General features: G+C 53.0%; 6 protein-coding genes, 1 long non-coding RNA gene and 1 pseudogene across 7 annotated transcripts; 4 read left to right on the top strand and 4 right to left on the bottom strand.

Annotated features, from left to right (window-relative positions):
* Positions 1 to 11,083: 11,083 nt before the first annotated feature.
* On the bottom strand, positions 11,084 to 12,482 carry LOC149996635 (beta-defensin 103A-like). The gene is made up of 2 exons (XM_090258646.1): positions 12,226 to 12,482; positions 11,084 to 11,327 (listed from the first exon to the last, which is right to left on the bottom strand). The coding sequence occupies exons 1-2, from the start codon at positions 12,281 to 12,283 to the stop codon at positions 11,182 to 11,184; spliced, it is 204 nt and encodes a 67-aa protein (XP_090114772.1). The 5' UTR covers positions 12,284 to 12,482; the 3' UTR covers positions 11,084 to 11,181.
* Positions 12,483 to 13,326: 844 nt separating this feature from the next.
* Positions 13,327 to 14,794, top strand: LOC149996634 (uncharacterized). The gene is made up of 2 exons (XR_016507486.1): positions 13,327 to 13,595; positions 14,046 to 14,794. It is a non-coding gene; the product is annotated as an uncharacterized LOC149996634 (long non-coding RNA).
* Positions 14,795 to 23,684: 8,890 nt separating this feature from the next.
* On the bottom strand, positions 23,685 to 25,651 carry LOC149996633 (sperm-associated antigen 11A-like). Its single transcript, XM_090258244.1, has 3 exons — positions 25,631 to 25,651; positions 25,219 to 25,291; positions 23,685 to 23,845 (listed from the first exon to the last, which is right to left on the bottom strand). The coding sequence occupies exons 1-3, from the start codon at positions 25,649 to 25,651 to the stop codon at positions 23,685 to 23,687; spliced, it is 255 nt and encodes an 84-aa protein (XP_090114370.1).
* Positions 25,652 to 33,018: 7,367 nt separating this feature from the next.
* LOC149996632 (large ribosomal subunit protein uL15 pseudogene) lies at positions 33,019 to 33,560 on the top strand (annotated as a pseudogene).
* A 4,220-nt stretch (positions 33,561 to 37,780) lies between these two features.
* LOC149996631 (sperm-associated antigen 11B-like) lies at positions 37,781 to 40,700 on the bottom strand. Its single transcript, XM_090258243.1, has 3 exons — positions 40,649 to 40,700; positions 39,538 to 39,687; positions 37,781 to 37,914 (listed from the first exon to the last, which is right to left on the bottom strand). The coding sequence occupies exons 1-3, from the start codon at positions 40,698 to 40,700 to the stop codon at positions 37,781 to 37,783; spliced, it is 336 nt and encodes a 111-aa protein (XP_090114369.1).
* A 4,232-nt stretch (positions 40,701 to 44,932) lies between these two features.
* Positions 44,933 to 48,877, bottom strand: LOC149996630 (beta-defensin 106A-like). The gene is made up of 3 exons (XM_090258242.1): positions 48,829 to 48,877; positions 46,480 to 46,608; positions 44,933 to 45,051 (listed from the first exon to the last, which is right to left on the bottom strand). Exons 1-3 carry the CDS (start codon positions 48,875 to 48,877, stop codon positions 44,933 to 44,935), a joined length of 297 nt encoding a protein of 98 aa, XP_090114368.1.
* Positions 48,878 to 51,192: 2,315 nt separating this feature from the next.
* LOC149996629 (beta-defensin 105-like) lies at positions 51,193 to 54,489 on the top strand. The gene is made up of 3 exons (XM_090258241.1): positions 51,193 to 51,262; positions 51,599 to 51,640; positions 54,362 to 54,489. The coding sequence occupies exons 1-3, from the start codon at positions 51,193 to 51,195 to the stop codon at positions 54,487 to 54,489; spliced, it is 240 nt and encodes a 79-aa protein (XP_090114367.1).
* Positions 54,490 to 56,353: 1,864 nt separating this feature from the next.
* On the top strand, positions 56,354 to 58,583 carry LOC149996628 (beta-defensin 107A-like). The gene is made up of 2 exons (XM_090258030.1): positions 56,354 to 56,417; positions 58,441 to 58,583. Exons 1-2 carry the CDS (start codon positions 56,360 to 56,362, stop codon positions 58,581 to 58,583), a joined length of 201 nt encoding a protein of 66 aa, XP_090114156.1. The 5' UTR covers positions 56,354 to 56,359.
* The last annotated feature ends 1,843 nt before the right edge of the window (positions 58,584 to 60,426 follow it).

Below are 60,426 nucleotides of genomic sequence, written 5' to 3'. Positions count from 1 at the left end.
GAATTCATCTGAGCCATGAAGTAAGCAGAGACCTTTGGGGGAATAAAAACAAAAGATATTTCACTTAATAGTTGAAGGGCTTTGGGGTCGGATAGACTTTGGTTCAAAGTCCTTGATCTGCCACTTAATAGCTGAGTGACCTTGAAATAACCTTTCAAAGCTTCAGTTCTACCTGGACCTTTGATGATGGATCAAGCCCCGTGTCTCTGGGTCCTGTCTCAGGAAGAGGGGCAGCAGAGGTGGGAGTGGCTGGCTCACAGCTCTCTATGCTGAGTCGTGTTGTGGCTCACGTCCCTGCTAGGGGGTCAGCCCAGTGTAAGAAGGGCTTCCTAGGCAACTTCTGTGTTTCAGAAGTCACACAGGCCCTTAGTGTCTCCCATCAAGGGCTGGAATGTCTCAGGAAAAACACTGGGATTTAAAACTGGAATTGGACCAAATTGTGTTTTTTTGGTCTTTTTTTTTTTTTTTTTTTTGAGCCCGTGACATTAGAAGTTGGTAGTGAAACTTTGGTCATTTCCAGGACGGAAGAAAGACAATTTTAAAAAGAACCTAGAATGGTAGGTAAGTGCACACAAATTCCCCACTGAATCTCATTTATTAATGACAGATTAATAAGTTTATATAATTTGTTCCTTTCTTTCTTACTAGAGCAGAGGAGGGTTTTGAATCTCTCCATCAGCATTTGAATGTTTCACTAAATAGAGACCTATTTCAGTTTTGTGATATTCACTTAAAAATAGAATAAGTGTAGTCATCTGTTTAAATAAGTCACACTTAATTCTACATAGTAGCTCTGAGGGTTCTACTTCCTTGACTCAGGGCAGAGTCGTCGTCGGCAGCCGTCCGTCTCGAGAGACGATGGTGTAGCTTCTTAAGAGTCTGCACCGCCGAGAATGGCTGTGCAGTCCGACTCGGGAGTGACACGGTATCTGTCTCCTCCCGTGTTGAATCGACATCTTGCGATGACGCTGGAGTGTCCTCTCCAGTGAAGCTGAAGCTACAGAGCCTGGGCAGGGTGATATGGAGGGTCTGCTGTTGCCCATGCAGCAGACCCCCCCTCTCTTCGCAGCTGAAGGGTCCAAGGGAAAGACGGAGTCAATACAGCTTGGCCTCAGGTGCGCCGCAGGAGTTGCCGGTGTTGACTACAACGTCAAACCGCCTTAGGGACTCCGGCTCCGGATTTTCTGTCGGGGTTTACTCCCTTAGCCTTTCCCCTGAAGAGGTATGCCGCAAGGCAGCGGAGGTTTTTTGGAGTCAGAGTTTTCCTTCTCTGTCAGGGCAGAGTATACTAATACTAATACTAATACTAATATTAATACTAATAATAGAAAGGAAGTATAGACGGAAAGCTTTGTCCACATTCCTATCTCCAATGCTTACATACCGAAAGCAACCATTTTATTGGCTCCCTAAATATTATGAGTTATTCCCATTTCTTCCTCTACCACCCATGGCTCTCTCCTGAAAACCCACCTTTCAGCTGGTTCCTTCACCCTCCACAGGCTCTCGGCTGCTGTCCTTTCAGGCAGGGACACCCCAGAGCAGCTGCCCATTGCCACACAATTAGGGGTCGGGTCAGGTCAACAGCGGGCGGGTGGAGGGGGCGTGAGGTCAGCATGCATTATGACCCTCCATGGACAAGAGTCACCATGGTGGGGAGGCGGGGCCGAGTCAGACTTGAGTGGTGTCAGCCCCCCGAGAGAAGGGTGAGACGTGGGGGCTGCGCAGACGCCCTGTAAAGGGTTTTGCCAAAACAACTCAGCGAAGACAAGAAGCAGGCAAGACGAGCATCTCCCGTCTCCCCCCGCCGTCTGTGTGTTGTCTTTCTCTGGTGTTCGGTCCCCTCTTCTGAGCTCCTTACTTGGACCTTCAAGAGGACGGCTTTTCTCCACCTCTGACCTGACTCCCGTTGTGTCCCTGGAGAGATGCCCTGTGTCCAACTCAGCTTTGCCCTGAACAGACCACCATTCATGCCGCCATGTTTCCCCCAAAGACCAAGTCCACTCCCACAGAGGCTCTACAGCCGAAGGAGAACTGGAAGTTGGCCCACATGAACCAAAAGGAAGTGAGGACTCGGGCAGAGTAGAGGAGGGAGGGGTCTCTCCCTGTGGGGGGCAGGGTTGGGGTCCCCGAGGAGCAGAGGCTCTGTGGGGACTGGGTGAACGCAGCACCTGTTAGCGGGGCGATGTGGGGCAGGGAAGGGCGCGCAGGTCTGGAGGGAGCGAGAGCCAAGGCCGCATGCGAGGGAAGCGCAAGGCACCATCGGGGAGCTCAGGTGACCTGAAGCAGAGGAAGGCCCCACCGTGGTGGCCCTGAAGGTGAGTAGGGGAGTTTCACGGGGTCCCCATGGGGTTTGGCAGTGGGCCTGTGTGATCGGTCTCTGCACAATAAGCACTATGACCAAAGGGTGAGATTCTCGGCCTTAGAGCCAAGCGATTTAGTTTGATTTACATTTGCTGTCTTAGTGAAGGGCACATCTCTGACTCCTCATCTACGACGACAGTTTCTTCACTTCCAAGTGACTGTTATTTGCAGCACTTCATTGCCAGCACGCCACAGATGCCTATCGGTCTTCTCCCTCCAGTGCAAACAAACGGCATGCATCTGCCTTTATTCTTCGCACAGGAAGGGAGAAATCCAGGCAAAGCAAAACCTAGAAGGGGAAAAAATGACAAAAGATGGTCAGGAATCAAAGTACGATTTCCGAAAGCAGTCTGTGTCTGGGTGGCCTTGAGTGAGCGCCAAAGGCCGCAGTCACTCCCTGGTGGTGATAAAGGCTGAGTCTGTAGTGTTAGGATCCAGGTTCCAGACAGAGACTTGAACCGCTGTGTTTGAGAGGATCCTCCCGTTTCTAGAACCAGCGTGTCCACCGCTCTGAGCCGTGGCTGAGGGTCTAGACCGAGCCTGAGCCGTTTCAGGTCCTTCCACAGAGAGGAAGTCTCCGGAAGGCCTTGCGAGGTCAGGCTCACACACACGCCGCCGTTTCAGGATCAGCAATGGGCAGGAGGTGTCTACTTTTATCTCTGCTTTTCAGGTCATTTCCTTAGTAAGTATTAGAGCTGAGAGGCAGCTTAAAAAGAAGTAGCAATCGTTGAAGGAGAGCCTCATACCTAAGTAACTGATGGTTGAAAATAAGGATGGTTTCTAAGACCCCTTTGGAGGCAGCGTCGTAACCCCTGAGAAGCGCCTCGGGCCGCACACCTCCGTGACCCTCCCTTCCTGGCTCCTCCGGTCTCCCCGCCTTGCCCCTCACCTCCCTGCACCTCCTCCCCGACACTGCCCTGGGTTGGAATCCCGCCATGAACAAACTGGTCAAAGGACAGCTTTCCAGCACAGTTCCTGACACCCAATCGGCGACCTCCCGGCTCAGCCGCACACTTCCCTCTGCCTCCTCCGTCCTCCTCCTTCCTCCTCCTAGTCAATTTCCGGAACACGGAGAGGAAAGGCAGCCTCGGCATCCCGCCTTCTGACCCGCTGTGGCCGGGCTGCTCCCGGCCCTGAACCAAGAGCAGCCCTGCTAGGGGTGTGTCCCCGGGGGCCCTCAAGCGGGGAAGACCAAGGTATGAAGCTGTCCCCACACAGAGGCTGCCCAGGTCCAGGAAGGGCCTCGTTATTCCCTGTGATTCTCTGGGTGACGAGGAACTCCACCCTTTAGTATAAGACTTATAAAGTGAGATTCCGAGCGTCTGTCCTTGGACGAAATCAAATCTCTTGCTTTTAGGAAACAAGAAGTGTGACCCGGCAGAGGCTTCCTCTGTTAGCAGCCTCTGCTGGCAGCGAGCCGCGAGCAGGTGACGCCTACGAGCCAGCGGGCACTTCCCGGAGGCTCAGAAAAGGCTGTGACGTGCACTCTTCCGCGGGGGCGATGGGCAGGGTGCTTGGATCTCGAGCAGTTCAGACACTCTGTTTGGTCTAAAAGTGTGTGTAGAAGAGAGAAGACAGAGAAGGGAGGGAGAGGGGACAGACAACGAGAAGATGAGAGAGAGCGGGGGCTGGGGGAGAGGGAGGGAGGGGGAGAGGGAGAGGGAGGTCCTGTCCTTCCTCCCTGCCCAACCCCCTCTCACCCGGCAGCACCGGCAGGACCACAAAGAAGAACGCGAGCAGAAGATGCTGGAACCTCATGCTGGCGGCGGGGGAGCTGAGCAGCGGACTGGGAGGAAGCCGAGCTTGCCCCTTATATGAGGTCCCAGGTTCCGGCGGAATTCAGCACGGGCTGCGACTTCGGTGGCTTTAGAGCAATTAAGTTGTTCATTTCACCTGTGTGTCATGCGAAAGGCCCTCAGCGCACAGAGCAGGCCGAGTGCTCTTCATGCAAATTGGACGGGGAACCACGAGAGAGCCCGTCCTGCCTTCGGGACCACATGTGTTTTCCTGTCCTGCTCAGTTCAGGTGGGGCACGGACCGGACCGGGGCGGGGCTGTCTCCGTGTGGGGACAGGCTTCCTGGAGCTCAGTTAAAGTGTGGCAAGGACCGGACCGGGGCAGGGCTGTCTCCATGTGGGGACAGACTTCCTGTCCTGCTCAGTTCAGGTGGGGCACGGACCGGGCCGGGGCGGGGCTGTCTCCGTGTGGGGACAGGCTTCCTGGAGCTCACCTGCTTGCCCCGCGGAATGTTGAGTCTGCCACTACTGCTTTTCTGTACAGTCTCAGGTCACACTAGGAACCAGGTCTTTCATGGTAGTTGTCAGGGCAGGAGACAGGTGGGCCTGAGCCTCTGCAGGTCACCATGGGTGGTGATATTCCTGTAGAGACCTGAAATTCCCCACCATCCCATGTGGCAGGTGATGAGACAGATACGTATTCTGTTTCTCTTCTTCAGAGAAAAACAAGAGGAGGAAATGGTGACTCAGCCTGTCCCCTCGGAGTCTCCGTACGGCAAAGCAAGGGAGCCCCCGAAGCCCAGGGTCACTCAGACGCTCAGGTGATACCCAGCTGTGCCTGACATCAGTGCTCGAGAGCCGGTGACTTGGCCTCTCCTCGGGCATGTCAGAGCTGGGCTCTCCTTGTCATTTGGATCTGGTGGGGACTCCCCGAGGGGACGGCAGGTGCTCCACACCCTCCCTGTCATCAGGGGGACCCTGTTCTGAAGGCGCCCATGATCTCAGGCTCTGCAAGGTGTCCCGCTGTCACCGAGGACCTCCCTATTGCTCTGAGACCCAGCCGCGCGAACAGTGGCCCCAGGTCTGGACCGCCCAGGGGGTGGCTTTTCCAGAGACCAAGGAAGGCACATCAATCGCAACTCCTTCCCCTTTAATCCAATGACATTTGAGAGAGATAAACATTTATTTATACATATGCTGATCTTCTATAGAGAGCATATTTATGCATTTATGTTAGATTGAGATGTAGAGTTTGGTCATGGTCCACTCATTAAAATGCCATGTTTTAAAGACCCAAGGTGACCTCTGGGCAGAGATGCCCTTACAAGGAAGCTGTGGGTGCCAGGAGGGTCCCGATGGTGGCAGTGGCCTTCGTGGGGGAGTTTCTGATGGGCTGCGGTGAGGGGCGCAGCTGGGCCCTGAAGGACGTCTGGAAGGAGTCCCTGTCATCGGTGCGGTGCGCCATGTCTTTGCGGCCACTTTGCTTCCCCGTGTGGTGAGCAGGTTAGCACGGGGGCCCCTTCCTGCCGTCCGGACCCTAGCACTGTCCCTTCCAGGCCCAGGTAGCCACCGATGTGAAAGGGAGCCTCCCTGTGCGCTGCCTGATTAGTTACATTTCAAAACTATTTCTCTGGTCTCGTGAAAGGCTGATGCCAACATGACGCACTGCACCCCATGGCCCACGTGCGTCTCCGAAGAGTGAGGACAGTCCCCGCGTAAGTCACAGCACCAGTTACGCACATCAGACAACAGTCACTTTTGAAAAGTGAGAGTGAACATCATCTAGGACCTACAGAATATTCCCGTTTCCCCCAGGGGGCCCAGGAATCGGCTTTATCGCTGGGGATCCCATTCCGAGTGCATTTTCGACCTGGACCCCCATTGAACGCGGTTGTGTGGCGTCTCCACTGTTTTGAGGAAGCTTCCCTCAGGAGACAGCACATGCCCCTCGGGCCTTAGGGAAGTTGAAGGGAGTCAGAGGTTTTCGTGCTTTTCCCGTGTTTGGCATCCATTCTGACTCCGACTGCTGACAGTTCCTATTATCAAAGGAATCCTCACAAATTGCTCCTTAGAAGTCCACCGTGGAAGAAGGGAAAGTTCTCCCACAACCACTTTCTAAGGCCAGAGAGCTAGAAACAGCATTTCAAATGATTTTTTATGGAGGCATCACTGACATAGCACATGGCCTTAGTTTTTGGTAAGATGACTTTCACAGAAAGTCTCACTGACATCCCTTCCCGCACGCAGGTAAAACTTCCTTCCCTGTGACAAGGACTTGTGAGGTCTGCTCTCTCAGCGTGTTTCAGACACACACACAGGTGGTCAGCCGCGGTCACCAGGCTGCACCTCTGGCCCTGTCACTCTCACAACTGGAAGTGTGTGCCCCCCCGGCCCCCCCACCGCCCCCTCTGCCCACCACCAACCTGTCCTCTGCGTCTGAGTCCGTTTCTTCAGGTGCCACACGCGAGTGAGATTATCGTATTTGTCTTTCTCTGCCCGACTTGTTTCCCTTAGAGCAGCGCTGCCGAGGTTCCTTCATGCTGTCGCAGGGGGGGCCAGTTTCCTTCCTTCTTCACGGCTGAGTCGTATTCCACCGCGTGTCTGCACCATGGCTCTTTACCCTTTCACCCGTCCAGGGAGGAAGACCTCGGCCGTTCCCACGTCTTGGCTGATGCAAAGAATGCTGCGAGGGACACAGGACGCAGGTGCTTTTCTGGTCAGCGTTCTCAGTTCCTTCAGAGAAGAGCACTTTCGTGTACTTTTTGCCCCACTTAGATACCCCCCCTCCCCGCATACACGTCACGTGATCTTCATTCATTTCTCTGTCAGTGGACACGTGCATTGGTTTTATATCTCAGCTACTGCGAACAATACTTTAGGGAAGAGGGGAGTACAGACATGTTTTTGAGACCCTGATTTCATTGCCTGTAGGTGCACAGTCAGAAGTGGGGTTGCCGGGTCAGGCGGTAGCTGTATTTGTAGGTGTTCGAGGACCCGCCGTGCCAGGGCTCGCTTTATTCCTGGCCTGTGCCCAGTCTCCCTTTGCCCAGAGACCGTACCGCGCCACGTCACCTTCCCGCCAAAGGTGCAAAAGCGCTCCCTTTCCCCGCACACTTGCCGTCATCCTTTCTAGCTTCTATTTTTCTTGGTAGCTAACCTCACAGGTACGAGGTGCGACTGTGGTTTTATTTGCGTGGCCTTGGTGATTCGTATGTTGCCCCCTTAGCATGTCCCTGTCGGCCATGCACAGCAACGGAACCTTTCAACAACACGGAAAGGCCGTTGATGGAATGGGAGAGACATTTGCAAACCGCATGTCTGACGAGGGGTTCATATCCGAAATGCAGGAGGAACTCATAGAACTCAAGAGCAGAAAATAAACACAACCTGATGGCCTTGCAGAGGACCTGGAGACACCTTTTGCCAAAGAAGACGTGCAAATGGCCACTGGAATTGTGGCAGGGGTTGCACTGAATTTGTCGTTGCTTCTGGTAGTACCCCTCACTTTTTTTAAGAAAGCAGGAGCATGGCCCGCCCTTGCAAGAGGTCGGGAATGAGGGTGCAGCTTACTGCCACCTGGTGGCAAGTCTTTGCCGTGTCCCCTAAGACGCAGCGCGGAATCATTTCCTGCTTCTCTGAGCTCCCGCTAAACCCGGGCTTCTGTCATTTCTTCTTTTCTCCGTCATGACCCAGGGAGAGCTCTTCCAATGCTATCGGTCCGCGCAAAGCATCGGCGTTTGCTTCTGATTCTGTCCTGTGCGTACATTTTCTTTCCCCCATTGCCATGGCGGGTTTATCTCCTTTAGTTCTAGCTGGTGATGGGAGACGCGCCGCCGGCTGATTTGGGAGCTTTCCCCATTTCTGCCATAAACGCATTTATTAGGCACGTCCTGAATTAGTATTAACTTGTATTCCTGGTCAACTAACCACTTTATCATCAGGAAAAATACCCCTGTTTCTTTCTGGTAATACTCTTTGTACTAAAATGGACTTGATTCACAGTCAGTGAGCCACTGTAATCTATTTTCTTTCTTTAGAGTAATATTTCCAAAGCCTATCTGTTTCTACACTTTCATTTTTATTTATTTTTTATGTTTGATATCTTAAGTGGTTTTTGAAAAAATAAATAATGTGCACCTGAGTCTCATCTTTTTACTGAATTTCACTTCAGCCGGTGGGGCCACATTCCCATCTGGCTTCACTTCTGCTGAAGGGAATTTTTCTTCTTCCTCTTCCTCCTCCTCCTCCTCCTCCTCCCCCTCCTCTTTTTCTTCTTCTCCTTTTTTTTTTTTTTTAAATAGTGCCAGCTTTTGCTGATGAGGAATTTTCTTAGAGTTCTTTTTGTTGTTTAAAACGTTTTTTCTTCTTTAAAGAATATACTTGATTTTTTTAGAGCAGTTTTAGGTTCACAACAGAATTGAGGGGAAGGGTCAGGGATTCCTCACTTACCTTCGGCCCCCACATTCACAGCCCCTCGCCCACAATCAGCAACCCCCGCAGCTGGTACGCGTGTTAAAACCGATGACCTACACTGGCATAGCGTCGTCACTCAGAGTCCATTTTACTGTTATTTTTGAAACATATTTTCCTGGGATGGAATTCTGGGTTGACGTTTGTTTTCTCTTCATCCTGTCACTACTGCCCCATTCCGTTCCGGCTCTCATAGATTCCGGTGAAACGTCGCTGTGGTTTCTCTCTCTGTCCCTCTGAATGTCATGTGTCTTTCTCCCAGGCTGCTTTTTAAGGCGTTCTCCGGATCTGCTGGTTCATTTGCTTGTGATGTGCTTTGTGTGGGTTTCTTCATGTTTATTCTGCTTGATTTCTGTGAGCACGAAACTCTTTGGTTTACAGCCCCCTCAGGTTTGGAAAATGACAGGCCGTTCTTCCCTCAACGGTGTCTCCCCTCACGCATCCTCTTTCCGACTCCAAACGCAGGCATCACCGGCGGCCGGCTCCTCCCGCAGGCCACTGTGGCCGTGGTTTTGGCCTCTCCTCTCTTTGCTTCCCTCCTTCATCTGTTTTGCTAATACAGGCCCAGGCTCACTTAGCTTTTCTTCTGTGACGCCGTGTGCCGTTAATCCAATTCAGGACATTCTTTACTCAGATATTATTTTTCGTCAGTGGAAGGTTCCATTTGGTTCTGCATGGCTTTCACGCGTCCCCTCATCCTTGGAGGCATCTATCAGATTTGTAACAGTTCTTGTGAGACCCTTGTTGCTACTTCTGTCATCTTTGTTGCTGGAGGGTCTGTCAGTCCGTTTGTACTAATGGGGCTTTTCTCTTGATCACAGAGCGTGTTCTCCGGCTTCCTTGCATTCCTTGGTTGGCACTCAGCATATTATAAAGCTTCTATGCTTGAGTGATGGGCTTCGTTGTTCCTTTAAAGAATGTTAGGTTTATTCTGGTTCATGTTTGAGTTGTTTGCAGATCTCTCAGGAATGGTTTTTAAAAATATTTGTCAGCATCGTTTCTGAACAGTTTAATCTAGAGGTCAGCGGCCCTATGACTGACGCAATCCCTTTCTGAGGACGTCCCTGTGGTCTCTCCACTCTGCTGGTGAACAAGCATCTTTGCCAGCCTGGCGTGGGCTCCTGGAATTAATTGTTCACCTGACCCCTGGTGGGTGTCTCCTTCTGGCTTGTGAACTTTTACCCTAAGATGCTCAGATCAGTGCCCAGGCCAGGATTCACGGGGCCCTCTCTATGCCCTCAGGGGCTCCCCCACCCCCTCAGATCGCGTCTGGTTTTCTGCCCTGGAAATTGGGTTGTCTCTTGCTGTCAGAGACCTCAGCTGCTTCAACTCAGAGGATTGCTGGGCTGGTTCTGTTCACCCGGAACCTCACAGGCTGGAGACATGCTGGGTCTCTCCTCAGTCGCGGGCCTGCTCTGCTGGTCACGCCTCTGTCTGGTTCTCTGGCTGCGTTCTGTGGTGGGGCAGTTCCCATAGCAGTTCCTCCTTTTTTAAGGTGTTATTTTTTATACATATTTAAGAGAGAGGGGAACAGAGGGAGAAAGAGAGGGAGAGAAACATCCCTGTGTGGTTGCCTCTAGCAGGCCCCCAACTGGGGACCTGGCTTGCAACCCGGGCGTGTGTCCTGACCAAGAATCGAACTGGTGATTTGTGTCTTGTGGGATGATGCCCAACCCACTGCGCCACACTGATCAGGGCTTTTATTTAAACATATATTTTGTGTATGTATGTATGTATGTATGTATGTATTTCTTGAGAGAGGGGAAGGGAGGGACAGAGAGGAGGGGAAGTTCATCCTTTTTGACGCCAGGCGCTTGACTAGACAGGCAGAAATGATTAAGACGCGGCCCTTGCCCCTCGCAGTGTGTCAGCTGTTCCGAGTGGGAAGAGGCAACGGTATCCGCTGCAGAGCCCAAGCAGGACTGCCGGACGGAGCGCTCAGGTCAGGACCCTCTGCCGCGTCTGAGCAGAGACCGTATTTGCGGGGCAAACGAGCCGTGCTCTCAAGGAGGCGGCAGAACTTGAGATGGCTCCCGAGGGAGGGGTTCGCGTTTAGAGGACAAGCTGGGAGAGGGGTTGCACATCAGGTGTGAGGTCACCCAGGGCAGAGGCGCGGGTACGAGGGGGACAGGAGGATCGTTTGCAGAAGAGGAGGTGCCCCCGTTTCTCTGGGGTGTATAGTGTGGCGAAGGCCTCGGGACGGCCCCTGAGGGATGCACTGAAGTCTTAGAGATAGAGCTGGGCGGGGGGGCTGCTGTGTGGGACAGAGGGACGGGGCAGGGCAAAGACGCGGGTGACGCAAAGCAAAGGGAGCGCTTCAGGACAAACGAGGGGCCTGACTTCCCTGGGGCACAAAACCGGCAAAGAGGAGAAACCCTCGGAACCTCGGTTCAGGCCCCCTGTGGTTGCCCTGGCGATCACCCTTTACCTGTACGGCAGGTGAGCCAGGAACACTTTCTAGGTAGCCGATTTGGCGCAACTACCAAAACCGGGATTTTAAAAACAGTCCAACTTGTGGGGTTTTTTTGAAAAAATATTTAATCGAACTTGGCTTTGATAAACCCCAAGCAGGCATGTTTGCCCTTGGCTGTCTCCTCAGGTCCCGGGACCTTTCATTTCTTCCTGCGGCAGCATTTCCGGCCGCGGATAGAGCAGGTGCCAATCTGCTCCTCCTTCGGGAGGCAGCTGAGCGCGGCGCAGCGGCCCTTCCTCACTGCGCAGAAGTACTTCTGCACCCGGCTGATGAGTCCTGCGTCGCCTGCAGAGAGAAAGTACGTGGGAAGGCTCTAGGAGGGCTTTGGGTACAAACGCAAGCCTTCCGGAATTCCTCAAGCAGCCGATTGGTTGTCTTTCTTTCACTATGTATTTTATTTCATTTTTCCTTGTTCTTTGAAATCAGAAGTAAAGTAGAAGGTAGCGCCAGACACCCAATCAACAAAGTATCTGAGGGCTACAGCTCAGCTGGGAGCCCCCGGGGCGCTGGCAAGTGGGAGCGGGGGGTGCCCGCAGGAAGGGACTCGTGGGAGGGCTGGGCCGGCAGCGGTCCTCGGGGTGTCTCCAGTGGCCCACAGGGGTGGCCTCCAGCCACTAAGCTAGTGAAATGGAAGTCTGTGCTTCAGATGAAGTCACCCTGTTCTGTCGGTATTAACATTTCGGTATCACGTCCTTCATGCCTCATTACCAGGTACGTGTTTTCACAAAAAGGTGTCTTTTGTGAGCTGCCGAATCTGTTCAGAGGGGAGGGAGGTGGCAGGGCGGGGACGGAGGTAAGGGATTAGGGATCACAAGGCGGAGTTATGGAACAGTCTCGGGGACGCACGGAAAGCCCAGGGAATAAGGCCAGGGTGGTAACTGTGGATGGTGCCCGCTGGGTTCTGGAAACACCGAGGGCATCCCTTTGTAAAGTATGTCATTGTCTTGTACACCGAAAACCGAAACAAAATAAAGTGCAAGAAAAAGAGAACAGAGTGAAAAGGTGGATCAAAACAGGTTGGGAAACCTGCTTCCAGGGTCTTGGTCCTTGTCAGAAAGAAAATGGGTGTCTCTTTCCTATACAACAGAACTCCTCGTCTTCGGCTTCCTGAGGCACGGGGAGGGGCTGGCTTGCGTGACCTGCTCTCCTTTCTCCCGCCCCCTCCCTTCCCGGCCGGCCTTACCTGGGACAGGCATCAGGCACAAGAGCAGCAATGCAAAGACCAGGCAATAGATCCTCATGGCGGACGGCTTCCCAGCGCACGCAGACTGGCCGGGCAGGTGAGCCTGTGGACTTTATAAAGGTTCCCGGGCCGCAGCCATGGGCAGAGTGAGCCAGGGCTGCAATTCCTGTAATATCACAGCGATGACGACGTGATGTAGTTCCTGCTGCTTCATGCCAATGTCACACCACACAGGCCACGCCCCCTGCAAACCTACAGGGCGAAGCGGAAGCAGCTATGAGCACACGGCTGTCCCGGTGCGCTCCGGGTTGCCGGACTGGTCCAGGTTTGACTCTGATCTGGCTGTAGGCGTAAATGGGAAGGACCCGCCTCCTCTGGAGAGCAGTCCTGGCGCATGTCTCTGGGTGCTGATGGATCCCCACCACGGTACTTCCATGCCGTCTACCTTCTTCCCAAAGTCCCGGGAGTGTCTGCGGCCACCTGGGAACCTCATCAGCCCAACCCCAGACAGACTCAGACGCAGGTGTAAACTCAGGCTGGGTCACACCCCGAGGCTGCACAGTCCACCTGCAGTGGAAGTAAAACAGGACCGACTTTAGTGATGAAGAAAGGGAGGAGTGACGGGCTGCATTCCTGAGTCCCTGAGCCGATGCCCCTCGGCCGTCACGGGGTGCTGCACCTGGGGTGAAACCCCACGGACACGGCACCATTGTCTGAAAACCGCCAAACTCACGAGTCAGGAAGGTGTCTCATCTTCCTTCCCCAGAGAGCGAGGATGCTGGGATGAAGTATCTGAGGGCCCGACATCTCCCTGCGCAGATGGGGGGCTTAAGGAGACGCACATAAGCCCTCTGGTTACTTGTGGCTCGGGACCATTCAGGGAGGTCCGGGAAGCAGGTGCTGTCCTCTGGATCCAGAGTCCATGTTTAGTGGGTCAGCTGCTTTTTTTATTTCATTAACTATTAGAACTACACGTAAGGAATCCGATCAATGGGTTATTGGGTCGGTAGACTCACTGGGAGCTGACGGTGCCCTGGCACTGCCTTGTGTGAACGGAACTACAGGGAGTTGACCACGCCCCAGGGAGCATCGGTCCCAGGAGCGCGTGCTCAGGGTCCCGGTGCACCTTTCGGATTCTGTAAGCAACCTCTGAATGCCTGCTAGAGACAGAGACAAGCACCCTGTGTTTGGGTAGGCGGGGGGACCGAAGGGGCAAGATACAGAGAGGGCCCAGGTCTGGTTCTTCCTCTCAAGGAGCTCCCGCGGAGGGAAAGGCGATGGGCCTGCAGCCACGTCGACCGCGCAGGGAGAGCTTGGGTGCACACCACACCGAGGGCCCCAGCACAGGGCTGTGGAAACGTGGAGGGAAGGTAATTCACGCTGAAGGGTGAGTTCAGGCTGCAGACTTAAGAATTCGGAACTGTAGACACTTTCCTCCAAGTCCAGGAAGGAAGTGAGTGCAGGGTGGGCTGAGCACTGGTTGGGGGCGAGTCTCCCTCTGCCTTCCACACAGGACGGAAGTGGGGGTGCTGCGGACCTTAGAACCAGCCGCCAGCCCAGGACGCGGGGCTGCAGGCAGCAGGGCCTCGGGCCGCTGCTGAGGACTCACTCTTCCACGGGGAACAGCCCTCCTCGCTCTCACCTGCTCCTTCCAAGGCTGGGAGGCATTTCTAAGGCAGCGCCCCTATTTCACAAGCGGGTCTTTGGGAATCAAAGTCCCTTTTCCCCGTCAGCTGTCTTGGTGCTGGGGTGGAAGAGCTCACCGTGGTACTGCCCCTGGGGCATGTCTGCATTTTAAAAATATGATACACGTTCTGCAGGTTTGTGGGAGAACTTCAAACAGCAGAAGAATGAGGAGCATTCCTCGCTTGGCCTCTCCCCGGGGAACTGCACTTTGCCTTCGTTTCGTCTACGGTATTTTTTTTTTTTTCTTAATGTCAAAAATACTTCGGGCCTCTCAAGCAAGAGCAGTTTCATGTTGCTGACTGAGCGAATTGTGTCAGGAGAGTCTGGTGACACCAGGGAGAGCGGGTCCCACCCCGAGGCCCCTGCGAGTCACGGGGCGTTGCCAGCGCGGGGCCGGCAAACTCCTGGGACGGACGGGGCCCCGGTGGGTGTTCTCCCAGCTCTGAGTCAGCATTTTTTCTACGTTGATTATGTGGAGAGGAGAGACTTAACCTTTTTGTTTGTGTCTGACTTTCCTCTCGTTTTTTTTGAAGGCTGTGGTTACAACATGGAGCAGAGGTTTGGCTGGTCCCAGTTCTTGGTCCAGGGTTAGCATTACGTAGGCGCAGAACCCTCCCTCGGGTTGCGAGAGACGCTCCCTGCTCCCCGCCGCGGGTCTCTGGGTCTCCTGGAATAGATCACCGAAGGCTTCGAGCATCGGGTCCTCAGCGGCAGAGCTCAGGAAGTACCGTACGCCTCACTCAGCCCACAGGGAGCGCGTGTGGTTAACGGTGTGAGGCTGACCTGTGACCCGCCCCCCATTTATCTATGTCGTGTGCGCTTGTATTCTCTCTCCTGCGAGTGCTGGCACCTCCATATTTAAAGGACCGCGACTTAACATCTATTTTGTGCCTTGTTCTGAGCGTTTCACAAGATGCCCGGCTTAGGCGACACCTGCCAGGACCGTGGCCCGGAGTGAGCGCCCAGGTTATCCGCACGTGCTGAGCTCCCAACACCTTCCGGCTGCACCTGCGCGCCCGCCTCCGAGCTTGTCTCCCTGACAACGGCCTGTGAAAACCGGGGAGGGGTCCCGAAACATCTAGATGTTTTCAAACACAGCACCTGTGTCAGAAGGTAACGGACAATACCTGGATTTCACTCTCCTGGAGGTTATACGGGGCCGCCTGCTCGTGTGCGTACTGTCGGGAGCGTCCCGGCTCACTGAACAAGAGGCCCTGCGTGGTTAGCACGGGGGGTGCTGCTTTCCGAAGGGGGCAGGCTCGCCTCTGTCCGGGGGGTCCCCGTGGCCTCTTTGGAACTGGGGTTCTTCAACATGATGGCCTTCCCTCCCGTCACAGGCTGCCTTGCTCAGCTCCCCGAAGTCCCTGTGCGAAGTCCCACGTCACTGACTCCTGGTATTCACCTCTTTCCCGGGGCGTCACGGTGGCTGCAGAGGCCGCCTGCCGACCCCACTGCAGCCCCGCAGCCGTCTCTGTGACAACGGACAGCCGCCCAGGCATGTGCGCAGGCGGTTTGTCTTAGCTTCAGTCTGTCTTGAGTTGTCTGTCTTTCCCGTCACCGTCCTCCAGCATCTTCCTCTTTTCCCGATCGTTCCCATCCCGATGGCTTGAGTGCAGTCCTTCTGTCTGTCCTGCTCGGCTTATGTCCGCCTCTGGGTTTCATGCCTGTCCTTATCCGTCTCTTACCGTGTTCCGTTTATACCGCTGTGCGTGCGCGCTGGCACACTGCCTGGAGGCCTCTCTCCCCGAGTTCTTGAGGAGGATGCAGTGGTCTTGGGGCCTCTCCTGCCAGAAACCCCGTCCCCTCGGGCTGGCTGTGGTGTTTCCAGGTCAGTACCTCCCTCTGCAGCCAGGGGGGCTTCCTGGAGGGAACGGCCCCCTCCTGGCCACACAGGTGCCTCCGGGTCATTGTGGGAGAGCTTGAGCGGAACTAACAGGCCTACTCGCCAGAAAGCTCTACAGTGACGCATCCTTTGGAGGTTCATGGGGAGTCAGGTAAGAGAGACGCGAGGCAACCCTCAGTTCCCCAGAGAGAAGAGTGCACGGAGGGGCCCACCCCTTGTCTAGGAGGAACTGTGCTCCCATCCCGGCCAGGCAGACGTGGGTGGCTGTGTGAGTCCCCTTTCTCCGTGAAGAAATACGACCACACGCTGACATGGTCAAAGCCATGCTTCACACTTCTGAATGGCCATTTCCAGCTCTGCTGGGCAAAGCAACAGAGTCTTGGGATGTAAAGGGACCCTCAGGGTCACGTGCTACAGGGCCTCGTGCGAGGGTCAAATCCTGCCTCTCCTTCAACACGCCTGGTCTTGGGGAACCCGCTGCTGCCGAAGGGACCCCGTTCCATGTCGGCTGCAGCGATTACTAGCTTGCTCTTCTCCACATCGTCCCCAAACCTGCTTCCCTGAAGCTCGTCTCATTGTTGCCCCTCTTGGTCCCTGGTTCTCAAAACCCTTCCCCTCTCCCCCCTTCTCTCCCTCTTTCTTCTTTCCTGTTAATTGACTGTGTCCTCTTTATGTTTTGACTGAACTCTTTGCAGCTTGACCGAGGTGTAAGCTACTAAAACTGTGTGTCATGGCGACGTCATGCCAGCACGAGGTGACGCACATCCCTCCCACCTCAGGGACACACTCATCGCCTCTCATCTTTTCCTTCCTTTCCGTTTTCTGACTTTGAACACACGTCTCAGACTTGTCTCAAGTGGCTCAGCCTTGCAGAGGTGGCCTTACAGACACGGCCTGGGACCCCTGCAGAGCAGCCCGGCGGCCCCCTGCGGGGGGAGCCGTGGCCGTCACCGGTGGTTCTGAGAGCCACTGGCCTAGAGGAAGCCGGTTCCCTAGCGGTGGTGACAGTCACCGGGCTGGGAGACACAGACCTCGCCTGGTGGCTGCTTCCCGGCTGTGCTCCTCGGGGTCCCTCCCTGCAGCAATGCAGTGATGGCAATGAAGCGAAATGGGCCGCTTGTCTGGCTCCTTCGCCACGCTCTCCCATGACAGGGACCACGCCCAGTGCCAGGCACCACGCCTGAACATTCAGTTCCGTGACTCACCGTGACTCCTGGCTGTCAGCTGCTGGGGCGGATGGGTGCCAGGGAGCCCGGGCGGGCCAGGTGGGCCCCTCCCAGGGACAGCCCCCCCACCCGCTCACCTGCTCTGTCTCACCGTGGGAATGGCCTCCCTGGAGCCTCGCTGCCCACCCCCCTACCCCCACCCCCAGCCAGTTCTCCCAGGGACTCTGGCTTCTGTCCTGTCTTGTTCACGTGGAGGGAAGAGACGTGAGTTTTGTGAAAGGAACGGGACAGCAGCTCCTCATTAAAGGCAGAAGGATGCCGAAGCGCTGTGATGGCAGAACACTTCCTTCCGGGATGCCGTCAGCTCTACGGGTCCTGCCTCCGGGGGCCGGCACACACCCAGGACCCGAGGGGGACCTCGCTGCAAGCCAGTCCTCCCCGCCCTGCCCTGCCCCCAGTCCTGAGCCCTCCCCACACCCTGCGAGGCCTGGTCTAAGTCATCCTTCCCGACAGCACCCACCCCCCGGGCTTGCCCGTAACTTCCTTCCTTCATTCCTTCATCCCTCCCTCCTTTCCTTCCACAGACCTGCGGGACACATGGCGCTAAACATTCAAGAGCAAGTGATGCCCATGACACAGGCTCTGGGCCGCGAAGGAGGCAGGGGACAGACGAGGGGACAGCAAGCGCAGGGCAGGTGCCAGACACGAGGCGCAGCCACACAGGCGGCCGGTGAGGGGGCACAGGAGAGGTGCTGAGGGCACACGGGGCCTCCGGCCTCCTGGGACGGGACAGCTGAGGCCTGAGGGCTGAGCCGAGTGACAGGCTCTGTGGTGTCCTGGGCCCGGGAAGCAGCACCGTGAGCAGAGGCACCGAAGCCGGCTGCTCGGTGCCGAGGACCAGACGGTTGCCGCCGGGGCTTCCCCAGGAGCGTGGTGGGAGGGGCCTCGGAGACCACGTCCCATGTCAGGGAGGCAGGGCGCACCGTGGGACAAGGGGCAGCCTCTGTGAGTTTGGGGCGGCGGGTGCTGGTCGGTGGCCTTCAGAACGTCTGGTGTGACCGCAGGCAGCGAGGCTGGGTTGCCACTGTCCCGGGCCAGCCGGCCTCGGCCCCGGCCTCTCTGTTCTGCCCTCGGATCCCAGCCTGGTGAGGCTGCCAGCTCGCTCTCAGCAGACCCCGCACCCCCCACGCCCCCCCTGGTTCTCACTCATACGGCCCACCTGCTCCGGGCACCAGCTACCCACTCGCTGTGCGAAGCGCCATCTGCGGGGACATAGGACCGTCCCCCGCTGCATCAGGCCTCTCATTTGCTGCCACCTCCTGTGCCCTGCAGACCTGACTCAGGCCAGGCCCGCGGACGCCCTGCCCACGGCCTTCCGGGAGGTCTGGTTCCCGGGCCTGACCCTCCCCTTCTGCTGCCCTGCGCACCTGCCACGGCCCAGGACCCGAGAAGGCCGCGGTCACGGTCTCTGTGGCTGGCGTGAGCCAGGGCTTCTGTGTCTCCAGTCCCTGTCAGGGCTTCAAAGCCCTCCCTGATGTCCTCGCAGGAGGGCTGCCGCCTGCTCAGGCTGACAGGGGACAGGGACGCAGGTGTAGATGGGAATCCCGACCGGCAGGTGCTCCCACACCTGAGGCGCGGGCAGAGGTGGGGGCCCACATCCTCAGGCACCCGTCCGAGCCTGCCTGCCTCCCGCCCCTGCTGGGGACACTGGTCCTCCATCTCCGAGGGCCACTCCGCCTTAGGCCGAGACAGCAGCATGGAGCTGCCCTCCTGGAGCTGAGCGGTCTGGGCAGACTTCCTGCCGTCTCTAGAGCCCAGATGCTGGAACACTCCCCGCTACTGACCAGGCGCGTCACGGGAAAAGCACCCTGTGGTCCGTGACTTCCCCTGGCACGGTCACTCATGAAGTGCAGGGAGCCACTGGGACATTGTGCAAATACTGCTTCCTCGTTATTCTGGGGGGGTGGGGGTGCGGGCTGCTCTGGGGCCCGCCCTGGACTCGCTACGTGACGGCAGGTGAGCCTCTGAAATTAAAATCGGCGTGCTGAAAGCCTCCTGGGGGTCTGAGCAGAGCCCCCCCCCCCCCCCAGCTGGGCAGCTCTGGGTCCCGTGTGCCTTAGGCGTCCCGTGCGTGATGCGGGCACCCGTGCCTGCGCCGTAGATGCGCCGAGGCGGACGCTGGGGTGGAGGAAGGCTCCGTGACACCAGGGGGAGGGGCGGTCCTGCGGGCGAACCTTGAGAATGTCCCTGGTCCCTTGGGGTTGAGCACCAGGATTCCTGCCGAGCCGGATGCCCTGGGGGGCCAGCAAGCCCTCACTGGCCCGCATGCGGGGCAGCTACGCCCTCCGTGAATTCTTGGACTGGACTGAGCCAGGCCGGGCAGGCTCCCTGCAGGGGAGACACGTGACCGGTGGGAGAACCTGCAGGCAAGGCGCCACACACTTGGTGCTGGCGTCCCCGGGGGAGGAGACCGGGCACCCAGCCCTGCTGAGGATGGTGGGGACGGCGGACACACCGCCCTGGGTCCCGAGTCCGGAGTCCGGCGGGTGCCCCCAGGGCCAGGGGTTCTCTGGCCTTGCAGGGGCGGCGCTTTCCTCAGCTGCTGCACGCAGCATGGCCGTGAGGGGACGTGTTTCTGGGGAGGTGGCCTCTTGTGTTCCGTGGAGGCTTCTGAAGACCAACGGAGGAAGTTTCTGGGTTGAGCTATGGCAACGTGCCCACGACCTCCCAGAAAAACGATTTTAAGGATTTTCTTGTTTGCTTTGTTGAAAACCCATCCCAGACTTTTATCTTTTTTAATTTTATTTTTAAATTTAAGTGGAGTGGGTACACACTCTTATATTGTTATATTGTTTTCAGGTGCACGGCATGGTGATTTGATTTTTTATACCTTACAGAGTGATCGCCTACAAATTCTAGGAACCCTCTGTCATGGTGCAAACCTATGACATTGTTATTGACTCTCCTGCACCCCCCCCCCCCGCCCCTTTCCTCCTGGCAGTGACTCCTCTGGTCCCTGTGGGTATTTATCCAGAGAAGACAGGAACACTAACTGAAAAAGACACGTGCGCCCCTCTGTGCGCTGCAGTTAGAGCAGCCAGGCCTGGAAGCAGCTTCAGGGCCCCTGCACAGAGGGGTGGATAAGGGGTTTATTTATAAAAAGTTCTGTATTGGTTCCTACGCGTTTAAACTTCAGTCACCTTCAAAGTCCTCTCCACCTGACGCCCTGCGCCCATCGAGATGGCTTTTCCACGGCTCACGACAGCTCTTGAACACGTGGATTTCGGTGCCTGTTAGTGCTTCTGCCCCTTCTTGTTTCGCGTCTTCCACATCAGCAACACGTTTCCTCGTGAGGACTTTTTTTCACCCAAGGAAACAAACAAACAAACGAAATAAACCACTTGGGCTGAGATCAGGTGACTAGGGAGGGGAGGGTCCGGGCGCCGGGACAGTTTTGGTCACTCAGCGCGGTGTGGGCAGGGGCGCCCGTAAATCACCCGCCCTGAAAAGGGCGAACGTGTTGAAAGAATCTTAGAAAACCCCCAAAACCCACAGAAGCTGAGCGCAGCCTCTGGCAAGTCCACCAGCTGGTGCACGGATACCATCGGTTCCTAGTGCACCCGCCTAGCGGGTAATCCCACTTTTGGGGTCCCCCTCGTATGTACAATAGGGCGTCTTCGGCCTGACACCGCCCCCCCGCCCCCCGCAGGTGAGGGCGCCGGCGCTGGGCCCCGGGGTGTCCATAGCGCAGAGGTCAGCAGGGGAGGGCGCAGGCAGGCTCGGCCTCCAGCATGCGCAGCTCCGTGGCTGGCCTGGCCGGTCTCCGCCGTAGGAAGAGACGCGCAGGGACGCTTTGGTCCATAGCCTGTCCCCGCGGCCGGCGGTGGCTTCAGTTCTCTCCGCGCGCCTGGAGCGGGCCTCCGGCCGGCAGGGGGGCGGGGCGCGGTGAGTGGGGCCCTGCGCCCCCTTCCGTCGCAGCCCGACTCGCGCTCCCCGCGGCTGCTTCCCTTGTCCTTTATTTCTAAGTCGCCCGTGACCTGCAGTATTGGAGGGGCCCCGGGCGCACAGCCAGTGATCACGCCTCCGCATCCTCTGCAGGGAGGCTCCTCCGATTTTCCCCGCGGCCACCTGCCACCCTGCGGAGGTGGTACGCGACTGCCGGCTCCGTCCCCTGTGCTGTACCGCGCAGCCCCCTGACTGTCCTGTGACCCCCAGCCCGTGCTTCCCCATGCCCCGCCCCGCCCCCCTTTTCTCTCCTTCGCCCCTGGACCCGCTTCCTGAGTCCCAGCCGAGCCGCGGCGGCATCGGCGGCGGCGCGCGCCCTCTGCTGGTCACCGCGGGCACCGGGGCCGCCTGCGGCCAAGGTCGTTCCCAGGCGTTTGGAGGCGCAGAAGAGCGGTTCTCAACCTGGGGGTCGGGACCCCTTTGGGGGTCGAAGGACCCTTTCTCAGGGGTCGCCTAAGACCACCGGAAAACACATATATAATGACATATTGTTTTGGTGATTAATCACTATGCTTTAATTATGTTCAATTTGTAACAATGAAAATACATCCTGCCTATCAGATATTTACATTACGAGTCATAACAGTAGCACAATTACAGTTAGGAAGTAGCAACGAAAATAACTTTATGGCTGGGGGTCCCCACCACATGAGGAACTGTATTGAAGGGTCGCGGCACTAGGAAGGTTGAGAACCGCTGTCTTAGAACATTCCAGGGCTCCCGGGGGACCTGCCCAATGCGACGCCTTTAAAAGTGGGGAAACGGAGGCTGGGCGATGAGTGGCGTGTTCCCCATCGCAGAGCGGCGGCGCGAATCCCTGCGTCCAGGCCTCGGGGGCGCCTTTCCGCGGGGTGGACTGGAGGCTCAGATCCACCGGAACGCGCAGCTGAGGACATCTGGACACCCCCCCACCCCTCCGCCATTCCCATCCCCCAACCCCCCGCCCCCGCCCGGCCTCAGCCAGCGTCCTGGTGCCCGAGGGCACTGGGGGGGCTCATCCCACCGCGTCTGCCTGGTGGTAGAAACATCACCGTGAGGCCAGACCAGGCCCAGTGGCGCTGGAAAGCGTTTGCGTTGGGAAAAGGTTACCAGTGCCGTTTGGATTCGTGTGCAAACCCCTGCCGCGGGCCCGGGGCTCTGCCCCCTGGGGTCCCCCAGGCTGTCACCTGACGTCGCCTGGAGGAGCCCCCACCGAGGGTCACTGGATGAAGTCCTGAGCCTGCGCCCGCTGCCTGGCGAGCTGTGAGGGGGTCTCACTCATCTGCATCAGCCCCTCATTTCGGTTTGGAGGGAAAGGAGGCCGAGGGAAGGGCCTGGCTGGCCGCCGGCGGGTGCGCCCCGGGACACGTGGCGGGAGCAGTTTCCCAGCGTCGTGGCGCTGCCACCCCCACCCCCACCCTCGCGCCCGCCCCAGGTTTTGTTTTTCACCCCGTGGCGGACAGGTGTGGCGGACGTGGAGTGACGGTACCCGTGGCCGAGTCTGTGTCTGCCTGTCCTGACAGGGTGTGCGTTTCACTGGGGGGCAGAAGCTCCCACTGGGTCACGGCAGCAGGTCTGCAGCGGGTCCTCTGCCCTCCGAGAGGGTGGCCCCAGCTAGGGGAGGCTCCGCTCCGCGAAAACTAACGGGCTCGTCTGGTGCCTTCAGACGATCAAAACCAGAGCGAGGTCAGAGGAGCCCGGGGAGAGGCCCCGGACGTTACTCCCACCGCGCGCGGAAGCTGAGCTGGGCATCAGCCCGCAGGCCAGGACACGTGTGCCCGGGACTCTGGACGTCAGCTCAGCTTCTTCACGAGCCCCGGGTTCCGGCATCGCACTGAAGTACGAAGCAAGGTGTCTTCTCAAGCTGTTAGGGTAGGAAAAGCGGGGCACATGGCCTTGTACAGCAGCACACTTGCTCTATTACCTTTTTACTTTTCTTACCTGAAATCAATGTTCAGTACTCTTGGGGTGACCGGCTCAAAGGGTGGTATTAAGAATGTGTTTGAGCGGGATCCAGAGGAAAGCAAAGTTGGGGGGGGGGGTTGGAAAGCTCAAGACGTCTCATGGACGGGGGCTCTGCCTCGCTTTAATTGTTCAGAGGTGTGCTCCTTAGAGGTAGCGCGGAACAACGAGCACCTGACCCGGGAGGTTTGCCAAGGGTCCCATGTAGGAATTGCTAACCCGGGCAGTGTGCTTAACCTTCCTACTTCCATTTTCCTTCCATCCCTGCCATGGACCGTTGTCTCAATCAAGTGGAATTACTAAAAGTAAATGTTTGAAAACAATCAAATCCTATGAACATGTGACCTACTGGGGTCATTACCGGAGGAGGAGGCCGGGGAGGGAGGCAGAGCTCCCTGGGGTCTGGGAACGGGGAAAATGAGGCTGCTGTTGGGCTGGATGAGGTGTCACTCAGTGGACAAGGTGCAAGGAGGTTGGCTGTAGTTCTGTCCCTCTGAAGGTGACATAGGTTAGCCTTGGTTTCAAGTTCACACTCATCTGTGGGTAGGTAAGAGACACTCTCTGGACCACGGAAAGGAAGTAGAATATTACAAAATTCTGAGACTTTTCAAAAAAACAAAAACAAACAAACAAACAAAAAAAACCCGAAAACTGAAAAAGCAAAGTAAGCAAGCTTTTAGGAAAATTCTTTCATTAGGCCTTCACTCTTGGTACTGGATTCAATCAACAAAGGTTTACTGAGCACCTACTACAAGCTACACATTCTTCTAAGCCCTTGGGGTACTTGAAGAGTCTGGCTGCTTCCGGAAGCCTTCGTTTCAGGCCTCAGCTCCGTCTTCCAACACTGCTGATATGCAGCACCTGTTCCAAGGATCGGAGCAGATGTCAGCTTTTTTCTCACCAGAATGGCAGGCAAAAAGCCTGCAGGTCCCATGCTGCAAAAGGCAGATAGTATTTCGGATTCCAGGTGGCACATCCCTGTTGGTACAAGAGAACAGAGTTGGCGTTTCCTTTGTACAGGGAATCAGGTGGAGCCCAGCCCGCAGCCCAACTCCAGGGGCTGACTGGTTCTTACAACGTTAACTTTCTCTGGACAAGTGCCAGGGTAGCTGGGCTTTGGTCCCCCAGCTCTGGAATGGGAGCAGTGACCTACGTTATTACAGGCTCGCCAGCTTCATGGGGCCAGACATGAGTGAACGCATTGGGGAAGGCAGGGAGAGTTTGGGGGAACAGTGGAATAATGGAAGGGTGGGTCTCGGTCCCCAGGAAAACTGGAAATAGTTCTGATCCTCAGCTTGCGGCTCAATTTTTAGTTTTATGTCCTCCAGTGAAAAGCCTCAGATAAAACCTCTCTCCTCATCATAACTTGAGGACATGTAGGTCAGACACAGGCACCTTATGTTCCCACTAGGAAAACATTTTATATTTGTCACAAGAAAAAACTTACAGCTATGTGAAGTGATGGATGTTAACTAGACTTATGTGACAAATATTTTGTAATACACACAGATGTCAAATCATTACGGTGCACACCTGAAACTAATATAATGTTATATGTCAATTATACATGAATTAAAAATAAATTTGCCATTTGGGAATGAGAATTGGAAGCAAGTTCTTATGTCAGGTCTGCAAATGCCAACTGTGGTGACTACAAAGAGCAAAACAGAAGAGCCACCAAACACCCACAGTGCTGGTCTTGCGTGATTTTAACAACCTTGCACAATATCTCAGCAACAGATGAGGCCCACGTCTGGTCCTGCATCTTTGCCGCTCTGCCGAGGCTTGGCGGGGACAGGGAGGTGAAGGGACAGCCCACCTCTAATGCAGGGACAGGGCAGCCAGCCTAGTGGTCTGGACACGTGGAGTCCGGGCTTCCTTGTCCCGGTAACGAGTGATTTCCCCTGGGACAATGCATTGCACTGGCCACGCCCCCGTTTCCTCGTCTGTCAGATGGGCTCCATGTGACTAACTACCGGGACTGTCATTGCCAATGGCCCAGCAAAGCGCTTCCCGGGGGGCAGGCTCCTTCCCTCCAGAGTGTGGAGCTGCCACAGAAGGTCCCAGTCCCTTTCAGCTCTGACATCCCAGGGACTGACATCGCCTTTTAAAGACGTCTCACGCTGCATGATGCTTTGTATTTGTACTAGAGTACAGTCGCCTCTTCGTGTTTGCTATGACCCCGATAATTCGTGGGGGACTTGAAAACGCCCACGGCTGAGCCCCAGCGGGTCCAGCTGCAGCCCGGCAACACCCAGACACCCCGCAGCCCCGCACGGACACACGTGCGTGAATTCCTGCACCACCTCCCTCGGCTGGTGGCGGCTTCCACACTGGCCGGGACGTGGTTACCTGAGTTCATTGGGACCAAACAGTGGAGAACAGCGAGAAGGAAGAGGACCCTCGTTGTCCAGAGTCCCTCGTCCTGGGCAGGAGAGCAGGTCTGATGACCGGTGCAACGGAGCGGAGAGCAGGCAGCACAAAAAGGGGACATTTATGCCGTTTGGGGGACACTAATCAGGAGTGAGCACGCTTGTCTGGCCTACTGAGTAAGGCCGTGGGCAGAAGCTTCTGCGGACTCTTCTGCCTAAAAATAGGCAGCGTCTCTGTGCCGGGGAGCAGGGCCTGCCCCGTAACCCGGTGAACGGAGGCTGAGGCGGAAGAGGAGCCAGCAGCCGTGAGCAATGGCTGAGCCCCAGGTTCTGCGCCAGGTGACAGACACACAGATGTGCAGAGACGTCCTCTCTGCCTTCAAGGAGCTAACCACACGGATGCACTCTCCCATGCCCCCCCAGCAGACAGAGGCCCACGTGCACCGAGAGGCAGGATCAAGACCATCTATCGGGGCATCTGCCTCACAGCCGGCAATAGAATAGGCGTGTGTCCCAGCCGGGAGAGCGGTGGGACAATAACGTCCCCACACAGCAACGGCTACAGAACTCCACCTTGGACGTGCCTCACAGACATCCTCCATTTTAAAGAAAAGGGAAAAAGCTAGATGAGATGTACAATACTATTTTTAGACTTTGGCCAATCGAATCTATGTAGTAAAAGTCAGAAAGTTGTCTGTTCAGTGGGAGAGGGTAGACTCTTCTCTCATTCGACCAAGTTTCCTGGGGGTGACCCCTGGGGGTGGCAACGCAGTGGGAGACGAGAGGGTTGTGTGGGCCTGCACTGGGGAGAACTCCACAGGGCCGTGGGGGGCAGGATGGGGTCCCCCTAAGAAGGGAATGCAAGGCAGGTCTTCACAAGGGTCTGGCATCAGAACAGGGTTTGGGAGGACAGCCTTATGTAGGTCTCTTCATGGCTGATGCTCAGGTGCCCAGCTGATGTAGCTACTTATTTTCCCAACTTGACCTGAGACCCGGCACCCTTCGGTTCACTTCCCCTGTCGTCCCCATCTCAGAAGGGAAAGCCAGCTCTCCTTCCTGCCCTGTCCCCAGGCCTTCCCGGTGGCTGTCACCAGTTTCTTCCCAGGCCTTCCGGAGGCTGTCTCTCGATCCATAAGCATAGAGGATTCGGTACCCCCGTTTTTATAAACGGTAACAGACTGTATCTATTATTCTGGACTTGTCCTGGTTTAGTTGAAATGTCTGGAGACTTTTTGAAGTAGGTGCGCGGAGCACTTCCTCATTCTTCACTGCGGCTGCAGGCGGTCCCCACCTTGTCTGGCCAGTCCATGACACTCACCTAGACTTTGGATGATGACAAAGAGAGGCCAGGTGCGGCCCAGGCTTCTGCAGGGGAGAAGGGCGCAGGGCAGCCGGGCCTGCCAGAAGAGGTGAGGGCCAGGCCTTTGTTTTTTAAATTACAGATTAAGATTAGGAAAGGCTAAGCAAGGATGGTAGGTCCTAAGAAAGAATACCCGGATTCACTGGCCTTTCTCTACCTTGTTAAAAAAAAAAAAAAAATGGAGATAGGACTTGTGAGGAAGTGATTTGGGACCTAAAAGTCACTTTTCTGTCTTGGGCAATTGGAAGGTCACCCTATAGGTAACTGTGGGTTAAGTAATTCTAAAATAGATATCAAGATGCGTGTGCATGTATGAGAGTCAAACAGTAACTGATAAATCTGTTAGAATCTAGAATTCTTTTCCTAGGGAGGGTTTGTTCTCAATACATCTCTGAAACCTCCCAATGTGAAAAGGGCACAAGATTCAGCCCTTGAAAAACTGGCTTCCACACCAAGATCACATCCTAAGTTCAAGTGTTCCAATGAATAATTATAATTATAATTCTGCATGTTCCTCTCTGGATGGAGAAGGCATAGCTATAAGAAACAAGACTTATTGCTTGATAAAAATACTACAATGTATATATCCACACGTAGGAGCCATTTGAAAAAAAGTCACTTTGGTGGGAGACCATAAAAACGGGGGTTTTATATTTTGTATTCATTCTCGCTATTTATATTGATTTAGAAAAGAGCTAAGGTATTTTTTTTTTCTAGCAGTTAAAGCCCCTGCTCAAATGTTGTGAAACAATAGTTTATAAATTGGTTTCTGGAGTTTGGAAATGTTTTAAGCTATGTTGGAAAATCAGCTCATTTGGGGGGAAAATAAGCTAATACTATCAGGATTTATCACCCACAAATTTCATACATGAATGTATTTCCAAGTCACAGACTTGAAAGACAGCTGCTAAGGAGGTCTGGCACCAGCAGCTCTGGAGACTCAGGCATGCCATTGCGAAGGAAGACAAACTAGAAAATCAAGCCCATTGGGCAATCTCATTAACCTGGCCATAGGTTCATAAGTTCCTATAATTACAGGGTTGAAAGAGCTAAAGCTCAATTTGTTCCAATACAGAAGGTAATTATTCTGATGTGCATTGTCTTCATTATAAAAGAAGACAAAATAAGGAGAGATAAAAGATACACCTGGGCTTGCAAACATTTGACAGTAGCAAAACATCTATGTTGAGTAACAGAAAATCTTGATGCAATTCCGCGATTATTAGACAAGCAACCAATTAAAAAATAAAAGGAGCAAAGGACTTGAATAGACATTTCTTCAGAGAAGAAATGCAGATGGCCAGCAAACACGTAAAACAAATGCTCAACATCAATAGTTCTTAGGGACATGCAACGAAATCCGCGGAGATGCCAGCTCGTGGGCACTAGGACGGCCATAAACAGCAGCGACAGCAGCAGAATGGAGAACAGCAGGTGTGTGGGGATGTGCAGAAACGGGACCCTCCTCCATCGCCGGCGGGAACGGCAAACGGTGCAGCCACTACAGAAGAGTTGGCTGCTTCCTTAGTAAGTTAAACATAGAGTTAGTGTGTGAGCTAGCGAATATCTATAAATATATGTAGATATCCATCTATGATGAAAACAGTACTCAAATAAAAACCGGCACACGAACGTTCACAGCACCGTTCACAACGGCCAAACCGCGGGACTAACCCACGGGCCCAGGAGCTGGCGAGTGAATGAACGACTGTGGTCCGGGCACACGAGGGAGCATTACTCAGTAATAATAAGGAACGAAGTGCTGATACACGCTCTCAGATGAACGGACCTCGAAAACATTCTGTGAAGCGAAATGGGCAGAATGGCAACTCTATAAGGACAGAGAATGGATTCATGGTCGCCAACGGCTGGGGAGAGGGTGGACAGGGCATGTCTGATGACTGGGTGTTTCCTTTCGGGGTGATAAAATGTTCCGGAACGAGGTAATGGTGGGGGTTGCCCAACACTGTGAAGGTATGCAATGCCGCTGACTTGTACACTCTTAAATGGCTGGGATGGTAGATTTTGTATCATGTGCGCGTATATTTAACTACAACTAGAAAAATAAACCCTTGCGGACTGTTGATAGCATATACTATCAGAACAGAGAGGAGTTGTTAATGATTGTGCTGTTACAATTTCCTTCATTTTAAGAAACTGACTTGCAGAAAACACAGGACCCAGACCTTTGAACACCTGCCAGGTGTTTCTAAGGTAATGAGTTGTAATGCTGTGTAGACACACACATGCGTGTACAAACTACCCACCGCCATAGAAAATACAATACCCTCTGCTGTTATTTCTGAAATCCAAGATAAAACGTTTTCCCCTTTTTGTCTATAGGTGGCAGTCAAAGCATGATCCTTACTGAACTTGGGGCAAAGGCCTCCCTGAGGCAATTATTTAAAAATCCATGAAGAGAAAAGGACTGGGTGTGAGCCACATTTCTGAACAAAATAAAAACTATTTCACTAATCTTATAAAATATCAAAACCAATGCAACAGTTTCTAAAATCTTAATACATTCGGTAGACTTCCTGGCCAGATTCTTCATCTCTCTTAGGGTTGAACTCTCCCACTGCAGAATAAAGGATGGTGATTTTAGGCCCCATAGAGTCCAAACGTTATGGGGTTCTTTGATTCCATCTATAGAATATATTAATAGTAATAAATAATAATGAAATTGACATATAATGGAGCTTCCAGAGATACTTCTCTTGGAAAAAGACCATTGTGATTAACTGGTACTGTGGGTTCAAGAATGGTGTGGATTTCCGTGATATTTCTGAATTTTTCATTTGGCCTCTGGGGACCACGAGGCAATGACTTAGAGGTCAGATGATCAGGATCAAATAGGAAAATCTTTATTTGCTTTTTATAGAATCCATTAATCATAATGTCTTGCTTTTGTGCCTTTTTTATAGTTGAAAATTAACATTTGCAAGTTTTGTCTCTTCTTCAGCAACTCCAAAGTCTAAGCAGGTCAGTTATCATTCCAGTTTTAACAGTTAAGAGACAGAGCACAGGGAGGTAGCTTCCAGGCATCCTATGGCCTCGCTTGCAGCAGGGGGCTTTTGCCTCCGTGTAGTTGGTCATAATTTCAAATCTACCTTCTTTTCTATGTACGAATCATCCATGGCCATGACTTTGTCACTTAGGCCATTGCTGAGCTCAGAGATGTTTAATACTAATAGCAGAACACCTGGAAACTCCTTGGCAAGAGAAACTCTACCAAGTGGGTTGACATCAACATTCTACATGTCATTAAGGTCATGATACACCATCACTATAAAAGGCTACATGGAAGGACAGCCCTCCTCACCACCCCACTCTTAACAAGCTCAGTCCAGTCCTGTTTCTATTGCTTTGGGGCCTAAGAAAAGAATTCTCATTTGTTAAAAACACCAGACATTTCACTGGCCATTGATGTTCCCCTGGGTTTCCTTACCTGCGTAAGAGAAACAATAAGAGTTGCCTGGGGAAATTGGGGGGTGGGCCATGAATTTGGTAAGTGGCATCCTGAGCACCACGCTTGCAATAAGGTGTATTTGGTAGATGGTAGTCAGCTGTTGGAGACAGCGTGGTGAACCGGAGCCTCACTCCAGTCTCCTGAAAGATGATGGCTTTCTTCTGACATCCCAGACACAAAGCACTGGGGCATCCATGCTCCAAACCCCTGGGGCGTTCTGCGGCCCAGGGGGGAGGGGGTCTTGCCTGCTTTCTGTTAGGGTCTGTTGGGAGGCCTCCAGCCTGTGCTGTTGCTGTGCAGGGCTTGCTTTCTTTCTTTTTAAAAGTATATTTTATTGATGATGCTGTTACAATTGTCACAATTTCTTTCCCCTTTGCTCCCCTCTGCCCAGTACCCGCCTTCCCTCCAGCAATCCCACCCCCCTTAGCTCATGCCCATGGGACATGCATGTAAGCTCTTTGGCTTCACCTTTTCCTATTACCCTGTCTATTCTGTACCTACCAATTATGCTTCTTAGTCCCTGCGCCATTTCCCCATTTCTCCCCCTCCCCTTCCCAGCTGATAACCCTCCAAATGATCCCCATACCTATGATTCTGTTCCTGTTCTGGTTTGCTTAGTTGGATTTTGTTTTTATTTTTTAGATTCAGTTGTTGATAGTTGTGAGTTTGTTGTCATTTTAATGTTCATAGTGTTGATCTTCTTTTTTTTAAATAGGTCCCTTTAACATTTCATATTATAAGGGCATGGTGATGATGAACTCTTTTAGCTTTACCTTGTCTGGGAAGCACTTTATCTGCCTTTCCATTCTAAATGATAGCTTTGCTGCATAGAGTAATCTTGGTTGCGAGTCCCTGCTTTTCATCACATTGAATACTTCTTTCCAGCCCCTTCTTGCCTGCAAAGTTTCTTTTGACAAATCAGCTGATAAGTCTTATAGGCACCCCTTTGTAGGTAACTCTGTTTTTCTCTTGCTGCTTTTAAGATTCTCTCTTTGTCTTGAAACTTTGGCATTTTAATGATGATGTGTCTTGGTGTGGTCCTCCTGGGTCTAGCTTGTTTGGGGCTCTCTGTGCTTCCTGGACTTGTATGTCTATTTCCTTTGCCAAATTTGGGAAATTTTCCTTTATTATTTTTTCACATAAGTATTATGTGAAATTACTAAGCCTCTCCTCATTTTTTTCAATTCTTGTTTTCTCATTCTGTACTGGTTGACTGTTTTCTCCTTCCTTATGCTCCAAATCATTGGTTTGAACCCTGGTTTTCTTCCCCTCACCATTCGTTTTGTGTGGATTTTCCTTCGTTTCATTTAGCATAGCCTTCACTTCTTCTCTTATGTGTTTGCCATACATAAGCATATCTGTCAAGCCTGTAAGCATCTTTATCACCAATGTTTTGAACTCTGCATCTGTTAGGTTGTCTATCTCCTCGTCTGTTAGGTTGGCTATCTCCTCGTCACTTAGTTCTCCCACTGGAACCTTGATCCGTTCCCCCTTTTCGGCCATACTTCTCTGTCTCCTCACCTGACAGGCTTCTGTGTGTGTTTCCCTCTGTGTCTTAAGTAGAGCTGTCACACCTGTTACATTGTAAGGGGCGAAGCCTTAGGTATTTGTCAGTACAGAGTGACCTGTTTCACCATGTTGTTGTACTGTGTGTTTGGGAGGGGTCTGAGAGGGCACAGTGTCCCTTGCTCAGCACTCGCCCCTTTTCCAGGCACTTCTCCCACTTTCATACGAGACTGGCACCTCTCTAGTTGTTGCCCTGACCGTCGTTCACAGAGTGGGTGGGTTTGCAAATGTTCTAGGACTGTGGGGGCCCTTTAAACAAACCAACTCCGCTGAGAGACCGGCAGTTTCTGCCTCCGCCCCAACCCCCACTGGTCTGCACAGTCAGAAGCAATGAGGCTTTACTATCCCCAGCGCTGGAATTGTGAGCTGCGCGGTCTAGCCTGGTACTGGGAGTGCTCCCCAGGTGTCCCACTTGACTTTTTAAAATGTGTGACTGTGCTTTCTGCTGGCCTGCCGCTGCCGCCACCACATTGGATCCTCTCTGTCCCAGCTCTGCCCCTCCTACCTGTCTGGATAAGTATTTTTTCTTTATATCTTTGTTTGTTCGACTTCCATGAGCTCGATTTCCTGGAACTTCTGGTTGTCTCTAGTTTTGAGGTAGTTGTGTTCCTTCTCAGTTGTGGAGGGAGATGCAGCGTGGCTGTCTCGGCCTCCATCCTGGCCAGAAGTGCCCAGGGTTTTCCTGAGCTTTCATCTCCAGGCTCAGCCTAACCGTTTCACTCAAGGAGCGCCTGGATGCAGGTAGGCCTGGGCTGGGACTCCGCACTCCTGCCATCCAGGGCATTCCGAGAAAATGTTCTGCTGTTCTCAAGCAACCGGTGAGCCTGAGAAGGTAAGCTCCACGCAGACAGGAATTGTGTGCGCTTGGTTCTGACTGCGTCTTTAGCTGCTAGAACAGTGCTTGTCTTATATAATAGGTGCCCACTCACATCTGCTGAATGAATCCATGTTTTCCAGCAGAGGCATACCTAAGATCAATATTGGAGTGTATGAAAAAATACTAAAAATATAAAGAGAAGGAAGTGTGACGGAGAGGACTGAGCAAAAGAGCTGAGCTGTGGGAAAGCTCCTGCAGGAATTAGGAAACGGTTCTGTCTCACGTATTTTAAATAAACCAGCATCTACTAATTAAGGGCAAGTGTATTAAGAGCTGTGCGCTTACACCCGGCAATCAGAATGCCTCACCATGGGTCTGGACGTGGCTTCCCCATGGCCGGGCTCGGTCCCAGTCCCTGAGGTCCTCATGTGGCTCTCTGACTCTAGGAATTGTCCTGGTCTGTCAAGAAAGAGACAAACAGTGTCTTAATAAACTCAGTCTCTCTTCATTTTTGTTCTTATTACAAAGGGACCCTTGGGTCCAATAAGATTGCTCCCTATGGCTCTTGCATTTCGGCCATCAACATGCCATCCAGACTGAGGAAGACCCGGAAACTTAGGGGCCACGTGAGCCACGGCCATGGCCGTATCGGCAAGCACAGGAAGCACCCGGGAGGCCGAGGTAATGCTGGCGGCTTGCATCATCACAGGATCAACTTCGACAAATATCACCCAGGCTACTTTGGGAAAGTTGGTATGAGGCATTTCCACTTAAAGAGGAACCAGAGCTTCTGCCCCACTGTCAACCTTGACAAACTGTGGCCCTTGGTCAGTGAGCAGACACGGGTAAATGCTGCGAAAAGCAAGACCGGAGTCACTCCCATCATTGATGTGGTGCGATCGGGCTACTACAAAGTTCTGGGGAAGGGAAAGCTCCCAAAGCAGCCTGTCATTGTGAAGGCCGAATTCTTCAGCAGAAGAGCCGAAGAGAAGATTAAAAGTGTTGGTGGGGCCTGTGTGCTGGTAGCTTGAAGCCACATGGAGGGGAGTTCATTAAATTTTCACAAGTGCTTTTGTCTTCTGGTCTGCGTGTAGGTTCTTTGGCACCTCTACCTGTGTCAGAAACCTGCCTGACAAGCTTAGGAGTTTAAGGTATAAAGACGGGGGGGCTCCTCTGCCAATCCCCCTGAGAAAGAGTGTGCAAGAGATAGCACCAACACTTAGAGGCCTTGGTCTATTACCTAACTTGAACTTTTCATTTATAAAGTGAAAATAATAGCTGTTGGGGTGTGTGTGTGTGTGTAGATAAATGTGAAATGGTTGAAAGGCCTGTTTGCATTGTGTACTCTGAATTAAATTGAGTGGAAGAAAAAAAAATAAAAGATTGCTCCCTATGACCCAAGAGGTAAGGGTCAGCCATTTCAGGGCAAGCCAAGCCTGCGGGAGTGACCACACCTGTGTGTTAAAGTCGTAGGAGCCAAATGGGGCTATGACTGACCGAGCCTGCCCACCCTGCCCTGCCCAAGCAGACCTTGGGCACCGAGGAGAAAACAGACTCTCTGATGACCAGGAGGCTTTGAGGGGGTGGATGAGTCAGAGGGATCAAAGCACCCCGAAGCCTCGGGGGTTCAGTGGGAGGCCAGGACACCGTGTGAGGATGGCGAACTTGGACGGCAGAAAGCAAGGTCATCGGGCAAGCAGTGACCAGCTCTGCAATGACCTGAAACCACCTGCTGCCTCAAAGGTCTCCTCCCACCAGGGGTACGACGGGTATCCATAAAGCTCAGGGTCCTGCACTTGTGGGCCAGAAACAACACAGTGTAACCGTAGCATCGCTGGCCCAGAACTGACCTGGGCAGCCCTCCAGGCTCGTCCAAGCAGAGCTGCCCAAATTACCACAGCATGGTAGAAAAAAATCAGTTGTTACCTGTTTCTTATGAACCCCAGAGCAGGTTCCAAAACCTCTCTGGGTACCATGGTTTAGTGTTGTATCATCTTACTGCCCAGGAAGTTCTTTCTTCTGTTAAACGTATGACTTCCTTGAGGCAACTTAACCCAGTGTAGAATGGCTTTCCCTGCCCTGCCACCGCCACCTGCCGGGGCTGCCGGGGCTGCGGCCACACTGGCCTCCTCCTGTTGCTGCTGCGTCAGTGCTTTCCCCTCCCTGGAATGCCACTGCCCCCCAGACACAGACTACAGAGGGCCACCCCTCACCTCCTTCAGGTCTTCACTCAACATCGGCCCTCTCGGTGAGACCTCCTCTAACTCCTGCCTCTGAAGTGCAGCCCCTGCAGACAGTGTGTATTCCCTGCCCTACCGTTTCCCCCATATTATGGACCACTTTCTAATATAGCGTCCATTTTACTTACCTATCTTACTTATCCTCTGTCTTCCCAATTCGAATATGAGCTACCTGGGGGTGGTGGATTTCATCCATTGCTGGCTCTCCTGTCTCTAGAACAGTCCTAGGAGCACTGTGCATGTTTACTGCATGTATGTGGAATGAATGTGTGAGTGAATGAATAAATGAGTGAATGAATGCATGAGCAAATTAATGAATGAGTGAATCAATGAATGAGTGAATGAATGAATGCATGTGTGAATGAGTGAACGAATGAATGAGTGAGTGAGTGAATGAATGAGTGAGTGAGTGAGTGAGTGAATGAATGAGCGAGTGAGTGAATGAGTGAGTGAATGAGTGAGTGAGTGAATGAGTGAACGAATGAATGAGTGAGTGAGTGAGTGAATGAATGAGTCAGTGAATGAGTGAGCGAGTGAATGAATGAGCGAGTGAGTGAATGAGTGAGTGAATGAGCGAGTGAGTGAATGAGTGAACGAATGAATGAGTGAGTGAGTGAGTGAATGAGTGAGTGAGTGAATGAGTGAGTGAGTGAGTGAATGAGTGAGCGAGTGAATGAATGAGCGAGTGAGTGAATGAGTGAATGAGTGAGTGAATGAGTGAGTGAGTGAGTGAGTGAATGAATGAATGAATGAGCGAGTGAGTGAATGAATGAATGAGTGAGTGAGTGAGTGAATGAATGAATGAGTGAGTGAATGAATGAGTGAGTGAGTGAGTGAATGAGTGAGTGAGTGAATGAGTGAGTGAGTGAGTGAATGAGTGAGTGAGTGAGTGAATGAATGAGCGAGTGAGTGAATGAGTGAATGAGTGAGTGAATGAGTGAGCGAGTGAATGAATGAGCGAGTGAGTGAATGAGTGAATGAGTGAGTGAGTGAGTGAATGAGTGAACGAGTGAATGAGTGAGTGAGTGAATGAATGAGTGAGTGAGTGAGTGAATGAATGAATGAGTGAGTGAGTGAATGAGTGAATGAGTGAATGAGTGAATGAGTGAGTGAGTGAATGAATGAGTGAGTGAGTGAGTGAATGAGTGAGTGAGTGAATGAATGAGCGAATGAATGAGTGAGTGAATGAACGAATGAATGAGTGAGTGAATGAACGAATGAATGAGTGAGTGAATGAACGAATGAATGAGTGAGTGAGTGAATGAATGAGTGAGTGAGTGAGTGAATGAACGAATGAATGAGTGGATGGGCGGTAACAGGGGCACCATCAGGGAGGCTGAAGCAGAACGTGACATTTCAGACGTGCTTCCCCAGGGAGGACTCTGGGTATCTGCAGCTCCTTCTCAGTCACCTCAACTCTGTGCTTTCTTTCAACCCCCCCTCACATTCACACTAACCCCCCACTTTGGCCTTCTACTTAATCACCATTTTAACCCTAATGCCAAAAAACGAAAGAAGACAAGCAGAAAACTTCCGTTAGTGAATTTTTGCTCCCATCACCTAGGAGACACTGACGTCCCCAAGCTTTGCATCCACGGCTGTGCTGCTGACGGAGGTGACGTGGGCCCAGGGTTCTCTGAAGCCCAGTCTCAGCTGGACGTGGCCGAGAAGACGCGGTCACAGACATTCTTCACGTGCCTCTGGTCTCTTCCATGTGGTCTCAGCCACCACCTGTGCCCTGGACTGGCTTCCAGCCACTGAGCTTTCTCCTCCTCGCCCGTCACAGCCCTGCGTCTGCTCAGGGGTCCTCGTCTTCTGTGCCTTACAGACACCTCAGCGTTCTTCACCATTGTCCCTCTCTCCCCAGAAACCTGTCCCTGGGTGAGAGGTAAATTACAGGACTTTTTCAAGATTTCAGTTTCCACCTGGAGGTGAGTGACTACAGCTCTTCTATTTCCTGTCTCCTCTTCTCTCCTGGAGCCCACGGGTGCACGCCTCAGGCCGTCAAACGCGATGCATCTGGAGCCGGTCTGGCCTTTTCCACGCTCCTCCGGCTCCTCTCGTGCCCCGTGCGGCCTCGGGGAACACAGTTCTTTCCCTCTTCTCTGTGACAGAGCCTGCAAGCAGTCCCTTCAGTTACACGCCCCCTTTGTTCCCTCTTCAAAGCCCTGACCTCCACTCAGCCCCCAATGGGTGTCCTCGGGCTCCACCCATCGCCCTCATCTCTTACCTGGTGCACCTGCCTCTAGCCTCAGGTGTCCCCAGGCTTGGGGAGGATAAACATTCTAAAGTGGGAGCTCTGCGGGTGTCACTGGCTGGGAGCAACGGACAACCTTCTCTTGTTTCCCGGTCTGAGGTGTTCGGCGTAATTCTCTCCTTGGACAGTTGCGCACAGTATCCCCACGCCTGCCTCACCGGATATTTGGAAATCGTCCCTCTCTTTGCATGTCTTTAGCAAACCGTTCTTCTTGTCTCCGGGCCTTTCCACAGACTCTCCCCTCCGCCTGGAAACGTCTGCCTCTCTCTCCCCCTCAACAAACTCCCAGTTATCGCCCCGAATCCCACTCAAGTATCTCCAAGACTCATTTCTCAACGCTCGCATACTTAGCTTCTGCACATACTGCCTCGGATGTACCCACGTCACAGAATACGCAGCATTTAATTGTTTTTATTTATTCAGTGTCCACCCACCCCCCCACATATTCATGCTCTCGATTTATTATATTTGTCAGTGCCTAGAACAAAGGCTGTCTGACACTCAAAAATACTTTTAACATAAAAGAACAAAATACTCGAATGCTTCCCTAGGACAGTTTATTACATCTACACCCGCAGCAAAAAGTGTGGTTTTGAAGATTTTTGTACATCTTGAACCCGGTTACTTTCTCTAAGATCATGTGAGCAAGATTATGCAGAGCCCGGTTTTGTCTTTTTCTTTTTTTTCTACAATAAAATGTTGAGGCTTCCTGGCACAGAAGACACTGCCAGCTCCTCTCTGCTCAGGTCCTTCTCCCCAACACCTGCCCCTGGGTGGGCGCCGGGCGCAGCGGGACGAGCAGGGGGTGGCACCTCTGCTCCCAGTCAGCAGCATCAGACCCAAACTAAGCAGCAAGCGAGCTTCTTCTGAAAGCAGTAGCCTACTTGGGTCTCCATATAATTGCAGTATTCCTGGCAGCGGCCCTCGCTTCTCCTGCAGTTGACAACTTTGAAATTTGGTTCCGGTTCTGTATAAGGAAACACCCAACGTTAGCCTTTGGGACGCGGGCCCATTTCAAAGCAGCATTTCCCTCCCCTCCGCACCTGCCCCAGGGAGAGCTCACCTTAGCAGCCGCCACCCGTTAGGCAGTGGAAGCAGGGGAGGGGCCCTCCCCCGGGTGCCCCCCACAGTACGAGACACTATCTAGGTTCTCCACGTGATTCTGCGGAGGGACGTCTCCGCGGCGAGCCGTGGGAGCAGGTGCCCGTGCGCTTCCCGCGCAGCTCACCAGCGGACTTTTCTGAAACAATCCTTACAACACCCGGCCTCAGGCGCCACTGTTCTCTGCCTGACGCCCTGGGTAGGGGGAGATTTAAGGCTTCTGCCACCGGTGTTTGGTCACCGTTTTCATACGGACTGGCCTGCGTCAGTTGAAAATTCTACCGTAGTGATTCCTGAACACACTGCTCCATACAGAAAGTCCCCAGTTCTTTAGGGGGGAAGGGAGACAGCCCCGAAAGAGAGAAAAGCAGGAATAGAACAAACGGGGAGAGGAGGACCCACAGGTTCCTGTTGATTTGGTAAATTAATTCTCTTCCTCATTCCTTTAAGGCAAAATTACTTAGGACATTTTAACATCCCGTGACAGAGTCAGGGGACGTTCTCCAGACCAGGAACTCCGAGTCTAATGGGGAAGCACACATGTGAACTCCATATAAGACCATTGTAGAGTTGGTACCACGTGACTTGGGGGCATAAAGGACAACCCAGGAAGGTCACGGAGGGTGTTGCATTTACATGGATGTTGTACAAAGAAAGAGAGGGCACACTGTATCGCAGGGGCCATGGCATGGCTTGGGGACCACCGAGGTGACAGAAATGGTGGGAAGCGGGGGGAAGGTGACGCGATGCTGGATCAGGAGACTTTATAATGGCTGGTTAAGTATTTTCAAAATGTATTTTTGTTTTTTTTAAAACAACTATACTTGGGCAGAATGCGTGTCTCCGGGCATAGACGGAGGTCATTGTGCCGACACGGGAAGCAGTGGGATTCTTTTCTTGACTCAGAGAAAAAGCACTTAAGAGAGACTTTTCTCCTCCAGCCACCGAGCTTCCAGCCTTGTTATTCCTGTGTGAGGGTCAAGGCTGAATTTGGGGTTGAGGACATCTTGGAGGTTACTGTCCCCTCGATGTCCTATGGACTTGAAGCTGTCCCCAGATGGGGTTTGGGACTGACCAGAAACGTGGCTGTGGGCTGTATGGCCCTTGCATGGCTCCCCCCGCATGTCCTCCACCAGCGCACCCCAGGGCGCGGTCAGTGCCTGAGCGCTCACTGTCCCCACCCCCGGCGCTCAGCACGCCGTCAGCGCACTCCGGGCAGCGAATAGGCCCCAAGGCCGAGGGAGGAAGACGTCTTACTGCGCATCACGTCCTCTAGCCCTCGGGTTTGGGGGAGGTCAGCGAGCGGTCCCGGTGTTTGGAGCTCCCACGGTTCATGAGACCTTCGGTGACACGCGACCCCCTCGGCCCTCCCGAGGGCCAGGGCAGCACAGTCCGTCCTCGGTCCCAGCCACTGCCCAGCCCCCCACACCTGCACAGCCGCCCTCCCGCCCACTGAGTGGGTGACCCTGTCACAGGGGTGCTCACTGACCTTGGTAAGGAGGACCGTGCGTTACGTAGTTGCGTTTTACTTGGTGGCGGAGCGCGGGAGGCCCGTTTGTTGCTCGTCCACGGGCCTCTCCCGTGGGGACCCTGGACACGGCGGCGCCTTCGTGGGTAACATGCCTGGTCCCGGGGAACCCTGCGCAGGAGCGGACACGCGACGGGGAGCTCAGAGCGCGTTCCAGTCCGCAGCCCTGGGAGGCTGAGCACAACGCGCCGGGCCACTCCACCACGGGGCGCATCGGCCCGCCGGGGCTGCCGCTCGGACGCACGAGGCGGACGGCCGGGCCCCGCTGCACAGGCGGCGCCTGCAGGTGGCGGACCGCAAGGCTCTGTGGGCGTCTGCACCGGCGAAGGGCTCACGGTACCTGTTACCGCCCGAAAATAGAAATAGACAAACAAGCAAGCAAAAAACACACGGAGGGACACGAGGACACGGGCTGGCGGGTAGGCCTGTTTCTCCCTTGGCTGTATGATGGCCCCACGGAGTCTGCAGGTGTCTGAACGCATCAAATGGTGCGCATTAAATTCTTTGTCTAATAATTATCCCTCAATAAACTGGCTGAAAAAATAGGAAGTGGGGCATGGATGGAGTGGGCTGTGGGGGAGAATGCCGTGTGTGTGTGTGTGTGTGTGTGTGTGTGTGTGAGAGAGAGAGAGAGAGAGAGAGAGAGAGAGAGAGAGAGAGAGAGAGAGAGAGAGAGAGGGCGCACAATGACACCGGGAAAGGTCTCCCTGGAGCCTGAGCACGTCCATCACAGAGGGACACTGAGCTGCACTCTCCCTGGGGCGTCACCGAGATGGTCACGGAGACCCCCTGAAATGTGAGGCTCTTTCTGGCACAGACTGGTCTTCTCCGTAAGGGAACGTGAAAAGGATAAAAGAGTGGAGTCAGGGTGGAGCCTCTCTCCCGGAAGCTGGTGCCATTGGTATGTTCAGCATCACTGGGATGCATAGTCAGGAGACTCCTGCCTGAAATTCCCACCAGAAAATGTGTCCCCCGGGCTTAGCATCCTACCACCCAGCCTGGATGCTCGTCCCCAGGGTGACCGGTGCAGAGAGACCCTGTCCCCCTGGCCCACGTCACGGTTCCAGTCTACCTGGAAACAGCAGGGCCACAAGGAGGATGAAAGGCAGGAGGAGTATCTTCATGTGGCTGAGGGGACAGCAAGCCAGGAAGGTCCCAGAGGGTGGGCGGGCAGCCGGGTGCTCTTTATGGCTGAGCCGGGGGAGTGGCCTGGGGCAGGGGAAGGGCTGCCTGTCAGAACAATGTCCCGTCACACGGGATTCAGGTAGGCACTCACGGTCCCACTGCTTGTGCCATAAACACTAAGCCATTTCCCGCAGGACATAAATATTGTGCCTGGATGTCTTGGTGGGTTTGGTGAATAGGAAAGAGCAGGGAAAGAGAAGAGTAGCAGAAAGAGGGAAAAAAGAGGTAAAGTGAATGTCACTAACATACAAGCAGCCATCACTGCGTTTTCTGAAAATGGGGACATAAATAATGTTGTCATATCACTTGTCTCCAGTCTTCTGAACATATTTATCTTAGTGTAAAAAAGACTGTACAGGGAAACATAAAACATTTCCAGAATGACCCGATTTTTAAAACTGCCTTTTCTGGAAGTTATACAGGTGCTTCCAAAGCGCTTCTGAATTTTCACTCCTGCTCTCCCTCCCCTGAGTCTCTCCCTGTTTTTTGGCTCTTTCACAACTCAGACATTTTTTTTACCCCTCCCCCCTTTTATTTTAATGATATGAGTCTTCTTTACTCCCCCCCGCCCCCCATTCTCCTTTCCCCAGACACCGGACCATTGATCCCTTTGGCTTCAATTCATTTCTGCTTTAAAAAATCCTGATGTTGAGTCTGGGTTTTCTTTTTCAGTGATAACTGAGCAAAGGCTCTCCCTCCCCTTCTCCTTCTGTCTTCTTCCAGGCAGGCATGAGGTTCTTTCTCCCCCCCCCGCCCACCATCTCGGACATGCATCACCCAGGAAGCCTGTTCGGCACTCAAGCTGGAGGGCCATCAGCTCTGGTTCAAGAGCGTTGTAACCATGTACTGTCTGACACAGCACCAGTGACTTGGAAAGGGGACGATTTCTCCCATGCGTCTCCCTTGCATGCACATTTTGGTCCAGAGAAAAGATCTTCCTGCAAATGAACATATTAAGACACTACCTGGAGAAAGCAAGTGGGAGGGCAGACAGGCAGCAACTGCAGCAGAGACGCGGCCCTCGGGGCACAGCAGGGAAAGGGAGGGGCTCTGGGGCTGCGGGTGGAGGTGCACAGGGGTCACAGCACAGTCCACAGCAATCGCCCACCCCGGTCTCGAGCCAGGTTCAACGCCAGGGAGCACCGAGGGGCCAGTCAGAGACAGCATTGGCACCTTCGCCTCCTTTCCTCTCTAGGCACGGGAACTCTTCCAGTTCTGAGGGGACACAGAGGTGGGGGCAGCTGGCCCGTGAGGGGACTTGGGGAGCTGCTGTTGCCTCAGTGCTAATGGAGATTTCTCTTATTCCCTCAGGCACACACTCTCTGTCCTTTTATACCCGAGTCAGAAGTATTTCTTCCAGTTGTGTCTGAATTTACTTAAGTGTGCAATTGGGATCTTTTATCAAAGATACAAATTTTAGAGTAAATAGGTGACTTATTCTTACAGATGTTTGTTTCCCCTATAAATAGAAAAGAAAAAGCCCAATACAATATTCAGATGTTAATAATGATGAAGATGAGTCCAAGTGTAGCAGTATTTTAATCGCCACCACTCAGCAAACGATTGTTCTACTTCAATAAAATCATTTGGTCTAACTAGACGAAGAAATGGAGGCAAAAATAATTATGTCTCATGTCCTCTGTCTAGATCTGAAGATAAAATAAGCCTCCCCAACGTTTCTGAAAAGAACATCCAGTGGGAAGCTGGTTGTGCTCTTTGATGGGCAAAGGCCGGGGGAGTCGTTACAAAGGCAGCAGGTGTTCCCTCTGCGCTCACCCACGAGCATCGCGTGTCCCGGAAAAACTATGATGTGAAAGCCACATCCATCCCGGTGGCGAGGGTAGCAGCCCCTGTTATAGAATATTCTAATCCTTGCTGCTACCTCTTTTTGAAATTACTTTGTCCAGGCAACTGATAAATTGTGTTGTTTTTCTTTCGGGACCTCGTAGGATGTGAGAAATTCATGTGAACCAAGGAGATGGGGGAAGTGAAACGGGAGGCTGCATCGCCAAGGACGGCACTGGGTGAGGCATCCGCCTGCCTCGCACACGCAGGGCTTGACACCTGCCCTGTCACCCTGCCCGGCTCCTTTCCCATGAGGGCCTGGGTGCAGATCTGCTCACTGGATGTTTGCCTCCGCCTCTCTTTCATCTTCAAATCATAAAAAGTGTGCCCTGGCCGGTGTGGCTCGGTGGACTGAGTGCCGGCCTGTGAACTGTAGTGTTGACGGTTTGATTCCCAGTCGGGGCACAGCCTGGGATGCGGGCCAGGTCCCCAGTTGGGGGTGCAGAAGAGGCAGCCACACACTCATGTTTCTCTTGCTCCCTTCCCTCTCTCTCTAAATAAATAAAAGCTAAAAAAAAATCATACACAATGTATAAATTATAAAGTGAAAAATGTCGAAAGCCAATTCTTTTTTCTGTTGATTTTCAGGAGGCTAATCTCCAACGCTCGCTGGCCCTCCGTCTCCAGCCCCAGCCTGCAGCGTGCTCCCTCCCCCGCGTTGGCAGCGGCGCGGCCTTGGCGCGGGAACTGCCCTGCGGAGACCCGGAGATCGGCTCGGGGCACGTTCGGTCTCGGGCACGGCGCTAACCAGGTGCCCTGGCAGGTGTACGACGCCAGCCATGTAAGAAGCCTCGGAGACAGATGAGCAAACGCAGGATGCGGGCCTTTAGGGATCTTAATCCTCAGAAACCAACTCTGACGCGGACGCACACATGACACAGTCCCAGCGCTTGGGTCACTCACCGGCTATTAAGGTGTGGCCAGAAAGCAGTGTTAGTTCGTTCCGCGTGTGGCAATAGTACTCTGATTATATTTTTAAAAGAGTCTGTCATGGAAACCAATGCAGATTCCTTGTGTCCGGCCATCAGAAGAACATGCGAGGCAAGGCTGGAATCTCTGACAGTTCCTTCGTGGCAGACGTGACAGCTCTCACACGTGCCCTCTGCCCCTGGGCTTGCGCTGGACCGCCAACCGGCGCTGGTCACGCTCCCATGGCTGGGCCGGCCCTCCTCCTTGATGCGCCCAGACCCTCCCAGGGGGGTTCCGGCCCCCTTTATTTTATGTATAGACAAAGCTGGCTACTAGCCGAAATATGGCATCAATGCTTATATAACTGCGAGTGCTCTGCGCCTGGGAACCTACGCATGATCTCCACGCAGCCCACGCCTGGGCCTCCGGGCTGAGGGAGCCTGACTGGACTCCATCGTCCTCACAGAGTCCCTTCCTCTGAGTTACAAATCCTTAAGTGTTTTCTGGGGAAGCAAGGTGGCATCTTGAGTATTCTTGGGAATAATCTAGAAGGGGGAACTCATCAAGGGAGGAAGGTGGGTGATGACCGCTTCGAGACGTGGGGTGATGCCACTGTGTTTGGCCAGAAGGGCACAGATCAGCTTAACAGCTCACGGGAGGCCCGGTGCACACCCACTGGGTGACACATGATACCAGGCGGGCCCTCGTGTTTACCGCAGTGGCTCTTCACACTTAGGGGCTAGATCATGGTTTCCCTAGGTGTGTGCAGAATAGGGACATTCTCATTCTCTTATTCTCGCTCAGTTGTTAGCTGGGCGACGTTTGCAGAGAGAAGCTTTCTGCCACCAGTTACTTGGTTTACCCTGAAATGCAGCCGAGCAGGAAAGCCAGGCCAGGTTTCCAGCGCCCCGCGCGGTAGCGCCCCGTGAGTGCTGCTCTCTGCCGCCACCTGCTGGACGCCCCCACCCCGGGCGCAACGCCTTCTCATCAAAGACTTTTTCCCTCCAACTCGGTACTTTGAATTATAGTGTATACCAAACACATTGCACTCCATATTGATCTATTTTCCACTTTAATGAACAAAAGACACACGTAATTGCCATTGGTATAATTCCGGCCCCCCCACCCCCCACCCCAAGAATGATGTCCGCTCTGGCTTGTGGCTGATTAGAGGTATTTGCAGCTGAGCTTGGTGAGTGTTGATGCTCACAGTCACCCGAGAAGGTCCGTTTGGGGCCCCGAAGGCCGGGCCCCTGCGTCCTCCTGCCCTGGCTCAGATCTGGGGCTGCACTGGGGTGTTCTCACTGTGAGGCCTCAGAGAGGGGAGCCTCGGGGGTGCAGCTGCGGGCGGGTCTAGGGACCAGGTGCCCGTGGGTGTGGGGCCCCCCCAGGGCTCACTGAGGCCGTGTCCGTCCCTTCAGGCGCACGGGTAGGTGTTGGGGCACGTTCCAACCCCGAACTCCGCTCTTTTGTAGTTCCCCCGGCAGCGGGCCGTCCCGTAGCCGCCTATCTTGTCCGCGTCAAAGTCACCTCTCGCTAAAAATCACACAGCCAGCCAGTGTGAGTGACTGTGCCCCAGGACAAGAGGCGATGGCAGGTGACGTGCTGGCAGCAGGGGAGTGACTGAAATTGACTGTAAAGATTTTTTGAGCTCCCCCAAATTTCCTCAGGTTCTGGGAGCTGCCAGGAAGTGGCTCACCTGTCCTGCGGGGAAGCCCAGTTGTCAGGTGCCAGACGTGTGTTTCCCAGGCGGCTTTGTGCACGTCAGCCCCAGAGGTCAGCTCAGTTCCTGAGACTGGATTCCATGCGCATAATTCTCAAACGTGACTTCCAGTCCCAGCCTTGGTCATGTGACTGATATTTCCAGTTATGTCTTGTGACAAGGAGAATACACTCTTACCGAATTTATGCAAATAACTATCTTGACATACAAATAAGAGTAAATAACAGTTTGCTAATTCTGGAGAGATCAGGCAGGGAGCAAAAAAAAAAAAAAAGTGTTTTATTTTGAACCAGGAACCAGGTAACTGGGGCAAGGTAGTTATGATCCCTCTTCCCAATAGCAAATCTGAATCCAGACTTACGGATGCAGAATAAAGGCATAGGCAGTATTTAAATGTCTCCAATTAAAAGCTTGGAGTCAAGACATTAATTTGGATGGGCATGTGACACATGAGAGTTTTGATAAGGAGATTATCTATCTATCTATCTATTTATTATTAGTGTAACAATTCATCCTAATATATGTTCATTTCTCTACCTATCCATATATCCATATCTATATCTATATCTATATCTATTTCCATAGATCTAGCTCAATAGGATGCCTGGGGCTGACTGCCTGAGAGCAAGCTAGAGGTTTGTTCCACAGATTTGTCTGTTTATAGACTCCTGGAGTCCCTCCCCTAAAAAAAAAAAAAAAAAAAAAAAAAGAAAGAAAGAAAATATCTATTTATTTTTACTTTACAGAGAGGGGAAAGGAAGGCAGAAGAGAGAAAGAGAAATATCAATGCAAGAGGGAAACACTGATCAGTTGCCTCTCACATGCCCCGACTGGGGACCGAACCGCAACCCAGGGATGTGCCCTGACCAGGAATTGAACCCAAGTCTTTTCACTTTGTGGGATGATGCACAGCCCGCTGAGTCACACCAGTCAGGGCTGGAGTTTCCTTAAAAAAAAAAAAAAAATCAGATGACTTTAGGATAGTTTTCTTACCAAAAAAGAAACAAAACAAAACAAAAAACAAACCCAGAAAAGTAACCCAGGAGGAAGGGATGATCAATTTTAGCCACTCATGTTCCCCCTCTCACGGAAGCACTTGACAGATCGGTAAAAGCCAGTCACTCATTTTTATTGAAGCGTCTTAGGGGAGAGGCCAGGGCAAAAAAGAAGGTGCTGCAGGCCTCCTGGCCTCTCCGGGAAGCCCGGTCTTCGGGGTGATCATCTCCTGTTTTGGTTCCAACATGGCTGGAGTGTGAGGCAGCATCTCAGAGACATCTGGCAGAGGGCAACAAGCTCTTCATTTTTCTTACAAGAAGACGCACATCTCCCTTTGAGCTTATAGCATTTCTCATCCAAAAACGCGTTCCTGGCTACACAAGGGGTGGGGGTGGGGGGCGCCTGAATTAGTGCTCATGTCAGGTAAGCCCAGGTACCAGGCACAACCAGGTAGGTAACTAGCTCAGGAAGCCCCCTTACAAGCTGGCGCCACGCCCTCTCCTACCAGCCCAGGAGAGGACACGGGGAAAGGTTTCCTGCCTTATTTTTCGGGCCAGGAAGAACAGAATTGCCTTCCAGGGTTCTGGGGGCTTTGGGAAACAGAAGCTGGTGTTCTTTGATCAGAATCTGTTGGGGTAATTAATTATCAGCTTGTTCCTATAAACCCTTCCAGAGTCAGTAACTTCCCCCACACTCTCAAAGTGCTTCTGGGTGAGAGGAGCGCGCAGCCTGAGCCTGGGGGACAGCCAGAGACTGAGGTAGCAAAGCACAAACACAATACACAGAAGAAGAAGTTTACTGAGGGGGGTGGAAGGGCTTAGAAAGGGTCCATCTGACTTCCCCTCCACTCCCATGTGCTGCGTTCAAGAGCAGAGAGGGGAGCACAGTTGGGGGCCTTCCCTCGGGCCAGTGTGCCCTGAGGTCCTGGCTGTAGCCTGAGGACTTGATCAGTAGCAGCAAGCTTCAAGGTAAGGACAGACGCATCCAAATCCACATGTTCGAGTGGCCCAATTTGGGTGTTTGCAACGCAAGAGTCAGATGCACACAAATCACAATCAAGGTCAACACGCAACGTCGACATTTGCTGACCCCAGTGGGCTGGTCTCAGCCCGTGCACCAGTCACGTCTCTCGGAGGGATAAACGCCCAGTATCCGAAAGCTCGGTGAACTACGGCTCCCACCAAAGGGGCCTAGACTCTCTCCGCCCCCTAATTTGCGAGGCCGTCTCAGGCTAGAGGTACTGGACCCCATTCTGACCACAGTCCTGGTCTGGGGCTCGGTTCACAGTGACAGTCCCGGAAGAGAAGGGGTCTGGAGAGAGAAAGAATATCTGTGCCCGCAAGGCTCCCGTGGATCATTGCAGTCACCTCTCTAGAGGTTAATGTAACTGTTTGGGCAGGTGTGTGTGCCTAAGTCATAGCCGTGAGCAAGTTTTCCCGACCTATCTTAGATAACTTTATGTTACATAATCTTCATTGGGTTGACCAGTTATGTAATAAGTGTGAGTGGTCTGAACATGATCCGTTGATCCGTTTCCAATGTGGGCATCAAACCAGCGCAGTGAGTGGCCCACTGCCAGCCCTGGGTCCCCCACTCCCGCCCCCACCCCCCACGCTGGCTTCCTGCAAATCTGCTCGCACAGAGGAGTGCCCAGCAGGCGTGAATGTTCTGAGCACCGGAGACCTCCCCAGCATCTGGTATGAACTTGGACTCACTGTGAATTCTGGAAAGCCCTTTCCTCTGCTCTCTGGAACCTGGGGCGAGTCTAGTCTTAGACTTCACTTTTAGGGAGGAGCCGCCAGAGCCCTCGGAGGTTCCCAGGAGCAGGGCAAGTGGCAGGAGTTCTGACTGGGAAGGACATGTCCTCTCACTGTGGCAGGCCAGAATTGGGCTCAAATGCTGGCCACACCCGCTTATCTGTGGGCCTCTGAGAGGCTGCTTAGCCCCTCTGAGCCTCAATTTCTGTATCTGCAAAACAGATGCAACATGGTCCTTCCCGACCAAAAAAGTCGCACTGAATGTCACTAACTTAGAGGTAGGGCAGAGCTTCCATCAAAGGCACTGGCCCTGGGGAGCCATGTGAGGTTCTGATCGCCCTGCCCAGCCGCACGGCACGTGACTGAGCAATGGTAGCCGGTTTCACTGTTTTACGCACTGCCACGGCCAGCACAGATACAGTGCCCCTCAGCTGTATTCCTTCTGTCTCCCAGCTCCTCCTGCCCCTGTCCTTCTTTCTGACTTGTCTTCATCTCCAGCATCACTTATTTTTAAAAGATTCATTGATGGGTACCTTTGATTTTAATTCTTTTTTTTTTCCTGCAAACTTTTCTTTTGCTTGGTAAGCACGAGGCTGGTGACCAAAAGGCATCTTTCCTGGTCCGTCTATGCTTCTGCACACCTGTGACACCGCCTTCTAGATAATAATGGAAAATGCGGAGGATTTAAAGAAAAGGCATGAGGGGAAGTCACCTCCTGCAGCAAGGGGTGCCCTGCAGGGCCGCCGGGCCCAGGGTGCCTTGCATTCCAGAGCTGATCTTGGCCATGTCCCCTGGTCACCGCCTCTGATCCCCTTCCTGCAAAGGTGCTCGTTTTACCTGGGGCCAGAAAGAAGAAAACAGCCAAGAGGAAGAGGAGCATCCTCATGACTCGCAGGGCCTGGAGAGGTCAGCTCCGCGCGGCATCCGTGAGAGAGCGAAGCAAACGCCCACATTTATGCGTCTTTCCAGACGAGCACCGTCTTGATTGGTGAGGCATGTCCAAGGTGTCTCCGTGCTCCGCTGCGTGGGGCCCTCAGACCTCAGTGGGTGTCAGTTGCCGGCTCAGCAGGTTTCGTTTGGTTTCTTAAGGTCTGGAAAGCTCCCAGGGGAAACGTGTGGCACCCGCACAAGGCTGCATGGGGGGTGGGGGACAGCACTTTCAGGAGGGGAACTTCCGGAAACAGTGCCCTGAGGCCACAACCCCAAAGGGCAAGGGAATGCCCAGAGGAGACTGGGCTTAGACGGTGGGCACAGAGTGGGCGTGGTTCGGCGTGGGAGGCCAAGCAGGCAGGCCCTGGATGGCTACACAAATGCTTATTTGCTCTACCCTCAAAGCGATCGGATGTGGAAGAGTTTGAGTTTGGAACCAGAACCCAGGCGGCTCTGAGCTAAGGAAGTAAACACTGTAAGGACCAATACACAGGGGCCAAGCTTGGACAAGAAGGCCCTGTGATTCCTTGATGGGGAGAAGCTTTTACGTCAGGTAGTTTCAAGAGGCCCGCAGTCCCCTTACTTTTCTAAGACTGGAAGCCCACTCCAGATCATCAAGAGCAGCTACATGATTTGCTGGGTCTTGTGCAGAATGAAAATTCACGGTCCCACACTCAAAAAGCAGAGAAAGATGCAATCCAAAACAGAGAGCTTTCTCCCTTCCTCCCAACTCACTCCATCTGTCATAATGTTTTTATTTGCTATTTAGTGCCCCACTCCCTCAGGTACGGGATACGTAAGGGACACCTGCAGACCCTCACAAATGCCTTGACAGTCCATGTATAGGCGGGGACTCCTGCCTACTGAATTGTCCCCACCTTCCAGCCACCACGGGGCCAGTGTGCCCTGCCCCCAAATCAGGCCAGGCATTTTTCCTTCCTGTGGGCCCACTGCCCTTACCGTGGTGACCGGGCGGCTCCCAGGGGTAGCCCCGCCTGTGAGCAGGGAGGCAGTAGGTACTGAACTGGGGGTGGGGAGCGGCTCCTGCCCGTGCTGCCCCTGTCAGCTCAGGGAGGGGTGGATCAAGGCCCCGCTGTGTCCTGAGACCAGGTCCCAGCTGGGTACACAGTGGTGGCAGCCAGTCCTAGGGGGAATAGAGAGGAGGACGCGGGGTGGGCCCAGGAGCAGGGCAGGAGCCCTCCCAGGAGGTGAGGCCAGAAAGTCCGCAGGAACGAGGCAGGAAAGCAAACCCAGCTCCCAGCTCTGTCACGTTCTCTGGGCCCGGAGAGGTTCCTTATGAATGAGTGAGCCTGCGAAGGAGTTTACGGAGACGTGCGCTCCCAGCGGGGTGGAGAGAAACGTGGATGTAGTCTCGGCCACCACGGCCGGGAGCTCTGAGAAGCACCTTACATGATCTCACGTAACTCTCTCCTGTGCCCTCTGAGAGGTGTGTCAGTATCACACCCTCGTCTGAAGGGCGAGGAAAGTGAGGTTCAAAAAATTAAGCGGCCTGTTCAAGGTCATGAGCTTAAAAAAGCCATCTGTCTGACTTCAGGGTCTGCATCTGTAAATCATCTTCTTCTTTTTTTTAAATCCCAGAAACGATGGACAGAGCATTGCACAAACATGGGCAGTGGGATGGGACTGCTTTGGGGGTGCAGTGACATGACTACTACTCCTGGGACCCACGTTCTCAGTGACGTCGAAGGATGTGGTAGTCATGCGTGATGTCGTTACAGGCTCAGAGTTTAAGCTAACTTGATTGCTAGCTCCTCTTCCTCCCGGGACATACATGTGCAGGCAACAGGAAGGAAAGCCAGGACAGGGAGAGGCCACCTTGCAGGGCTCAGACCAGGGCTCCTAAGCGTCCCAGACGTTCCAAACACCTCTGCCTCCTCGTCACGGTCCAGCCCCCCAGCAGCTTGGAGAGGCTGGTGCGGAAGGGCAGGGGCTCTCCTGAGACAGAGGAGAAGCATGCGCCTCCTTCCCGGAGGGTACAGCACAGCTGCACGTGGCCCTGGCCGTCCAACTCCGGCCCTGGCGCTCCTTCCGCTGCCCCAGGCAGATCCCCCAAATGCAAGGCTTGAGGGAGGCTGAGAGCTATTCTCCATCAGGACGGTCCTTGAACTTGGGAAGTGGAGCATGTCAGTGTGCTTTCTTTGTTGATTCACTTCACTGCCTAAGAGCAGGTCGTGATACTTTCAAATATAAGTGAGCCTCCCGTCTCCTCAAGGACACCCCGCACCTTCGGGAAGAGTCTTCTCGTCAGCCATGGCCCCGGGCAGGAAGCTGGTGCATTTCGCCTTCGTCTTCCTCCTCGTGTTCACTCAGTGTCCACCAGGTACATGGGGACGGGTGGGGTTTTGGTGGCAGAATGTAACATGTGCTGGCTCTTCCATGCACCACCTAAAATTGAGAGGGACGGTCAGCTCCCTACCTACTGTCCAGCTTCTCACGGGAAGTTCTTGAACTTGCTGTGGGGGTTTCTAAGAGGAAACAGCTATTCCTGTTTGTTTGTTTGTTTGTTTGTTTTTAAACACCACTACCAACTTCTTCCCTGTTACCAGGAGTAGAAAGACCTGCAGCCCCCGTGACCTGAAGCTGGGCATACTGTTTTATACAGTGCTATTTCCTGCAAGGATTTTAATTTCCAAAATGTGCTCTGTTCTGGATTTAGGGTGCCGGGCAGGACTCGAGTATCCCCAGCTACTCCCAGCAGGTGAGTTTGGTCCCTTGTGCAGGGCATTCACTTTAGGAACTCTGGCAGCGACCTCTCCCTTCCAGGGACAAGGAGGCGGTGGAGAGAGGAGTGAAAATAGAACTGCCCGAACTTCCACGAACTCTTATCTAGTTTTCCCCTTGTTCCCAGCATCCTACGTGGGTTTTCCATTTCACAGAGAAATCTTCCTGTGACTGGATTGTCACTTGGACCACAGAGATTTGGCCCTGGTGGCTACTCTCAGTGCATGGTGACCTCTAAACCCAGGTCACAGGATTTAGCTTGGACCGGCCAGTGAGCATTGCTCTGGGGACATGCTTATCCATCTCTTTGAGGCTCTTTCCCAAATTCAGTGAGGTGAGTGACAGGTGCCTGTCCTGGTCTAAGAGGGGTGAATCAAAGAGTGAGACCTGTTCAGTGAAAACTCACCCCCCTTACAGAAGAGCTGTTCTTAGTGAACAGCCCACTGATCTGTGTGTGTGTGTGTGTGTGTGTGTGGACTCATACAGGAAGAAAGCATATTATACACAAACTGAAAAAAATATTCTTCGGTAACTGTAAACAAAATTTAAGAGTGTTTAGATAGAATCCCAGAGGGAGAAAAACTAAGGTTGATACTAGTCATTGAGTGCTTGGTATGCACCTGACCCGCTCTTAGCAACTTGATGTGGATCATTTCATTTAACCTTCCACACACCCCAGGGAGGTACGTACTCTCACAGCCACCCGTTTTGCAGTAATGGAACAGAGGCACAGATGAGCTCTTACGTAACTTGTCCAGGGGTCACAAATAATCAGTGCTCAGGCAGGCCTCCAACTGAGGACATCGGAGGCGCTGGTTTTAATTCTGTGATTCTCACCCAGGTGGAATAGCACCCAACACTGCTCTTGAGTACAGGCTGCATAGAGTTTTCAATACACTGTGCCGCACAGAACTGAACAGTCAGACCGTACGCCACCTGAGAAGCACAGGCGCTGTCCTCCAGCGTCATTGTGCCCATGCCAGTGGGTACCCACTGCATACAAGCCCGGAGCGGGAGGTCAGGGTGAGGGTGGGGGCCCCGGTGCTGCAGCTCATGGCCTCACGGAGGTGGTCCCTGGCCTGCAGAGGAGGTCCGACTGGAAACACCACATCATTTCATGCCTCACCTGACTCTAAGGCTGGAGATGCTGATCCTTTCCTGCCTCATGCAGTAGAACAGGCTGAGGCCCGAAAGCACAGCCCTTAGCAAATCCGGGTGAAAAGAGGTGGAGCTCACAGAAGCTGGGGCAAGGTGACAGATGCTAATGCGGGAGCCCCCGGGTGAGGGCGGACATGGGCCTTTAGGAAGAGAAAGTCATAAAACGAGGAGCGAGACGTGAAGAAGGCAGTGAGGAGTTTGAGGTTTAGCTACTGAGCGGAGGGCCCTTGGAGCGTCAGAATCAGACCGTAGAGAAGGCACAGGATAGCGAACCAAGACATTGTTCTCTGTAAATAGCATCAGGAGGCTTTTGGTAGCACCTGCTGTTGGCGGAAGGGCATCTTCAGTAGAAGTTCACTGTTTGTCCTCACTTCCAGTCAAAGTAGGTTCGAGTCACCAGGGACTTCGTTTCAGAGGCTGTTGGAATTCTTGTCACAGGTGTGATGAGTGCGCAGCATTGGGGAGGGAAGGGGGTGATATAAGCCTGGGCTGGCCAGAGCAAAGGCTGGGGGCGTAGGTTTGACTCTGACCATGAACTTCACAAACGGACCAACAAAGGAGTCCCCAGGGGGCACGGTCAGTTCCGACACTTGGCGTGACTATAAACTGTCTTTGGGCTCGTATTCCGGAGATCTGGTGGTAAAGGAAGAGGACAGAGCTCCAGGGAGGGACGCTCTCCAGCCGTTGCTCGGGGGGCGAGGGGGGCGGGGAGAAGCAGGAAACACGAGGGTGGAAGAATGTGCTGCACATGTGCGCGCGGAGCGGGGCAGGGGCGGCAGCGGGGCCTCCACCCTGGAAGGTCCCTGTCACTCTGAGGTTCCTGGAGGAGAGGGGGTAATAGGAACGAAAATGAGGGGCAACAACCTAAATGCCGCCCCTGGGGAGCCAGACGAGCAAAGGGTTCTCCTTTGATGGCAAAGACGCTGCCCACCGGGTCCACGGACGTGAGCCGGAACGTTCTTTGTGGTCGTGGAAGAGCTTCTGTCTAAACAAAGAGAGCTCACGGAGTGAGCAGCATTTGGTAAAATATTCCGGCCTAAGTTAGTCCATTTCCCCACTAAAAAGTTCAGATGTAGACGAGCACTTACGCCACAGGCCCCTGACAGCGCCGGCTGAGGTTCTGCGTTCCCCGGGGACAGGTGGCCACCGCCAGACCCAAAGGAGAACTGAGCCCAAGGCTCTAACGCCTCCCGCGAGGACCTTCCACAACCACGCGGTGTCCCTCCCACTGCCGTTACGTAGCCTCTGTGGCAGGGTCAGGGGCGCACTGTGATCGTCCTGTGATCTCAGGGACGCCAGCCGTGCCTCCTCCTGAGGGTTATAGACACAAAGGGAGCAAAGATGGCACCGCCCTCTTGCTGAAACATGGACGCTCTCCAGCTCCTTTTTGAAAATAGCAGAGGTCTTTGAAAACCCTTGGCTGGTTCTCGAATACACCCTTTCTAATCATAAGCACACCCCCTCCCCTGAGCGGCCCTTGACCTCGCCCCGTCTCCCGGAGCCCCGGGAAGGGCCTGAGAGCAGCCCTTTCCCGGCGCAGGTGAGTTTGCGGCGTGCGCGCCCTGCAGGCTGGGCCGGGGCAAGTGCAGGCAGCTGTGCGCCAAGGACGAGCAGGTGGCCGGGAGCTGCAGGCTGAACTTCTTCTGCTGCCGCCGGAAGACCCCGTGAACCGCCCTCCTGGCCCCGGGAGCAGGACCGGCTCTTCCAAGGAGGTCAAGAGCAGCTCTGCGGCTTACCCAAGTCAAGCCACGCCTGCGTGCCGGGGTCCTTCTCCTTCCTCTCTCCCTTTGTCTGTTGTTGTTTTTGCTTATTTTTGAAGATACTCTTGAAAAGCACCAGACAGGCATGCGTGCCAAAGAGCTCGAGGACATGCCTGTCTCTTGGGTGTCATTCAGACGCTGCCGCTGTCTCTAATATTTGTAGACTGTCCAGTGGTTGGTGACACATCCCCACACTCTCCCCACATGGCTCATGGTCACCGCGTGAGATGTGTCTTATGGGCTCTGTTTGTATTGGAAGCAATCGAGACCCAGAGCGGCCGCCATTCCCTTGGTCGTAGCTAAGCCAGTAAAGGACGCACTTGCCACTGTCACGGTCTGTGTGTCTGTCTATGTGTACTAGTTCTCACGAAACCGGACACCGTCTGTGACCACAGCGTTCTAACTCTACAGAATATGGTACATGGCTTTTCCCACACCACTTCTTGGCAGACCCCCGCGTGGTCATCTCTTGATTCTAGCACTTGCGTTGTGTTTATAAAACAAGTCACACCAACTCAGTTAATGTCCCTGCCCCCCTTGGCCTTTTTCCTTTGGGCCAGTGAACGGAACTGTGGGAGATTGCTTTTGCATGCTCAGCATGGAATGTATCCAAAGGGGTGACTGTGTCCCTTTTACCTTTGTTTAATAAAAAATTCAATCTCTTAAAAAGATAAAGAGATATTCAATTTTTCTGCTAATTCTTGTGTCAATTTTGGTAAGGGGAACCTTTGAAGGAACTTTTCCATTTTTATGGGAGTTGTGGACTGCTCAGGCAGACGGGTGTTAACAACGTTTTCTTACACCAGTTTAGTCGGGAAGGGCTTTCTCACGGGTGCAGTTTTTGGGCCTCTAACAAGCTATATGCGAATCGGTCTGGGGCTCAGGACACTTCCTTGCCGAGAGGTAAGAACCCACACAGCCTCTACCAGGAGTCTCACCTGTGAGGAAATGTCTTTTCTTGTTTCAGGCGCAAAGAATGCTCTTTTGTCTTTGTTCAAGTGCATGTGTCCTATGGGTCTGCTGCATGGGCAACAGCAGACCCTCCATATCACCCTGCCCAGGCTCTGTAGCTTCAGCTTCACTGGAGAGGACACTCCAGCGTCATCGCAAGATGTCGATTCAACACGGGAGGAGACAGATACCGTGTCACTCCCGAGTCGGACTGCACAGCCATTCTCGGCGGTGCAGATAGACTCTTAAGAAGCTACACCATCGTCTCTCGAGACGGACGGCTGCCGACGACGATGTGTCCTATGGCGTCTGGCCGACCGCACTGCCACAGCTGCCCTCTCTCTGCGGGGAGGGGCGGGGTTCTTTCCCCTGAGGCATGAGAAGGACGATATATGCAAATGGCCCTGCACTGGCCAATTTTTAAACGGTGATTATTCCAGGCACCGATTAGTCACTCGGTAAATTTCATAAGAGGGTAAGTTGCATGTAAAATCCTTGATAAGAAGAGGGAGCGGTGGTTATAGATCTCATGGAGGTGGTGGTACTGGAGATGGCGCTTGAAGAAAAAATAAGGGATGAGTAGGCAGAGACGTAGACTAGACTATCCCAGGCAGGAAGACAGTGTCCCCTGCCTTTCTCTCTCACGAAGGTTACATCGGTCAGGTCTGATTCGCCAGCCCACGCATGATTCAGTGGGGCATGGAGAGCAGGCGATGCTTAATGAACACTACAAACCCAAGCTCACCGCTCACCCTCGGAGCCACAGACCTTGTTTTAATCCGCTTTCCTGTTAAAAGAGCTCGGTCCCGGCTCTGGTGCCTGGAGCCATGAGGATCTTCCTCTTAATCGTTGCTGTCTTCATTCTTCTTGCTCAGATTTTCTCAGGTAAGAGGGAAATTCTTAGAGATGCAAGGCCGAGAATCTGTTCAGGACCTGATTTCTGAGAAGAAAGCTCAGCTTTTAGAAAAGTGTTGGACTCACCTCATAAGGACCCAAGATGGACCTGTCACTGGGAATCCTTCCCTGAGATCAGACACAAAACAGTGGGATACGATGGACCCAGACCTCTCCAACCAGAGAGAAGTGAGTTAATTTACCTAAAAACCCTACGGAGGGTTCAGACTTCTTTCCACTTGGAGCCCTTTCCCCCTCTGCAGACTTCCACCCAGCCTCGGCGTGTGCCAAAGTGATTGCTGTAACCTGAGGGAGAAACCCCAGAGGCAGGACCCAAACACACCTGTTAACTTAGGGAAGTACCGTCTTTGTAGCCTCAACGAAACTAAGCTTACGGTAATAGGTTCTTAACAGCCTATTTTTCCCTATGTCTCACTGATTTGTCCAAATCTCCTCATATTAGATTATTTTGGGTTTTCCTTCTAGCTCTCATACACTGGTGGAAAATTATACCATTTAAACCACTAACGTCTTGATTAGTTTGCTTTTAGGCTCTTGAGTCCTTTGAAATGGTCTCTCTTCGCTCCATACGGCCTGGACTCTCTCCCTAAGAACGTTTTCTGTCCTTCCCTCCTCATCTGTCCTTCATCCCTGGTACAAAGCCTCTCCTAACGTGGCCGTCCGTGCATGGTTCCTGAATTCCTGCACTTACTTATTACGCAGTTGGGCCTCAGTAGGCCTAACAAACCAACAGATACTGAATGTGTGCCCACCACTTATGAGAAATTGTTCTAGGATCTATAATAAAGACAGGTAAAATGGAAGTAAAAATAACACTAGAGCATGGCTTTGCCCTTAATTTGTTTGAATTTTATGGGCGTGTTATTTCTGTGCTGGTCAGAAATGGGCTGCCCACAATAGGAAATGGGCACTTGGTAAATGTAAAATGTATAAAGTGAATGTACGAGACACAAAGACGCATAAAGTAACAGCAAATGGTTCTCATAAATGCCACACATGATGCCAAGTTCAGAGAGAAGTTCTAGCTGAGAAGCTTGGTCCTCATTGGGGGTTGGGAAGGGCTTCCTGGGCAGCGGTATGAGCGTTGCACTTTTGAAAGTAGTCGGGAGAGAAGAAAGACCAGGGCCCAGAGTTACTCCCTCCTGTTCCAAAGTTTCACTTGTAGAATCAAGTTACTTAGCTTCTGCTCCCAGTCCCTTGCCTTGGAGGTCACAGGGTGGATCCAGGCTAAGGACACATGTTTTAAGCTGCCCCCTCCCCCTCCTTTCATCAGCGTGCAATTCCTTAAGAGCGCCCTACCCCTAACTCGGCTGGGACACATTTGAATTCCTGCAGTAAGGAGAGTGTGGGCACCAGGCAAGACCAGGGTCACCACAGCGATCAGAGACTTCAGAGCCAGACAGGAGTTAATGATCAACGTACGAGGTAATAAAAACAAACTATTATGCTGAGATATTTGAGGCTGATCCCACTTTCAGGCCTTATAAGCTGTACGAACTCTGTGCTTTAAGCTCCTTTCTGTAAATGGTAATGACATAGAGTTGTTTGTAAGGTTAATACACTTGTTCTATTAATTAGAGGCCAACTTGTCTTAATAAGGAAACTTTAAAATAGAGTGACTGAAAAAAAAAGATAGTTTATTTCCCTCTCACGTCAAAGTCCCAAAACAGGTCAGCTGATGAGACTGAGTCCCTCAGGTCACGTTGGCACCAGGGAGAAAGGCCACCTTTGCTATCCTACACGTGTGAGAGAAGGACCTTTTTTGTTGTTTGTGTTTTCTGAGTGAATATCAAGTCAGGACACTGCAGAGACTGTACAGGGGTCTGAGCTCAGGCACAGCCGTTCAGATGACACCTGCTTATTTGAGGTTTATCCTCTGTCTCCAGGGGATTTGCAGTGGGGAACTATGACTCTGGCGGCCTGGGTGATATGATCTTGTTCTTTCAGTAATTAATTACTGGGTCACTGAAGACTAATTGCTTTCTTCCCTTAGCCAGGGGAGGAGTTCAACGACACATACGTTGTGAAAAGCTGGATGGTCGTTGTGAAGTTGAATGCCTTTCCTTTGAAGTTAAGATCGGGGGCTGCAGAGCTGAACAGACACCGTTTTGCTGCAAAAAGAGGAACAAAAATTAGGCACTGCAGAATGCAGCCACAAGAATGAAATAGGTGAGGTGCTCTGTCAGCTGCGACCTCACTGCACTGGGCCTCTCTGAATCTTTTCTCTTTGACCTCAAAATTTTGGGTTCTCTGGGACTATGAGTCCAGGCCATGCTGCTATGGGGAAACACCCTTCCTCAGCCGTGAGGTCCTGGAGGGAAGGTACTGCAACCCGTCATCTGTGCACCCACAGCTCCTGAGTCCAGGACCTACTGATTATTTATCGAGAGCGTGAAATGGTGAATTAAGAGATGAACGAGGTAGGCTGGAAATGTTGGACCGCGACCCACCTGAACTGAGTTGTGAAGTTACAGCCCTGGCTGCAAACACGTTTGTGAGCCTGGGCCTTCTCTCCCAAGTGTCTGATATCTGCAATCTGAGGACATTGACCTGCATAGAAAATGGGCCGTCCATCTGCTGGACACTCACTGTGGCCACCTCAGCATCACCCCTGTCCCATACTCCTCCTCCTCGCCTTCATCAACAGGAACTGGTGAGAATGTCTCACATTCTCTGTCTGATCTAGAATTTCAAGTTTCACAAAGAAACGGGCCCATGCCAAAACTCAAGCTGGCCATAGACGGGGTATCATCTTCATTCTGGCCGCCTGCAGTAGAATGTGTCTGACCAGGCCTATCAGGGGCCCCAGAGGCCACTGAGTCTCACACCCTCATTACAGATGAACAGATCCAGGCTCGGGGAGACCCTACAGGCATCGGCTCACCGACATCTGTGTGCTTTCTGCTCTGTGTTCTTAGCATGTCCATAAAAGAGTGTGCTAGCTGTGCACAGACAACAAAGGTCAATTCAAAGATGGAATATTTTTCTAGCAGCTGAAGTTAGCCATTGGATGGAGGAACCTGAAACTAGCTGCCAACAAAACAAAAACCTGGACTCTTCCCCAAAGCCCTCCTGTGACTCTCTGGCGCCTTGCCCTTTAAAGAGCAATGGTGGTGGCAAAGTGAGACTTGCCTCAGGCCTGACGTGCCTCCATCTGGAGCCCAGGTTTCAAGCAGAGCAAAATATCTTTCCTAGGCCATTTTCATTATAGAATGTGTACGGTACACCCTTCCAGAACAGAAGAGAAACCCCCCTCAGCTCCGCTCTAGAGAATTTCCTTATCTCTATTCAATTAAACTTGCTTCTTGTAGAGATGTAAATAAAAACCAAACCAGAACAAAAAGACCTAAAACATAATTTCCTGGTAGAAGACAATTTGTTGAAGTTTTCAAATAAGAAACAAACATGTTTGTAAAAATGCTCAGATGTTGCTATTTTCATGGGGCTGAATATTTCGTTCTGAAAATTTTGCCAGAGGAAGACGGGAAGGTGAAGTATCCATTGAACCCGAAGAGCCATCCTAGGTGCTGAGCCTTGGCCAGAATTCCTTATCGATGGACGCAGATAGAACAAACTGCCTTTGAGAATCTAAATGTGTTTGAGTGTTTTCCCTTTCCCTTCTCTTTCTGTCCCCGTTTCATGGCCAGGTGACTCGGAGTGTCATGTACATTTTCTGTCCCCACTCTTTTCACAGCCTGTTTGCTTTGCAGCCTGTAGAAGTGTCTACTGCATCCATCATGCTCATGGACTCTGTCTCAGTAAAGAGACCCGTGACCTCTTTGACATGCCTTAGTCACTGATCTCTTCACGACAATTCCAGAACCAACCCCAGTGATCTGGGGCCATACGCACCCTCTTGGCTCTTTCTGAAACGCGTTGCAATGTGATTCATCCCCTTCCTCATTTCTCCCTCCTTTGCATGCGAGGACCACAGCCTCCCGGATATATTTCTTCCCCTTCTTCACCTATTCTCAGACTC

This window comes from Furipterus horrens, unplaced genomic scaffold, assembly GCF_987537825.1.
Source record: "Furipterus horrens unplaced genomic scaffold, mFurHor1.1.pri manual_scaffold_12, whole genome shotgun sequence".
Classification (NCBI taxonomy): Eukaryota; Metazoa; Chordata; class Mammalia; order Chiroptera; family Furipteridae; genus Furipterus; species Furipterus horrens.
Note: the sequence above shows the minus strand (reverse complement) of the source record. Positions and strands in the feature narration are given on the sequence as shown.

Coding starts and splice junctions, on each gene's coding strand:
- LOC149996631 (XM_090258243.1), bottom strand. CDS start 40,700: ATGAAGATACTCCTCCTGCCTTTCATCCTCCTTGTGGCCCTGCTGTTT. Junction 39,688..40,648: donor TGTGGCCCTGCTGTTTCCAG/GTAGACTGGAAC, acceptor GCTCCTGCGCAG/GGTTCCCCGGGACCAGGCAT. Junction 37,915..39,537: donor GCACGGTCCTCCTTACCAAG/GTCAGTGAGCAC, acceptor TTCCTTATACAG/AACCGGAACCAAATTTCAAA.
- LOC149996630 (XM_090258242.1), bottom strand. CDS start 48,877: ATGAGGATGCTCCTCTTCCTCTTGGCTGTTTTCTTCTTTCTGGCCCCA. Junction 46,609..48,828: donor TTTCTTCTTTCTGGCCCCAG/GTAAAACGAGCA, acceptor CCCCTTGTGTAG/CCAGGAACGCGTTTTTGGAT. Junction 45,052..46,479: donor CTGCCTCACACTCCAGCCAT/GTTGGAACCAAA, acceptor TGTGATTTTTAG/CGAGAGGTGACTTTGACGCG.
- LOC149996633 (XM_090258244.1), bottom strand. CDS start 25,651: ATGGGAGAGTGCATCCGTGTG. Junction 25,292..25,630: donor TGGGAGAGTGCATCCGTGTG/GTTAGCTCCTTG, acceptor TCTCCTGCCCAG/GACGAGGGACTCTGGACAAC. Junction 23,846..25,218: donor TTTGGTCCCAATGAACTCAG/GTAACCACGTCC, acceptor CTTGTACCAACA/GGGATGTGCCACCTGGAATC.
- LOC149996629 (XM_090258241.1), top strand. CDS start 51,193: ATGGCCCCGGGCAGGAAGCTGGTGCATTTCGCCTTCGTCTTCCTCCTC. Junction 51,263..51,598: donor GTTCACTCAGTGTCCACCAG/GTACATGGGGAC, acceptor TTCTGGATTTAG/GGTGCCGGGCAGGACTCGAG. Junction 51,641..54,361: donor TCCCCAGCTACTCCCAGCAG/GTGAGTTTGGTC, acceptor TTCCCGGCGCAG/GTGAGTTTGCGGCGTGCGCG.
- LOC149996628 (XM_090258030.1), top strand. CDS start 56,360: ATGAGGATCTTCCTCTTAATCGTTGCTGTCTTCATTCTTCTTGCTCAG. Junction 56,418..58,440: donor TCTTGCTCAGATTTTCTCAG/GTAAGAGGGAAA, acceptor TTCTTCCCTTAG/CCAGGGGAGGAGTTCAACGA.
- LOC149996635 (XM_090258646.1), bottom strand. CDS start 12,283: ATGAGGATCTATTGCCTGGTCTTTGCATTGCTGCTCTTGTGCCTGATG. Junction 11,328..12,225: donor GTGCCTGATGCCTGTCCCAG/GTAAGGCCGGCC, acceptor TTCTCTCTGCAG/GCGACGCAGGACTCATCAGC.